The 72,089-nt window shown below is 45.4% G+C and overlaps 1 protein-coding gene across 1 annotated transcript; it reads left to right on the top strand.

Moving 5' to 3' along the window:
• The first annotated feature begins 23,102 nt into the window (after positions 1–23,102).
• On the top strand, positions 23,103–58,083 carry LOC115315958 (glycine receptor subunit alpha-3). The gene is made up of 6 exons (XM_040214421.2): positions 23,103–23,170; positions 26,815–27,041; positions 34,918–35,000; positions 37,286–37,420; positions 38,742–39,088; positions 57,925–58,083. Exons 1-6 carry the CDS (start codon positions 23,138–23,140, stop codon positions 58,081–58,083), a joined length of 984 nt encoding a protein of 327 aa, XP_040070355.2. The 5' UTR covers positions 23,103–23,137.
• Positions 58,084–72,089: the final 14,006 nt, after the last annotated feature.

Below are 72,089 nucleotides of genomic sequence, written 5' to 3'. Positions count from 1 at the left end.
TGAGTTCCTTTTTAGAGCACAGCTCTTATGACCCGTTCACACGCTTGCGTTCGGAGCGACCGCACCTACAGACCAATCACAGGTCGAGGAGAGCTCGGCCGCGAGTAGGTGGACCTTCCCTAGGTCCATCGAGGAGGAGCAGGAAGAAAGGAGGACGAGGAGGAGGAGAGTAGGGTACGGGGGAGGAGGGGCATACCCTCCGCTCCGTACACTCCCCTCCTCATCCTCAAGAACTGTGCTCTAGCTTCGCATTACAAAGATTTGTAAACGTCTTTCTTTTTTTAGCCGGTCCTAAATTCTCACTTCGTGTCGATTGCACCATTTTTGTGCGTTTCAAATAAATACCAGCTTTTTTTTTCACGAATTTTAATGTCCTTGTGTGTCATATACGAGGCTTTAAGAAAACATTAAAATTCCATATTGAAAACAAAATGGTAGAACACTGAATGCTTCTGTATGTGCGACTCTCCGAAGATGACGACATTTTTGACTGAATCGAGTGCAGGCAGCCAGTGAAGAAGCAAACATAGACATACCGTCGGCACTACAGTCTCCTCCAATAAACTCCTAATAGCAGTTGAGCCGCAAATGGTAATAACCGACACGGTTCAGTGCGCGACATGCATGTGCATTCGAAATACCAAATGTTTGTCAAGTCTGTGGATTAGTGGCTCGACCTCTCTCTACAACCACATACACACAAAACATAGCTTGAGAAATAATTGGATCAAGAAATAAATATAACATGCCGAAAGTATTTCAATTTGCTAGTCATGTAATAAATACAATTTCGCATCCATGACATTCTACTTTGAACCAAGCACGTCATTATAACTGAAGTTTTATGCTTTCTAAGCTTTTGACATCTCCATATCTCGGCAAGCTCATTATTCGGATACGAAAGTCGTCTTTGATTTAAAACATACTCGTAAAAAAAAAAAAAAAAGACAGGAAAGAAATGGCTTTCAAGCAAATTGAGAGTTCTTATGCTTCGGTAAAAATGGCAAGCACTTACAGCATTTATTCTTTTTTTTTTTTTTCAATTGCGAACGCATGATGAAAGGAACTGAAAATGTAATATTTATGTTGAAAGCTTACAGGCCCTCAGCAGTTGACTTTGCAATTCTGATATAGCAGGCATTAGGAATAATACGACGTTTTATCAGTGGGCAATCGGAGGGCTCGTGGATTATGAGCTTCTGTACCCCTCATTTTATGGACGATTTCAAGCACGGCGCACTGGGTTCGGCAATAATTGAATGGAAACGTGCAATAGAGATGTAAGTTTACTTAGAAAACGAAGTCCACAAAGAGTGCCATTAGTGTCCTGTGTGCTGGCCATTACACTTATTTCACTCGTTAGATTTAGCGAGGTTGAACTTATTCTTTATACTGTATGGAGTATAGTCGCAATGTTCAATAGAGGTCTAAGTGCAGTTCAAAGGCGAAGATTAGTACCCTTCGTGCTGGTGCCACTCGTTTGTTTGTGCAAAGTTGGACTTCTTTTTTATACTGTATGAATTTTTTTGTCAGGCAGGCACTTAGGTTAGAGTCTGTACAAAGGCGCTTTGTATGAGTTGTGTTTGATTGCCATATTTGGGGAGAGGTTTTGTTTTACAATTATTTCCGTCTTTTAGACACCTTCAGTTTTTCGTCTCTTTTGAATGAATGAGTGGTTAACAATGTGGGATTCTTGTGTAAGGTGCTCAACGGTGTTATCGATTCTTCCATGCTATTAGGTAGTGCCTCTTTCTGTGTTCCTCAATAAAAAAAAATCCGTCTGCGGCTTTTATATTTGTCACCTTTGTGACTTGGAATCTGGATTGATACGAATGCAGCTTCTATATATGACAAGTCTAACAACGCTGACATGCACTTCCTCACCACTTTCGAAAAACTCAAGATTGGTCAGTCATTTTTGTTTCACTCCATGTACACTTTTTTTTTTCTTCAGACTTGCCAGCTATCTTTGGGCACAAAAACACATAAACTGATGGGCTATTTGTTTTAGTTCACTGATTAATCGGTCTTCGCGATTATACATAATAAAAGCACAAGTATGCCAGCAAAATTTAAATTGGCGCAAGTACAGTTTACTTCTCTTAAAGCTATCGCTGCGTGTAACCACCATTGTGATCATGATTAAAGCATGTAAGGTTGCAAACATAGAAGTTTCTGCGCGCAGGTGGACGCGCATGGAGGCCCATCGAATCATGATTCTTTAGCCGATGTGGTAACGTGGTTTTTGCCGGAAAAAGCTCATTGAGTAAATATAATGATCAAAATGGAAGGTTTCCACGCATCGGGTCCTCTTGGGAACGGTGTGGCGTAGACGCGGATATTGGCGGTCCCATGTGGCAGTCCCGATGGGCCCGTATCGCTCGCGAAACCCTAAGAAGCACAAAGAAGCAGCAAAAAATCACCTGTAAGGTCTGTACCTTTTTTCATTTATGGGTTACCTTGCGGAAAAACACCGGAATCGCGCATTGCATTAAGCTAAATAAAGTTGACAAGCCCTCGAGCAATTTCCTTTCGTTGCGGCGAAACGAACACGCCTAACCTTTCGTCTGCTGTCTTCCTCTGCTTTTCTTTCGCTCACTTTCGCGTTCTTTCTCTCGGGAACGGCGATGTCAGCGCCCAGGATTTGCCGCGTTCTGCTCCCGTCTTTGCACCCCTGCATAATCCATGAGATTGCCTGGTTGGCGCCCTTATGTGCCACGTGACGTTACGGCCCGCTAAATTTGGCGGGTGAAAGTACGTTTCACCGCTTTCGCGAGGTGTTGGCGGCAGGGGGATGGGGGCAACCCGAAAACGTGTTCCTTGATCAAAGCAAATTAGACGTTAGATGTCTAGACAGCTCCTACACAGCTCAATATCGGTTTGTCATGTAAGACGAAACTGGCCGTTGTAGATGTAGAATTTAGAAAGTGAAGTATGACTTCCGTCTTGTGTTTTTTGCCTCATGCAGCAAGTACACAAACGCAAGCCAGCACGACCCTTATGCAGGTCAAAACGGACAGAGGACAGAATAGAGCCCTGTATTCGTTCACGTCAAGATTAAAGCCAGGTTCGCACATAGTTCGTACTTCGCGCAATGTAGATTTTTATAGTCATACCGTAATGCCTGAGACTGTGGTATGGAAAATTTAAGAAACTTTCAAGTTGAAGGAAAAAGAGTACGGAACTGACCTTGAGGCGTGCTCGTAGGGCTGTCTCTTTTTAGCTTTTTTCTTTTTGACTTGAAAGTATCTTCGTTTTCCCACACCAGTCGCAGAAGTTACATTATTGTCCATTATCAGAAGCTCGCCTTCACATTCGTCTTTTTTTTTTTTTTGTTTTTAGTTCTTATAATATTTGGTGCCTGGTGAAGAAAAAATAGCTTTCTGCATTTGAAATGCCTGTATTGATGAAGGAATGTTTAGCTAATCTAAAATGCAACTTCCTATATTTAAATTTATTACGTACAATAAATTAGTAATGACCCAAGCGAAGCCGTTTTGTTTTATTTTTTTATATGGTTCCTGAAGTGAATACCAGTGTAGATTTTTGGTCTATGCAGTGCTAGCTTTCGCGCCACGTTCTTCGAGCTGCAGCACGCTAACACATTCGGCCATTGATAATCACGAGGAAGTAGATGGTACGTAGGAACACTTTTTTTGATCGAATGTCGAAGCGTCGTCCTTCATTTCAACACTGCGAAGAGTGCCGGTGTTTACTCGGACCCTGGGATTGGTGAGGGAACAAATGCCAGAGTTAAGAATTAAAAACAACTATTAAAGTTGTTTTTAATTCTTACGGGCCGAGCCTGTACTAGAAAGGCAGAAGGAACAGAAAATGCATTTCTGACCCGTCGCAGTCGTCAATCCTCTATAGTTTACACCACATATACCCAGAAATGTAAAAAGCTAAAAAAAAACAGATACGAAGGAAAAAAAAAAAAAAGAAAACTTACAAATTCCACCCAATATTCGCAAACCTCTACAGAAAGTTTTTTTTTCCTTTCTTTTGTTTTGAGGCTTCAGACTCCTTCAAACGAAAAGTTTGAGCCGACAGTTCGCGGAGCGAGCCGATCGGACACTGACGACGATGACTTCGCGCTTTTGTCGATTGCATCCAATCGGCGCGCTACGCGAACTTTCGGTACCAACTTTGTGTTTGACGAGCCTTCTTCAGGCCCCACCCGAGCAATCAAAACTGCGGCACGCCTTGCCTTACAAGCTGCAAGCCCAAGGCAGTTAGAGCCATTTATTGATACGTTTGTGCCAAATGCTCGTGATATTCAAATCCACAGCTCAAAATTAAGCAAAAAATTAACCTCTAACTCGTTTTTCTTTTCTAAGAGTTTTTTTTTTTTCTTTTTCAGTATGCGGCAGTGTTTTAGAGCACCGCTTTGATGTACTTACGTGTGTGCTTTCCAATAACGATGGCCATCAGCTTTTTTCGAGCTAAAACGCTCGCGAGATAGCCTCATCTCTAGCGTGCGCATGGGTACGCCTCAATGCATAAACAAAAAATTGGGTTTTGTGTATGTTTATACAGGCTAGAACTTGGTCTGCCTCAACGGGCGTTGAGTCTCCCAGCTGTAGATGAAAAATTTAGCCAGTGCAGTACAACTGCTAGCCTGGGGTCTAACGTGCACCACGCAGTAGAGATACATGACCGCACGCCGGTACGATGCTCATCCAGATCGAAACGGGCAGGGATAGGGCTTGAACCCAGGGATCCTCTAATGGACGGAGTACGAATTTTCATTTCAAACCGGGAGTAAAAAAAAGAGAAACGATAAAATAAGTTAAACGTGTTAAAACTTCGTTTTTTTTTTGTTTTTTTTTTTGTTTTTTGTTTTTTTTTTTTACTAAAATGAAACTGGGCTCGCGTGCAATCTGTTGGAATCATAAATTACCGTGTGGAGAATGTTGGAAGAAAGTAAAAGAGTCGGCTCGCAAGAAGATTGGAATCGAACTAAGCAAACATAGAAGACATATAAAACAAGAGCTAATACATAAAAAGCTTGCCAAAAACGGAAGGAAAAACAAGAGGCTGTTTGCAACGACGCGGCAGTTGGTGGGGAAAGGACTAGCGTTCAGCGACGTTGCGCTGACGGCATTGATGAACGGCGTGGGATGGTGACGGCATTGGCAGCATTCACGGGCAGGGCTGCCTGTAAAAAGTGCACGTGACCCCCTCCGGTGCTTTGCAGCTCTCATTCATTCGTACATTTTCTGGCCGTTCTTCATTGATCAATGAAAATTCCAGAATTTTGGTAAAGTTTGTTTTAGTTTAAATTTAGACGCCGCCGACGCTGCGAGCTAATGGGATCTAGAGCTCCTGTATAGGCTCCCTACGGGAGCCAGAGTTGCGCGTTCATCTCCGTAGCGCCGTCTTTCCTGCATGGCATGTTGATCCCGCTCCTCCCGTGACTGAATTCGGCGAATAGCGGCGGCGCGCGCTCAAAACCAGGGGAACGTACGCCGGGGCGCCTGCAACGTCTACTTTCCTGCGAGGCACTTGATCCGGGTCCTCGCGTGATCGGATCTCGGCGAATAGCGGCGCGGCGGCACGTGGAAAACAGACGCGCGACTGTGGCTCCCGTAGGGAGCCTATACAGGAACTCTAATGGGATCAATCCAGCATAGCAAAAGCGCAAGACACGGGGCCTTTCCTGTTTATGATTGATTCAGCATGCACAGATACGACAGGCACCATGATGGTGCGCTTTTTGCGCTATCTGATGGGTCCCATCAGCTAGTAGCGTCAGCTGCGTCTGTACTTAGAATACCAAAGTATAAAAAAGAAATTGCTTGCGTATGTGCTGGCTGCACTCTCATGTCGTTTCACACATTAATTGGTGTCTGTTTCAGCAGGGCCACTAAAGACGGGGTCACATTGCTTATACATCGTACAAAAGACAGTCTCCATACACATTCGAACGCGAGTCGGCGCGAGATCTGTGCTTCAAATGCCGTATGGCAATGAGTTCAAGAATATTTGGCGCCCGGTATTTGAACCACGGATATTGCGATCACCCGTGTTTGCAGACTATCCTTTGTATGATGTGTGAACAGCGTGTCTCCGGCTTAACGGAAAGGCACTCATATTTCTGGACTCACTTTTGCCTATCACGTCCTAAGTCTAAAGGTAGGTTCACACATGGGTGTTTTTTCTACGTTGCGACTGCATAGGACCGTTTACGTCGCAATTGACCGGGACATCCGTGCTTCGAATGATGCGTTCGCGACCGCTGCAAGGAGTAGCTTACCACGCGACGTACGAAACACGAATGCCACGGTGACTTCTCACGTAACGTAAGAAATCGCTGACAGTTTCAGATACGCAGGGCGAGGCGAGACCTGCGCATCTCATCATCGCTGCGTAGCCAATCACGTTGCAGCATCAGCCGATAAAAACGTCGAAGGACCAATCACCAAGCAAGAAGCGGGCAAGGCCACGTCCGGCGTTTCTTAAGTTGTCGGTTACTATAAAACGTGCGAGCCTAAAATTAATCAGAAACGCTTTCCAGGGTCCCTTTTTAGTAGACATAGAGTTAGGTTACTGTATTATCAAATTAAAAATATTTAAAATATATAGGACAGTGTCTGGTGACACTGTTTTAATGGCGTTTAACATTATTGATGATTGAGTCGACGACTTTTTTTTTTGCGTTGGTTTTAATTGGATCAACAAAAAAATATATATATATATTGAACAGGCAGAACAGGCAAAACAGGCAGGCTAAAGCAAAACAGAAAGCAAGACGCATGCCATAAAAGTAAATTAAAAATAGTCAGATTCAAGTTAAGTATTGTGCCGTAAGCTCCATCCAAGTCATTACCGCCAGCCACAATTCCTCCGCGATGCACAAATAGTTCGCTTCTTTGGTTCTTGCGTAATGATCAAGGGCGCTGCTACTTTAAAAACGTCTCGCTGAGCTCATATAACCGGCCAAGGCAACTAATCCTCCAATTGGTCCTCGGAGCAGTCGGATGCTGTTGGTACGTCATGGCGTTTTTTTGACGCATTCTTAACTTATATCCAACCGTTGATGTGCTAATGAAGTCGCCTGCGTCATGAGCTAAAAACTATAGTGCTCAAATTGTTTTTTTCTTTTTCGCAGATGAAACCACGGTCATAACACCTGGGACGTGCTCAACTATATTGTGAGACTCCGGGTCGAGACATCAGTTAGCAAGCTGGAAGCTGCCACTGGATTCCAGAATGTTGCCTGGGTGTTTTTGGGATTATGCTCAATACTCCGGTAAGCCTCCTCCACCGGCACTCTTCTACGAGGGATATATTTTACAATTACCAATGAACTTGGTAAAAACAAAGTAATGAAAAATGCCTTTATAAAAGTCAAATCTAGGTACAGTTTGCGGCAATATGAGCTGGCCCAGCGGCGTTGAGGCTGGGACGTCCCAAAAGCCTCGTTTCTCTGCCGTGTAGCTTAAGTCCCGCGTAGCTTAAGCTGCCCCGTGTATAGCTTAAGTGATAAAAACAAGAAAAGGTTGACATGAATTACCAATTTTCCATTGTCGCAATGTGGCGGTCGGTTTCAGAACTTAGTGTGCCGGAAGTACCGCTGCAAACTTTTACGCCCGTCGGCTAAGAGTAAACTGGGCCAGCCTATTGATCTTTGCACAAATCGCCTGCTGCGCGCTGCCATCGTTGTCTGCTGGGTTGGGAAACGCTTTCTGAGCGTGCGCTGTAGCTTTCTTGTGCGTTATATCAGACTCTGTGCGTGACTGCAGAGCTCAGTGACTCAGCATTTTTCACTCGGGTGATAAGCGCTGGAAAGGTCTATATAGCCGCTGGCTTTACCTACTCTCGTTACTTGTCCACAAAATTACCGTACAAAACTAGGGTGCTTGGAACGCGTCCCCGACCGGAGCGTTAACCGCGTCCTAAAAAAAAGTGGTTACTCCTTTGCCGCCTGATTACGTCATGAAAGCGTCATGTTATCGCCGGCCGCGATTCTGGCGGTGTTAGAGCAGCTGTGATGGACATGGCGGATGCCTGTTCCGCTGCAGGTCGCTAGAACGCCACGACGATAGCGACACTCGCTTTCGCTCGCGCCTTTTTTCTAGAACTTCCACGCCCAACCGCCAGGATCGAACGACCCAAAACACTCTGACTTTTTTCTTTATTTTTTTTATTTTTTTTTACGTGATTTGGTGCTGTTTTGGGAACCCTTTTGATGCCTGGGTGGAATAGGACGCTCAACACACCAGTCGTACGTACACGTGTTCAAGACGCCGTACACAAACTTGAACGCTTATGACTTGGCAGACGCTTTTGGACATTCTCATCAAATAAAACTACCGTTCAGGTTATCAGCCAGTCCATCGCTCATTCGACAAGACTGTCAGTCGACACGGACTTGCCGCTTTGACCCCACTCCATTCCCCCACGGGTTGGAATGTTCGTTACATCGCGAAGGCGCACTGGTCCCAGTCTGGCCCAAGTGCAGGGTGTCACAAAAGAAAATTTACACGGTCTTTTTTACCGCAAAAATAAACTAGGCATCGCCGAACGCTCATTCTCCGCCCAAAGGTAGCGCTAGAGTTCACAACTAGATGCCAAAGTTTCAGCCCGATCCGACAACTTAATCAAAAGTTATAAGTGATTTTCTGAAAATTTCAATGGGAAAAGGGAGCCCACTTTTGCCCGTTTTCGGTTTCTGGTGCCATAGAGCCCCATATGCATTCGAAAACTCCGTCGGCCGCCATTTTCCCATTGAAGTTTTCAGAAAATCACTTATAACTTTTGATTAAGTTGTCGGATCGGGCTGAAACTTTGGCATCTGGTTGTGACCTCTAGCGCTACCTTTGGGCGGAGAATGAGCGTTCGGCGATGCCTAGTTTATTTTTGCGCTAGAAAAAGATTGTCTAAATTTTTTTTTGTGACACCCTGTGTACTCGCACAGGCCGCCCCTGGTTCAGAAGCTTCTTTGTCGTGGTGAAATTGCGAGGATAAAAGGGGACTTTTTCTTTCAGTCTTGCCTTCGCAAAGCTCGATGACGTATTCGCGAGATCGAAACCACTCGCCTGACGGCAGCCAAGCGTGGCTGATGAATCGGACCCGAGAACTGCAGGAGCACTCGACTTCGGCTCGTACCGGTCAATGCCTCGGCGGACACTCGGGTAGTGGCTCGTGTCCGACCGCTACGGTGATGAGAATAGCCGAACTCTAACAATGCCTGGAGCTCAGCCAACACCACCTAGACAGAAGGCCTCCACACGCGTCATCATAGTCAGATCGATCGAGGCGAGAGATTGGGCACGAGTGCTGCGTCAGTGTTCGGCTGCGGCTCGTGGCCAATCAGCGCGTCGAAGGTCGGACTCGGGTCCAATAGCCGACCGAGCGCGATCCGACTGTGATGACGTTTCATAGAGGAAGAGGAAACCATGCGGAGGCCTTCTGTCTAGGTGGTGTTGGCTCAGCATGCGTTCTCTACATTGGCAACCCCAGCGCGTGGCTATGATCAAAATGAATCAGTAGCGGTTTTGAATTTCACTAAACGTTCGACTTGTTTCAATCCGACTCCAACCAACACAAATATCACAATAAAAGGCTATTTCATGCCCGCATATCCTAGAAAGACGCGTTTGAAGTTGCATTGAAACCACGCACCTACAAGTCAGTGCGAGAGGGCTGTAATAGGAAAAGAAAAAACATGGCGTCACAAGAGGTACCTCGCGCGTGCTCCTCGACTCGGAGAGCGAGCGCCGTGCATCGTCGATGTTGAGCTAGATGGTGATTCATGCTCCTGAAAGATCCCAGCTAGTAAGATACACGAAGAGAAAAAGGAGAAAAGCGGACAGACATGCTGCTGCAGTACCAACAATTTACTGAAGATCTTCCAGCCCCACTAGATTCATATCTCGGAAGGAATGGGTGTGGAAGAAGAAGAGGTTTATCTTCAGTAAATGGTTGCTTGTCCAGCAGTTCCGAGCATCTTTCTACAGACGATGCAGGCACCTCAACGAATCTGAGGAGCTTACGCAAAGCGGAAACGAGACTGGGTATGGGTTTCCAGTTGATAGTTGCGCGACGTATGCAATTAGAATCACGCCGGCTTGTTTTATGACATCACGGCTCGACCAACCAATCATGTTCAGGAACGGCAAGCGGCTGCTTAGTTCTCGATTTTTTTTTTATTTTTTTTTACGTTTAGCGTTGTTTTGAGAACGAACGATTATGATATATAGAATTAGCAGGAATAACTATGCCAAAACGAAGCATTAGCAGTTTTTCTTTTTTAAATACCGTTTCAGTTTCCCTTTCACAATGGCGGCATAGGATAGGCAACAGGCCACGTGGCCGCTTGTTCTGGCTCCGAGTTGAGGAGATGAATGACGCTCATATTTCTCGAACGTATTTGGCGACTGCCATTGCCTAAAAAAATAAAAAAAAATAAATATGGGGAATTTGTTTAGTTATTGACGCTAGGGAATGATTCAAAGTAGTATTCAGTGAAAGAGGAAAAATCGTTTCGTTGCTCGCAATGCTCAAACATCATACGAAGTAGACGGTGTCTGCTTTACTATTTTCATCACTCTCCTACAATATGTATGTTTCAAATATGTCTACATGCAGTTTGGTATGACCAGTGTGACACTACCAACATACAAGGAACATACACTCTTTAGACAGTGCCCGCAGACTGTCTTTTGTCTTGTACATAAGCAATGCGACCGCAGCTTTAAGGACGTCTGCTTGTTATTCCCGAAACTTCGGACACCATTCGCGCACAAAACTGCCTCTCAAGCAGCTTCCTCTATACACACCACGCAGTTCCCGGTAAAAATTGGCGAGAAACCGAATTGCAGAGCAACCCTTGCACTTGGCGATGGCCTCAGTCCTGTGCGCCATGCTTACACGCACAGTGGTATAATCACTCTTCGAAATAAATGCTAACATAAGACGCCCCAATAAACTTATCGCTAAATTACCCAAGCATCCAGATGCCTGCAGGGAACGTAGTTACACGCGGTGCGGGCGCTGGTGTTCGCTGTAGCATTTTTGTGAAGCATAGATCTGAAACAATTGTGGCAGTTCGCACGTGCGTCCGCAAACGCCTTTTTGTCGTCATTTCTTTAAAATCTTTAATACATGTAAGGCGGGCGAGCACAGCGCGCGTAACTACGTTCCCGGCATGCTTCTTGATGCTCGGGTAATTTAGCAATAGGTGTATTCGTCTCGCGATACTGCCTCATTGTGCGAAGAGGTAGCATCGCAACGCAGGGAACGTGTTAAAGCGAAGCTGAAGCGCTTCTCTATTCGAGTAAAAACACTTAAATCATCTTCATTTGGCCTCCAGAATTACAAAATTTGGACCATTTTGTTTTTCTATTAGGTGCACAGAGGCTGCAGAAAATTGTTTTCAAGGTACCACTGAAGCCCCTCGTTCCCGGAGCGTGATGTCATATCCAAAGGTTTCCTAATCTCCGCTTTTGCGCATCTTCAGCGCCTACCAAAGCTATGCACGTCCACTCTTGCTATGTTCAAAAATATCGGAAAAATACGTCACAAATGGTGTCAGTGCGGGGGAAGCTTTGCAATAGCACGCGATGTCCACACGAGCGACACGCACTTGGCGGCTGAAAGATCTCGGTACGACGTATTAACGGGTCGGAGTTTTTTCGTGTTTTCTCGCGTTTAGTTACATCTTCGGGCAATACGAATAAGATATTTAAATTCACGAGTCAAAAATACGCTAGAATTCACCTCTCACTCGTGTTTTTATTGCGTTTTTTTTTTTCAAGAACCTCTTTAGCTTAGCTTTAAATGATTCTACCGGTAACTGACTCAGTGTCGCTGTATATTCGGAGTAATGTTAAGAATGTTTCTCCAGCCCGAAAGTACAAGAGATAGATCCTCATCGCTGGAAGCATTCCGATAGCGCATGCTAAGCAACAAAAATAAGTGAAGCGTGTCTTGATTTCTCGTTTCACATACTGGTGTCGCAGCAACGACATTTCGTTCTTGTTTACATGGCGACCGCCGTGATTCACGAGGTTTCGCAGCAGATTCTCTGTGTGTGTTAACGTACAGTCGGCACGGAATGAAACGCGAACAGTGAGTGCATGGTTTTCGCGAGATGCTGCACCACCTGAACCATATGGGAGCTGCAAGAAGATGGCTCCGCCTTCGATGTGTTAGACTCTTGCTCAGTGCATCCAAACCTTCGGTGTTGCGTCTCTAGGTGACTCAGCGTGGGTCAAAAACCATGCGATCCTTGTTCGCGTTTCATTCCGTGCCGACTGTATGTACAACATAGGTCGTGGCCCGCTAAATGGAGTCGAAATATTTCAACGCCCAATTTAGCGGAATGTCACCGTGTCATGTCACATGACGTCACGCAACACCATACGTTAAAGTCCCTACGTTAGGCGTAGAAAAGAAAATGTATTTGATAAATCTAGCAGAGAAATATTTTGCCAAATTCAACGAGAAAATTTATCCGCTAAATTTTTCGGGGATTTAGTGCCACGTGACGTCAGTGATTCGTGTTGTTGTGGCGTCATGTGAGGTTACAGTGTCGCATGAACACCGTCCGCTAAATTTAGCCGGGCATAAATACGCCAAATTAAAATACGGCAGTGTATGACTGTGCAGCAGTGTGCAGCATATCGGCTGCCGCTGCTTCTCATTTATTAGACTCATAAAAGAACCGGGAATCTTTTGTTTTTAATCGTATTGTTACAATTGAGGTTGCTTTTTTTTTTTTTTTTGCAAGCTTTTGTGAATTGTACGAAAAGTTTTTATTGTGGCACAGACTCTCCTTCTGCAGTAACCTGCACTCAGACATGTACAAATTACTCAAAAAAGGTAGTTAAGTTAAGTTACTGAGTATCGACGCCAAAAGTAGTTGGAGTAGAGTAGAAATTACGCATTTGTAATAGTAATTGAGTAAACTACTAACTACTGCAAAAAAGTAGCGAGTTACTTTGAAGTTGCTTTCGAAGTTACTTTTTATATTTTTGTGGCAGCAAAAGGAACAGCAGTTTTTGATCAGTGAAAAACCCTGCGAGCCTGAAATAAATGCAGTCAATTTATGACTTCCAAAATAGTTTTTTCGCTCGCAGAAGCAATTGTCTTTCAAAGTTGTTATCGGAAAGTTTTCCCCCTTTCCTTCTAATGACGTCCTCAGTCAAGCTAAACAGACGTTCCACCGTGACGCAGGATGCAAAGCCAGCGTTCAATTTCAGAAGCAGGCTGTGCAGGGTCGGGTGAGCGATTGTCGGCCTCTTTGGTGTCCATGATGAAACATGTCAGGCTTGCCTCGGCTAGAGGGTTTTTGATAACAAACTCTCCTCCTTCTTCCTTTTTTTCTTCGGCAAGTTGAGATTGTTATGACAGGCCCCTCTTTATTCCCACGACGTTCGGAGAGTTCGCCGAGCGAGTGCACCTGACCGTCAACTGCGCATCTCGTTGCAATGTTAATGCTACGCCACTGAAAAAAAAAAAAAAAAAGAAATTGCTTTTTGCCGCGACGTTGGGTCCAACAAAAGGATTTCCCAAGGGTGACAAGTACAATGTCTTCAACAAAGAGGAGGTCTCCCTGGCGTGGAAGGTCGGAAGGACGCGAAGGATTACGTGAACAAGCGGGAAGCGGGAACGTGCTCCCATGAACGGATTATCCGTGTCTGCGTTTGTGCGCGGGGGAGTCCGGCTTCGGAAGGGAGTATGCGCTGACGTCGAGGCGACCATGAGAACAGGCGCACAGCTGCGAGGTCATTCCAGTGGCGCCTACCGTGGAGCCTACCACTTGAGTCAGAACTCACTGAAGGCAGACAACATGAAAACAACAACGACCCTCGGAGTGTCCCCGTCTTTCACGGTTGCAACTGGAGGCGTGGCGCCTGCGTGCATTACATGATTAGGTCAATACCCGACCAAGGCTTGTTAAGCATCTCTGCCTGCGTTCGTGCGCGCCGGTGTTAATTTTTGGCTGCTCGTCACCACCTTGGCCCCAGGACGCCTGTGATGCAGTTTCTACGGCTGCCGAGTATAAGTGCGTGGGAACGGAATGTGAGGGGGCCCCTTGTTCGGGAATGCCATTTCATCTGCCGACGTCTTATTTACTTCTGCACTCAAACTTTTGTTATAAAAAAAAAAAAAAGGATTAGATTTCGAGAGTAGTTAGTAATTTGAGTAGAAGTTACCTGAAAAACGTAGTTAACTTAAACTACTAATTACCAAAATAAAGTTGTAATTGAAAGTTACCAAGTTACTCAGAAAAGTAGTTAAACTAGAGTAGTTTGAGTAGAGTAGTTGAACTACGTCCAAGTCTGCGCACTCAGTACGCGGATTTTCTGCTTAATATGTTCCAAAAATTAACGTTAAAAAGCCTGCTACAACATTTTCCTTCCATCGATTTTTCCCTCCTCCTAACTGTAAGGAAGACTAGCACGGCTATATTGCCAATAAAAAGAGGCCCGGAAGAGAAAAAATATATAATTTCGCGAACGTGATATCCGGCCCCTTCGTTGACTCCACGCAATAAGAAGGAAGTCAAAACGTGACCACCGTGCGCTGAACGTCTCATGCCAACTATCGATTTTTTCGTTTCGCGTAGACGCGAAGTCTTGCGGAATGTACTGTCGCGATCCAGGTCGTAATAAACAGACTAGCGCGGTGGCGACACGGCGATTCCGCAAAGCGGTTGCGAACGCGGTGCTTAAGGTAACTTTATGATGCCCGTGTTAATGACGTACTAGAGCCGCCAATTAAGCTAGGCTTAAAAGTATCGGCACCTCATTCCTCATATATATTGTGGATTCCGGCAGTTTGGCACTCCGTGCAAAGCGGCCATAGGGGATCTTTACCATTTCAAATATGCGACTCTGAGCATTAGGCGCCGTGTCGTGAAGCTCAGGTGATCCCCAAGCTTTTCTCAAATCGCTTACTGTTTAAATATTTTTAAAGAAATGAAAACAAAATCTTCCTGTGATTTTATATAAGAATTTAGATAACCGGCAAGCATGCTTTTGAGTACCAAGTTTGCTGAAAGGTCGCTACTTTGAAGGGTTGCTTATTTCCGGTTACTGACAAGGGGAGGACGGCTGGGAGGTCTCATTAGTTGTCCCGACTCCGGCGCCAGCGTCCTGCTTTCGACAACGCTTCGGTGTCTCGTGCAGTTCGAGCGCGCGCGCGGAGCCAAAGCATAACGGAAGGCACGGAGCGCGCGCTTGTGGACAGGCTTTGGAAAGCCAGGCCCTATTGTTCTCATTCTGTCAGGGATTAGAGTAGCTCAATTTAGTGTAAACGCCAAAAGCGTCGTCGTAGTTGGCCTTCCGCGATTGGACAAACGCTGACGATGACGCCTTTAGCTGGCTTAGTTTTGCGCTGATTGACAGCAATAAGAGTCGTACCGTCAACTTGGACGGCGTGTGTTTAGGAATGTGATGACTCCAATCTGCCACCTTGCTTTTCTAGACGAACCACCAAACTCATTGGAATTGGCGATACGTATCCAGGAATACAGGCTCGTGACATTACGCGAGGTGATGTCATAGATAGGAATCGTAACAGGGCGGTACCGAAACATCTCGGCGCTGATATACATCTTTCCGTCACGTATCACCCCAGGCGGAACATTCCGAGATACTCGGCAGCAGACGCAGAAGACAACTACTGCGCATCCGCGAAAGGCGTTCCACAGACAAACAGACAAAGGTGCCAACGCGCACAGACCGATCTCACCATCTGTTCAAGTACGCCACCACTGTAGTCATGCATCGTAGGAACTGTAGTCTTTCTGCACGTGCGACGACCCCGCTGGAGGTCTGCACGAGCGGAGCGCGAGACGGCACGAGTTGTCTCGAGGACTGTCACCTACCTCTCGCGAACTACAGTTATGGCGGCGTCGCGCATGCGTAGAACGCTTAGTAAGATCGAAAAGAAAACAAACAAAAAGCGAGATTGTACTTTTGTTCCTGGACGTTCCTTTTACACGCCCTTAATGGGGTATCCACACGAAGGAGAAATCCGCTCCTTTCCTCCGCGGAGCGCGCATCACGTGAGACGTACGTCATCCCTTTTTGACGCCTCGCGGCGCCGTTCTCCCGTTCTCCTCCGTGGCGGAGGCGCGTAGGCTTCGTGCTGTCAGCAGTCTCAGCACGAGAGCTCCGCAGGTGCGCGCGGCGGAGCCGGGGACGGAGTTTCCCGGGTTGTTGACGTCACGACATCCGTCCGCGGAGTTCTCCTTCGTGTGGATACCCCTTAAAGCGGTATCCACACGAAGGAGAACTCCGCGGACGGATGTCGTGACGTCAACATCCCGGGAAACTCCGTCCCCGGCTCCGCCGCGTGCACCGGCGGAGCTTTCGTGCTGTCAGCACAAAGCCTCCGCGCCTCCGCCACGGAGGAGAACGCGCCGCGAGGCGTCAAAAAGGAATGACGTATGTCTCACGTGATGCACGCTCCGCGGAGGAAAAGGGCGGATTTCTCCTTCGTGTGGATACCCCTTATGGGGTATCCACACGAAGGAGAACTCCGCGGACGGATGTCGTGACGTCAACATCCCGGGAAACTCCGTCCCCGGCTCCGCCGCGTGCACTTGCGGAGGTTTCGTGCTGTCAGCACAAAGCCTCCGCGCCTCCGCCACGGAGGAGAACGTGCCGCGAGGCCTCAAAAAGGGATGACGTATGTCTCACGTGATGCGCGATCCGCGGAGGAAAGTGGCGGATTTCTCCTTCGTGTGGATACCCCATTAAAGGGGTATCCACACGAAGGAGAACTCCGCGGACGGATGTCGTGACGTCAACATCCCGGGAAACTCCGTCCCCGGCTCCGCCGCGTGCACTTGCGGAGTTTTCGTGCTTTCAGCACAAAGCCTCCGCGCCTCCGCCACGGAGGAGAACGCGCCGCGAGGCCTCAAAAAGGGATGACGTACGTCTCACGTGATGCGCGATCCGCGGAGGAAAGGAGCGGATTTCTCCTTCGTGTGAATACCCCTTAAGCCGGGGTCTCATCACACAAAGGACAGCCTGCATACAGATTCGAACGCGAGTCACCGCGAGATCCGTCCTTCGGATGGCAATGAGTTCAAGGAGAAAACTTTGCACGCGGCATTCTAATCATGGATATCGCGGTGACACGTGTTTGCAGACTTTTTTGTATGATAGATGAGCAGTTTAACCCCGGCTTTAACCCATGATCACATGGCTTTCACATTATAAAAAAAAAAAAATTGTCCACATACATATTCAAACGCGAGTCACAGCAAGATCCGGGCTTCAAATGCCGCTTTAACAATGCGTTCAGGGAGAAAACTTGACACGCGGCGTGCGAACCACGGATATTGCGGGTTCGCAGGCTGTCTTTTGTATGATGTAAAGGAGTGTCTCCGGCTTTATTGACCATTAGAACATTCCTGTTATATTGGAACCAGAAATACTCATATAATATAAAGAATACCGTGAATAGACTGTTTTTTGTATGATGTAGAGCAGTGTGTCTCCGGCTTTATTGTCCATTACAACATTCCTCTTATATTGGAACCAAAAGATGCTCATATAATATAAAGAATACCGTGAATACAAACAGATACTCGACAAGATGTTTCGTGTTGTCTGGGCAGTTTTTATACCTAAAATAAATTTGCATCCCTGAGTCGCATTCCTCTCTCTGTTTGTGCTACACTTCGCCATTTTCCTTCGCCTAAAAAAAAAACAGGCCGACGTTGTTTTTTTTTTTTTTTTTGTCCTTTTTTTTTTGTAGTTTCTGTTTCTTCAGCGGGAAATGGTTTCTGCAAGAGAAGTTTACAGAGCAATAACTTAAATGTCGCGTTACATTTACAATCTTGATGGCATTCAGATGAAGGCAGAACAAATGCAAATATTACAGTTCCTTTTTTCTGTTTTTGTTTTTTTGTCGCCTGTCAAAGCATTTCTGTGGCATAAAAAAAAACTGTTGCTCCACAATTTTATGTATACATTCAGCTACTTTCAACTCCTTGCAATTGGAAAACATGGTGGTTAAACAGAAATTCGTTAAACGTGGTAGCATTTATTTAAAAGAAAACTGAAGTGCAAAAAAATATTTTCTTTAATGGCCGAGATGGGACACGTATTTCATTTTTGTAAAATTACAAAGAAACAAATACTTGGTGTAATTTTTACGCTTTTAGACGAAATTTAGTAGGGTGTAGACCTGCTAGGCCTCGCCCAGTGCTTAGAAAACTAAGCACGTTTTCTAGGCTCTCATTGGTTGGATTGACGTGTGAAATGTTTGTTGTAAAATTGTTTCTCTGTGCCGTGGCATTCTTTTATTCGACTTTTTTATGTTTGAGAAATGAATTATATAGAGAGTGTATGAAATAACCACGGTCGATCTAAAATGGGCCGTAAAAATCGGCGCCTGCACGTATCAATCTAACGTTTCGTCAAAGGTGTATTTCACAGGTCGGTTCCGTTTTGTAAAATTACAAAGCGAAACTTCCCGTCTGTAAGAAATGGGGCCAAAAACACTTGCCAGGGTCAACGGCGGACGGCAACTCAGACGACGAAGTCGAGAGGTGGGGCCCGTTTGGCGCACGCATCGAAAGATGGCTCGGGAGCAGCGTCAGAGTAACGTCGGAAAGTGTAGCCGACCAGCAAAAGAAAGCAGACGACACGCAGGCGTATTCCGCCCGCGACAAAAAACGCCGTCGTTATGCAACCACGTGTTTTGTTGTTGTTTTTTGGCGATTTTTTTGTCTACATTTATTTTTAGACCAAAGGTACGCTACAAAAACATTGTGATCGTTTTAATAGAGCACGGTCTTCGCGAGCAGTGTCAATACGGAGGTAGCGCCATCTATCAATACTTGCGCCAAACGCAAACCGCCGCTCTACTCGGTCGCCTACGTCGCCGTACGCCGTTGACCCTGGCAAGTTTTTTGGCCTCTTTTCTCCTTTTTTTTTTTTCTAGAAAGGGAGCTACACTTTGTAATTTTACAAGATAAAACCGAGCTGTGAAATACACCTTTCAAGGAAAGTTTAGATTGCTACGTGCAGGCGCCGGTGTTTACAGCCTATTTTAGATTGAGCCTGATTATTTTAAACACCCTATAGATAGAGTATTGCTTTCAATAGTATCACAAGATCGTCTTTTTCGCTTGGCTTTCAAACCAGAACAAAAATGGCTGCCGGAGTTCGCGGCAAACGTGTGACACACTGAGTACCACGTTGAGTTCGCCTGTTTTTTAGGAGTATGAGTCGTTTCGCGTTCACCGAGGTGTTTTAGCAGAAGGTATCCTCAACCGGCGTAGTTTGCAGCAAACAACTGTCGCAAGCACACGCATTCGGAAGCGCTATGCCGGTGCTTGTCTTCGTAGCGGGACTGGACTAAGCCTAGCGTCCCACGTCAACTATTTAACTGCCTCTGGCTTCATTTGTACGCTTCCGCGTTTCAATGCTGAATAAATGTATAGGTTCCCGTTAAAGGGGCTCCGCTACCCTGAGAATCGTGTCGTTGTCGAGATTGCGATCATGGTTTCAGCATCCAGAGGTAACCTACACAGGTTAAAATTGGCGAGCCATTTGCCTGGAAGAAATTATGTGTTCGCCTCTGGAGGCCTGCATTTTAGCGAAGTTCATTATATTGAACGCCGGTTCAGAGACCCCCGTTTATAAAATTCCCTGACAGAGAAACGAAGTTTAGAGAAAATTGGCGATGAGCCTCTTTTTAGCTAATATAGCCGCCGCGAAGCTGTTTGTACGGGAGGCCAGGTGGGTTAACATTTTTGTAATGAGCCGCCGCAGATTGTCACCACGCGCCCCAGTGGTATATCCGGTGTCTCAAGTAGCGGCCAGGCTCTTTAAATCGACCGACAAATTCAATTTTTTAACCTATCGTGCTACGATTTTGTGCAGCGTTGCCCACAGATGGTGCATTCATTCCGTGAAATATGCAAAGAGCGAACTTGCTTTAGGAAAAAAGTAAAAAAAGAAAAAGGCTTAACTTTTATGGGAATGCCGCGAGGCCACCGGTCTTGAAACAAAAGGGCGCTCTCTTGATTCAAAACCGGTGGCTTCGCTGAATTCCCTTAGGAGTTAAGCCTTTTTCCTTCTTTACTTTTTCCCCAGGTAAGTTCGCGCTTTGCAAATTTTATAGAAAAAATGCAGCACCTGCGGCAACGCTGCACAATATCGTAGCGCTATAGGTTAAGAAACCGAATTTCGCGGTCGATTTAAAGAGCCTGGCCACTACTTAAGACACCCCGTAGTTAAAACGTAGCCCAGTGATACACGCGCGAAGTAGAAAGTCTCATTTTTAAATAGCGTCCCCTTTGCGATAAACGGCGTTTCTCTAAACTGAGGTTTCGCTTTCGCTAAACCGAGTTTCGATACAACGTGTCCATTCTCTGAAACTTTTTCGATGAAATGGCGTTCGATCAACCGTATGGGATCCCAATCTGTACGTTACGTTCTAAGCGCTAACTTTCCGTTACTCCGCTTCAAGTGAGCGCCGCCAAATGGCGTGGCCTAATTTTAATTCGCGAACAAACACAACGCTCGTTGATTCTTGAAAAAAAAGTGTTACTTATATAAGAGGTGTCGATGAACAATATCACAATGCCACTCACTTCAAAACCACGTGCATTATTTACATTTACTGTCATTGTATTAACTTATTAATACAGCAGGACGCAAAATGTTTCAGGAGCGCTCGGTGTGACCTGACCCTCAGGGACATTTTGCCCAGCGACCCAGACCAATACGACAAGTCCTTCCCGCCGAAGAAAGGAGGTACGGCCACTCTTTCAAGCGCAAGCTGAAGATCTATGTAAAATTTTAATTTAATATTTTAGGTGGTTCAGATGCGAAGCTCTGTCTAAAGGGAAGTTGAAGAATTTTAAGAAATTAGCTAGGAGCCCCCTTTTATTGATTTCGTCTCCTAAATTTGTTTATCAACTTAAAATTGAGATACATTTCACGTAAACTGACTTTATGTTGGACAGCATCATAAAATAACTGCTACTTGGCGTGCCGCGAGCCTTTATACCACCTACTCCCGGCCAAAAGCGTGGTTTGTTTGTTTAAATTTTTTGTTTAAATCCGAGTTCGAATGTACACTAGGCATTCACGATTCTGTTGGTTGTTTCATTGTGCTATTGCTCTATTATAGTGTTGTTTCTCTCGTGTGGGCGTTCACTAGCAATTTAGATTTCTCATTTTGGTATCATTGTATAAGTTATTAAACATTTTTTATCGTTGTATAAGTTCCTTTGCTGCCTGCATCACGTCCGCTTGTTTGGGTGGCCAGGTGCCACTCAAACTGTTTTCGCTACCTTTTTCTCATGGTTAACTTTCAAAGAGTTGTTTTGTTGGGAAAAAAATAAAGAAGTTACAACGTCATCGTCGACATCTTTGGGCCAGCTGAAAGAAGCGCAAGGGTCACGTGATACCGAGGATGACGTCACGGTGGCTATTCATTTCTTCTTCCTATTCTTATCTCCTGTGGGAAGCAATTAAGGGGTGTAACTAGGATGCGGTTTTTATTCACAGTTACGTCGCTCTTATCATTAAGAAAAACACAATAACTGTAGCACTATCGCCTGTACAGTTACACTATTTTTTTTCCTTGGATTAAAGAAAAAGAAAAACTTCCTGTATAAATGCAGTCCTCTCATTCTTACGAAGACCGTTAATATAAAATCCGGATTAGACCACGTTTCTGGAGTATGAACTGGGTAAAGGCATGCATGTTTTTTTTTTCTTATTATTATAGACAGTTTACAATGTGGACGCCTTCCTGTGAGAACAGTGGTGTAACGATACATCGCTGTAAATGCTAAATAGTTTATTAGGATACAGACTCCGGTTGCTCCGGCCAGGTAATCGTATATTGTCCATGGGCATATACAAAGTCTAGCAAAAGTATTTTTGTTTTATGTATGTTTAGTCGTCGGTATGCAAGTCAGCCCCAATGAGCGTTTGGTGTCTCCGATGTAGATATGACATATTTCCAATGCATGCAGGGTGACTGCTAGCCTGGGATATGTAAAGCGCATCGCGTAGTAGTGATAAACCACTGGACACCGATACGATGCTGATCAAGATCAAAACGGCAGAGGTGAGGCGAAGTCTAGCACACTAAGGAAGATAGTCTTCTACTTAAGCACTCTTTTTTATTGGCGATCTAGGTGTCCGAGTGCACAATAGGAATAAACGGAAGTCTTTCTTATTTTGATAAAACACACTAATATTTTACTATTAAGAAAAAAAAAAAGGCTCGAGGGACGCCTAAGCACTTCTTATGAGTTGTGAATGCGAAAGCATGAATGTCGTTCTTGCGCGCGCTCTCGTGATGTGGCCGCGCCGCGCTGACATCGGCTGTCCTGCTGCTCTGGAGTCTGCCCCAGCGGGTTTTGGGAGCCCCGCTGCCAGTCGATTCTTTTTCCCGGCGCGCTGGCGGCGCGGGCCCGCAGCGCCATGGGGTGGCACTCCTTGACACTGACACGCGGCGGCCAATGGGAGCTTCGTTCTTGAAACTATGACGAGCGCCTGCCAATGGCAGCCTATCCATCAGATTTCGGTTTCACTTGGTTTGTTTTGAGAGGTGAATTTAGCTGCCGTTTTGCGCGGCTTTTTGCGCGGCTTCAACGCTGGGAGGCTTCAGATCGCAGAATCACTTAGCTCCATTGGGAGAGGGAAGTTTAGCTGCTGTTTGGCGCGGCCTCTGTCGCGGTTCCAAAGCTGATGACGTCGGCTCACTCCATGGGACAGTTAACGCTTTCGTATTAAAAAAGGCCGAGGACCGGGACCCTTGCGTATATGACATCGGCATTACCTTAGATCAAACTTTTCAAAATTCATTGTGAAGATGTCAAGGCCGACTTGCTAGAATCAAGGTCTCAGCTAAGACTGTGTGAAAGAAAACACCACCAAAGCTCGCGCGCGAACGGAGTGGCAGGAAAAGTCAAGACTCAAGCGCTCGCTCGCCCCGGGCTTGTCAGGTTTTCTTTCACACAACCTAACCAAACACGCTGATTACAGTCAGCCAGCCCATGTGATATTTACAATTGCATCTCCTTGCCCGCCCACTAGCATGCAAATGTAAAAGGAAATTTCGATGTGAACAAAAATAACGTTTCGATATTATTTTCGCAGGACGGCCGACAGTGGTGCAGTTTCACGTGACAGTTATGAGTCTGGACTCCATTGATGAAGAATCAATGGTAAGTATAAACGCGTAGTCAACTTAGGTTACTGGCTACCGAAACTACCTAACCATATTGCAAGTTATGTCTCTAGCGTCATTCCGAGTCAATAGAGAGTATTAGCTTACCGCCTACCGGGCGACCGGGGGGTTACCGCGACCGTCACTGCAGAACTGCGCATGCGCCAATTATGCCACGCTACTCGGTTTACCGCGTTTACCGTCAATGGCGACTGCCGGGCATCGGCTCCGACGGCCGGCGTAGACTAATCACTTACTGTTTTGGAATGGCGGGGGAGGCGTCTAGAAACAATCGTCGCACCACATAACATGGGAAAGGGCAAGTGAAGCGGCTCTGGTTGGCCTATAAAGGCTTTCGCCTACGCGAGGTCCATAGCAAAAATCCGGGCTTCCATGGCCGCCGGACAGGCCGGTTGAATAGATGGATGGTAACTGCTATGCCCCTTGTTTCGGGCGGCAACCTGAGCCACCTAGCCGACATTAGAGACTGGTGCTGATGGCAATGGAGCTGCGAATGCAAACAAGCAGCGTACAGGATGATCCTGTTTGCTTGCATTCGTGGGAGAACGGTGGCCGAGTGGGCTAACGCACCACAGCTCGGAGCACGTGTAGCGAAAGCTCGCGCTGCAGAACTCAGAGCACTGGGTTCAAATCCCCCGTCCCTGCCCGGTTCCATCTGGACGAGCATCGTACCGGCTGCGTTCGTATAACCATGACTGGTGGTGCACGTTAAAGACTCCAGGTTTTCGGTCGTACCGCACTGGCCACACTGCCCATCTACAGCGAAGAAACAGTATCGCCAAATTCAGGCAGACTAACCTCGCGCTGTGTAAATATTCACACAACGACCAATTTCACCTTTTCTTTTGGCTTGCATTCGTTCCAATAAGCTTTCTATTCATTTGCGCGCTCCAATAAATTACCAGTTGCCACAATCATCATCATGACTTTTTCCAGCCGTTGGAGAAAGAAGAAACTTCCATAGGCGCGGTCAGGCGCGGTTACGGTATGCTAAAACGTTCTTTACCCGCTACGCTCTCGGTCCGGTACCGGCTCGATGGTCGCGGTCGCGGTAACCCCGGCGGTCGCCCGATACGCGGTAAGCTAAAACTCTCTAATGATGCGGTGTCATATGCAGATGGTTCACTCCTTAAAACTGGGTACCCGTGCGCGCGCGCAGTATGTCACGGCTATTATATGGAAGGCGCGCATATTTGTGTACATTTATCGTCCAAATCAAAACAACCTCTTCATTCTTTCAAGCTGTCGTTCTTTGGCCTTTGCTTTTGTCTGTCTTCAATTAAGTAAGTATCGAATCATTCCAAAGACAATAGTCTCTTTGCAAACCCGACGCCCTGTAGAGGCTTTACACACGCGCCAGATTACAGCCGCCATTGCTCACCTTCTCTTGTCTTACCGAAATGCCGAGCCACTGAAGCGGGCGTTGACAAGCCAGCACAAAGGCCGATGTTGAGGGGAAAGACACTATAAAATCTAATAATACGACAATTATCTGGCCTGTTATAATAATGATGAAGTGTGGTAAGCGCAAAAAGAGGAAAAAAGAAACTGGAGGTTGGTTAAAGGCCGACGACCAGACTCGAGATTCTGCAAGGCAGACGATCCTCCTCACCCCGGGGAAGGAGGAAACAGGCAACGGTGGACAGGATAGAAGGGGGAGAGGAGGAAGCGGAGGAAAAGTAGATAGTGCGAACTGGTCGTCGGTCTTTGAGGCGGCGCTGAGGCACAGCTGCTGCAAAGGATCCATAGAGGGCAGTGCGGTAGCTTCAAGACGGCGGAGGAGACGGGAATATATTCTTCAGGTTTTCCCGTGCGCCCGCTCGCTGACTCTGGTCAGAGTGCTAAATTTAATTCATCTGGCTACAGATACGACGCGGGCAGGGTACGAGCACATATATGCTCTGTCCCATGGGCGCCGCTTTGTTTGTTTATGTTGACTCAATGACATAGTAGGGGAACCGCGCCTTTTGCAAAACTCCTTTTTTTTTCGCACATATTGTAGTGGAAAAACCTCAGATAGTCACGAAGCTTCAAGAACAACGCAAATTCCAAGAGTTCTGTAAAAAAGTAAAAAAAAATATATATTGTTTTATGCGCCGCCCCTTTCGTAACAAGAGCCTGCGTTTTAGGTTATTATTTCCCATTTTCATCGCTAGGGGCTAGGATTTCGGGCACTGGTTTATTGTCACGGGTGAAAAATGTCTCGAGAAATGTAAATTTATTGAGATCACGTAAACCATGGGCCATTGGCAGTTTTTGGAATCACGATGTCGACGTAGATCAGACACGAGCACAGCGTTAGAGCTTGGCTGGACGGCGTTACAGTATATCCGCTGGCGATCATCATATTATCTTGTATTTGGTCGCTGTGGTAACGTAGGAAGAGCAAAACTCTAACAATGTACAAAGCGCGACACGTGCCCTGCGCATTTTCAACACTTGTGTTTGTCTAATGAAAAACAGGAGTCATATAATCGGAACTAGAACACGCGGCCCCTGCTTGCTATGACTGCTCGCTTAGGGGTATGTGGTACATGGTACATGTGGTACGTTTTTCTTACACCTTTTCTGAGATTGCTGGTGCTTTAATATTAAACAAATGCACCTTTCGTAGGTTATCAGTCGGGACAAGAAAGACTGTCCATGGACCTCAGCCCACAGATAAATATCTTTAAAAGGGATGTTTTTATGGCCTTGATTTTTCACGACGCAGCTGTTAAGGGTTAGTTTCCCCACTTTCATGTACGTGAACAAATAAATTTCGACACAACCTTCTGGACAGCTACCGCCATCTATGAGCGACGGTGGCAACCAGACAACAAGCTTGCCAGTTGTCTGGTTACCGCCGTCGCTCATAGATGGCAGCACATAGCACAGCTATGTTGCTCTTCCTTCTTTACCGAAGTGGAAAGGCTGAATTTTTTCATTATTATTATGGGTTACTAGCTTTGATGTTCGTGGATTAAACTCGTGGATTAAACTCGGGATTGCTGCAGACTTTGACTTGAGTCAAAGTCCGAAGCTACAAAATATTGATCATATCCTGCCCTCGCCGTCTCACCTAGAATCAGTGACCGCTTAAGAAACACAGGGCGGGACAAGTTTCGAGCATCTCATTATCGCACCGCAGCCAATGAGATTGTGGCATTAGCCAATCAAAATGCCAGTCTTATTGGCATTAGCCAATGAGGAGCGTGAAGATGTTAAGCCACGCATTGCGCTTTTTAAACTGTCACTTGCTATGGACCATATGTACCTTGATACCGATATTGTAATTACCATAATCTTTCATTTTCTTTTTTTTTATTCCTATTTTTCTTTTTAAGTTCGAGTTTTCCTATACCGAGTACGAGTGGCCATTCTTAGGCGATTAATTGGTCCAGGCTAACCTGTTCGTTTTTCTGACGTTCTTAATCTTTCTTTTTGTATACACCTTTAGTGTCATTTATTCGTCTAAATTTCCGTTCTTATCAATACTTCATTTGATCAGCCACTGGAGGAAGGCGACGCTACAAAGACATCCGGAAACAGAACTATACTACAACACAAAAGAATTCATTGATACGCAGTTGTCTTATCTTAGATGGCTCCTCCATATTTACTATGATCTTCTTTTTTCAGACATACGCTGCGGATATTTTCTTCGCACAAAGCTGGAAGGATCACCGATTGAAGCTTCCCGAAAACATGACGTCAAAATATCGGCTGCTGGAGGTGGACTGGCTCAAGCGTATGTGGCGCCCAGACTGCGTCTTCAAGAACGCCAAGCAGGTCACATTCCAGACAATGACGGTGCCCAACCACTACATATGGCTTTACCAGGACAAGACCATCTTCTACATGGTCAAGTAAGCTGGCCACGCGAGGCACTTTCACTAAGAATGTTCAAAGCCACGGCCGGGCTGGGGAGTGGCTTTCCTTAGGGCCTTTGTTCTCGTTAGGAGCAACTGGCTTTTGTCCAGCCGCGTGGTGGTGCGACCACGCTACCCTTTCCCACTCCTGCCTAAGCCACCATTAAGAATTGTTCCAATAACCGTGATTGAAAGTCTATGCCAATATTATTTACTGAAATCAACTGTAGTGTTGATGAAAAAAAATTTCAAGCTATAAATAATTGCTTGCTATAGTAGAAAAGCGCTTATTGAGAAGACGAGGAGAAAGAGGCGGACAGCATAAGTCCCGGCAGGCAGGCGGCCTCATAACCCCATTTCCTAAGTATACTTAGAAGAAACTATTTTGTACTACTTTGTCAAGGCTATTGTTGGAACCCCAGTGCTCTAACTACGTGAAAGACAATTGCGCCAGCGCATGCGAATGAGACGTTAAACGGAGCCACTTGCTCTCGCCGCAGTTTGGGGCTGCAGAACTGTGAAAGTTACGCTAGCCCTGAAAACGTAGCAGGAAATAGTTGGTGCGGAGTATAATGTGCAAATTTCTCTAAATCAATAGACCGAACTCACTACGCCCTCCACGGATCCGTGACGCCGCCCTAATCATAGTAGGGTGTACTAGCATAGGGGGATTTTTCTCGCGTTGGCTGCGCTCCCCAGGCTATTACATTCGAACGATAGAGACTGCTACTGCGGGCGCTTGGTGGCGCTCGCAACCAAACCTAACCAGAGCCGTATATTGGGAGAGTTTGGCCATTCATTGTTTTGAACAGGCGAGCATCTCGTGGCCAACCGCAGGCCGCGGAAAAGCCCGTAGCGCGTAGTCGTGAGGTCTAAAAACGCGACTCGACTAATCTATGCCGTTTTAGCGTCGCTAGAGTTATGAATGTATTACTCTTGGTGATTGAAAACTTGGCCCATGTGAGGTTTTCGTCACATCCATATTCAACGGTAGAAGAAACGAACGCGCGTTCCAAACCAGAGAAAACTGCGTATTTGCGATCATTGCTGCTTCGAGATTGGACGCTTCTCTTTCACTCCCTAAATGTTGTTTCGAATATTGTGACGTCAAGGTGTGCTGATTGGTCGACACTGTGTCGGACTTTTAGTTTACGCTCTAACCTTGCTTCGTTGGCATTGCACGTAGTCTTCGTTGACAGGGTTTGTACTTCTAATGTGAACAAGGAGTCCTCCAGTGAAGACAATAACTCTCGAGTCCAAAATTACTTTCGCACAAAATTGCAGTTTTTCTTTTAATATGAAGCTGTGAGAACTAATGGGGTCCTCAATAGATGAAAAAAAAAACTTTCCCTCCAGACTTAAGAGCAGTTCTCCTTTAAATGCGTTGAACGCATTCTAAGCAATATCGTATTCGCCTTAAAATATGCTTTATAAATATCCAGATATCATCGAAATATCAGCACCCTCTAGTGCCATGTCCGTGCTTTTTCTGCAGTTATTTCAACATGTCACCTTGGAATGAAATTCTGTTGTTTTATTTTATGATCTGAAAAAAGAATATTTACTCTCGCTCTAGTAAATGGGACTGGGAGTACAATGTAAACTTGTAAAGCTCGTACACTCAGCGCCTTCAATGTTTTGATCCGACGACAATAGTTGCCCAACTGAATCATTCAGAAAGACATGTTATCCTTGAAAAATAGAGAAGAGAGTCTCCAATGTTGTGGTGATAATGTTCTAAACAAACCTTTGTCTGCATAAAAACAAAGTTTCAAAGCCATATTTACTGTACCCTCTATCCCTCTGGAGCAGAAAAAAGAAAAGAAACAGTTTCTTGAGCTCTCGCTGGGGGGTCACTGATTTATCGAACATTGTACCGAGATACACTGGCCCGGTATTGTATCGCGATACAAGGAATACACCAAAAATATATTTCGATACTGAAACACGAATACTGATTGGAAAATTGTTTCGTGATACAAAAATATAAATGCTCAAAGTATATGTAAAATACTATTGTGGTACACTTGTATCGCGATACTGCCCAACCGTGAATCAAAGAAAAAACAAACTAAAACAGCAAAAAAATATATCTCGTTAGTTGTTTATACTGCAGGCGCTTAGTCTGCCAGAACATGGCAACATTGTTGCCCACCCTAGACGAGCAATTTAGCTAGTGCGGTCCAACCGCTAGCCTGGGGGGCTATGTTGCACGTTTTGGACTCCCAGGAGACTATAGGGAGAAGGAAGTTACGTCAGCAACGCTCTTTGGATATTGATTGATGGAGTCGCTGATGACGCGTTGCCTGGTGCTGCTGAGATACGTTTATTCACACCTACGTCACTTCCTTCTCCCTAGTCGCCTGGGAGTCCAAAATGTGCAACATAGCCCCCTTGGGGTCTTTGAAGTGCAACCCTCAATAGTGATCCACCAACGCACGCCTGTATGATGCTCATCCAGATCGAAAGGGCAGGGGTGAAGTTTGAAGAGAGGATCCCTGGGTTCTGCAGCGCGAGCTTCCGCTCCACGTGCTTCGAGCTGGTGTGATCTAGCCCACTCGGCCACCGATCCCCCTAAATATTACAAATTAACACAGATAGACTTACCTGTTTCTATTCTGATGATGAGAACCGTAGCCTTTTCTATACTGACAAAGCCTGGCGGATCGTCACGTGACGACGCCGCCAAAAGTGAAAATGTAAAGCGGCAGACAAGAGTCATGTAACGGGCGCCCCGCTGCGGCGAGACACCGAAACACACTTGTCCCGTGCAATGGAATGTCCGCTCGTGCTTCTGGCGTTCTTCGGGCTACCGCTTCTTTTCTTGTCGGGTTTGAAAACCATGTTTCGGGTCCTCGCCACTGCAAAAGCTGTGCGCTGACTACAGGCTTCGCGAGAAATGCTTTGTGCTACCAGATCCTCGCGCTCTAAATCTACGACCGGGAACTTTATGCCCCGTCATCGAACTGCCAGGCTTTCTGAGTATAGAGGAGGCTATGTGAGATCAATAAAGATGCAAGCTTCATGTCGCGGGCTCATATTTGACAGCGTGCCTTGAGGCGATGCTCTTCCGTTTCTGGTTTTGCTCTAAGCGCCACATGCTGAGATCTAGAGAACTGGCTGGACTCGCTTTTTAGAGCGCAGCTCTTAGGGGCCCGTTTCCGGCTTGAGTGGCGTCGCCGTCGGCGTAACCGCGCGGTGCATCATGGGAAATGTCCCATAATGCACCGCGCGAGCCCCCACCGGGGTCACGTGACCTCGTGGTGGGTCACGTCACCCCCCGAGGTCACGTGACCCCCCGAAGTCACGTGACTCCCCTGAGGTCACGTGACCCCCCGATGACGTCATCGTCACTGATGACGTCACCGGCATCCACATCGTCATCGTCATCATCACTGATGACGTCACCGGCATCCACATCGTCATCGTCATCACCACTGATGACGTCACCGGCATCCGCATCGTCATCGTCATCCTCACTGATGACGTCACCGGCATCCGCATCGTCATCGTCATCATCACTGATGACGTCACCGGCATCCACATCGTCATCGTCATCATCACTGATGACGTCACCGGCATCCACATTGTCATCGTCATCGTCACTGATGACGTCACCGGCATCCACATCGTCATCGTCACTGATGACGTCACCGGCATCCGCATCGTCATCGTCATCATCACTGATGACGTCACCGGCATCCACATCGTCATCGTCATCATCACTGATGACGTCACCGGCATTCACATCGTCATCGTCATCATCACTGATGACGTCACCGGCATCCACATCGTCATCGTCATCATCACTGATGCCGTCACCGGCATCCACATCGTCATCGTCATCATCACTGATGACGTCACCGGCATCCACATCGTCATCGTCATCACCACTGATGACGTCACCGGCATCCGCATCGTCATCGTCATCCTCATTGATGACGTCACCGGCATCCGCATCGTCATCGTCATCATCACTGATGACGTCACCGGCATCCACATCGTCATCGTCATCATCACTGATGACGTCACCGGCATCCACATCGTCATCGTCATCGTCACTGATGACGTCACCGGCATCCGCATCGTCATCGTCATCAGCACTGATGACGTCACCGGCATTCACATCGTCATCGTCATCATCACTGATGACGTCACCGGCATCCACATCGTCATCGTCATCACCACTGATGACGTCACCGGCATCCGCATCGTCATCGTCATCCTCACTGATGACGTCACCGGCATCCGCATCGTCATCGTCATCATCACTGATGACGTCACCGGCATCCACATCGTCATCGTCATCATCACTGATGACGTCACCGGCATCCACATCGTCATCGTCATCGTCACTGATGACGTCACCGGCATCCGCATCGTCATCGTCATCGTCACTGATGACGTCACCGGCATCCACATCGTCATCGTCATCATCACTGATGACGTCACCGGCATTCACATCGTCATCGTCATCATCACTGATGACGTCACCGGCATCCACATCGTCATCGTCATCATCACTGATGACGTCACCGGCATCCACATCGTCATCGTCATCATCACTGATGACGTCACCGGCATCCACATCGTCATCGTCATCATCACTGATGACGTCACCGGCATCCACATCGTCATCGTCATCATCACTGATGACGTTACCGACATCCGCATTGTCATCGTCATCATCACTGATGACGTCATCAGTGACGTCACTGATGTCGTCACCGGCATCCTCATCGTCATCGTCATCATCACTGATGACGTCATCAGCGACGTCACTGATGACGTCATCAGCGACGTCACTGATGACGTCACCGACATTCGCATCGTCGTCATCATCACTGGTGAAGTCATCAGTGACGTCACTAATGACGTCATCGGTACCCGCATCGTCATCGTCACTGATGACGTCATCAGTGACGTCAGTGATGACATCATCGGCATTGGGGGTCACGTGACCCCCAAGGTCACGTGACCCCCCCCCTGGTTAGTTTAACCCCCCCCCCCCCCCAGTGCCCTTCCCTCCTCCTCCTCAAGAGCTGCGCTCTAATTCGGCGTTACAGGGAGTTGTAAGCGGCTTTCATTTTTTTTGCTGTGCAACCGAGCGTTTGGACAGGCCGGAGCAGGAGAGCGAAAAATCTCGGAAGGCTATGGGCTGTTCGCGGAATGAGATCTTATTCCAAGAAAACAGTTTAGTGCGTCATGCGATTCCAATTTTTTTTTTCGGAAGAGAAAAACAAAACTGATGCATAGAACCAAAATATATCTAAGAAGGATACGTGACCTGCGTGATCATACAAAGTACAGTGTGCATACAAATTTGAATGCGAGTCACCGCGAGATCCGTGCTTCGAATGCATCGTGGCAATGAGCTCAAGGAGAAATTGGGCACGCGGCATTGCAAGAGGAGGCGATATGTCACGACTCGTGTTTTCCAACGGTATTTTATATGATGTAGGAGCGCTGTGACCCCGGTTTTAGAGAAAAAAAAAAATTTCTCCAAGTGGGATTGCTCTTCAATAAAGACAGCAGTCCACTTATCTTGCCAGTCTTGGTGTTTATTTTCATATGATGCATGCTCAGTAGATAAAATCAATTCAGACATTTTCTGGTTAATACGCTTTGGTCGAGAATTCAGCAGCCAATAAAAGCTCCGTTTTAATAATCCATGCTACGCACATATAGTATTAATGTAGTTGCATGTTGCGCACTGGGTTTTTAAAGGTCTGCAAATCATTGCATGTCATATCATACTCAAAGTTCACTTTCTTAATGAAATAGACAATTATTTTTCGATAACAGCAAAACAAAAAAAAAATAAAGAACTTTCTATACGGCTTTTACGCTTTGAATATAAGCTCCTTCCGTTCGCGCAAGTCCCGCTTTACCACCGGGGTGTGAGATATAGGATCGAACTTATTCTTTCTCACAACCGAGCATAAAAAAAAAAACGAAGAATACGACCCTTTTCACGTCGAATAAAGCACCTCTGCTGCGATCGCAAGATGCCGCGCTCTGCCCCACAACGTCCTCACCGGCGTGCTTGCACATCGCAACACACTCACGGCCGCCCCACCTCCCCATTTTAGCACACCCTAGATATAGTTCAAAGGAGACGAGCCAGTTCGCGATACAGCTCGTGTTGGATCGTGCTGTGCTCGCGCAGACTCTCAGCGGCATGAAAGTAGGAAGAGGAAGAGGACCGGCTCAAGCCAGCCAAACGAAAAAATCCCAAGTGAAACCGGAAGTAGAGGCCACGGTCAGTGTGAACACCCCCTAACGTGACCCAAACAGCTGTTGGAGCCAAATCAGCACTTCCTTTCGTCCAATAGCGTATGTCGGTTTTGGTGATCGCTGGGGCCCGTGTCCTTCCAAATCCGATGTCTCACCCGTCTTCACCTTTGGTGGAGTCAAGTCGCCTCCTGAAGATTCCTACCTCCATGCTAAGCGGAGTTGTTGGCGTGTAGAAAAACTACAGTTCCCACGACCCATGGCGGCAGCGGTGGCATGATGAAACTGATTGTGAGATCGGTCGATTTCGGAACGGCGAGGTTAACACGGAAAGATTGGGTCGCCTCCCCTAAAGTAAAAGCGCTTGAGGAAAGGTAGGGCCACAGCGACACCATCGAGCTGCGTCGTCAGGGACGAGCAATCCCCCATGCGAGGGCCGTAAACAAAACGCGCCTCTTCACTCTAATCTGACCGTGGCGATGCGCTCAATTGTATTAAATTATTCGGCAGTGCATTATAAAGTACCAGTAACGTTTTCAGAGCACTAATAACTGAATTAAGGACCGAGAAAGAAAATAGAGCAATATTGTAATTATGTGTGTTTTCACATAAGCAAGCTTACCGTTTGATAAACAAATAAGTGCATTTACAGGACCCGTGCAACAATTTCAGTGCTTTGCTTAAATAATTTGTGAGTTGGTGTCTCGAGCTTTCTGAAGTAAAGAAGAAAATACCTTTTTGCCTGCATATCCTAGTTTTTATTTTAGAAATTGACAAAGACTGAGGTTTTCGGCATCTCTCAACTCATTCACCATCTTCCGAGTCACGTGCGTTGTGGCGTGAATGGGGGACTCTCGGGGTTCCGGTGAAGCTCTCTCTATAGAGTCATCAGTAAGCAGTGAGAACTCACCCGCTCGCGACCACAAGACCACGTGCTTCCTTAGCGCGATCAACAAGGCGAGAGGAGGAAAGTCCCGTCCGGGTCCGGCCATCCACGTCCGGCTCTGCCCCCGTCCCCCTCCGAGTTCTGGCAGCTGTTCGCGGTAGCAGATAAAGCTGACGGTTTTGTTGACCTTGGGTAGATGGCACCACAAAAACTCCGTATAATAAAAGTTTGGTTAATGATACTAAGTTTGTGACCATTTATATTTACGTTGAATTAAACGGCAAGATTTATAGAAAAATTACCTTTTATCGAGCAGGTATCTGCGTAACTTTCTATATTTTTACAAGTCCCCCATTGACGTCATTCCGCGTGGTTCTCATGGCCGCCGTTCGCGGCTGCACGTCGGGCAATATTCAAATTGTTGCCTCGCGATTACGTGGCGGAATTGCAACATTTTGAAGGAAGGAGGTGTGTTTTTTGTCCTTTATTACAAGATAAACAATGTCAAAAGTAGAAGATGAAAAAAATTTTAACGTTAAAATCGTTGTACAGCTCTTTTAAGTTTCCAGCGCGGCTCGAATGAAGTAGTGTACTACCTGTGCAAATTACTCAAAATAATAGTCGCATTGAATGAATGCGCATTACGTTCACAAGCAGGATTCGCCATAAATACCATTGTAAAAGGTCGCTTCTTGATCATAGAGGCTGGGCGTCGGCAATGACACGCGCGCTTTATCACCCTTCTGTTTCCAGGTTGACACTGACCTTGTCCTGCGCCATGAACTTCGCTTCGTATCCTCACGATACGCAAATATGCTCGATGCAGATGGAAAGCTGTGAGTATACAGACAGTCGCAGTGTTAAGTCCTTGCAAAGCGTTCCTGTCACATCGTCGCGTCCCGCGAAGCACCAGCTACTCTTGGGGCTGGTTTACATATTTGAACGTTCGACTGTGATCGGCTGGGCTACGACCACATCTGCACGCTTAGGACGAGAAAATACACCGGCACACTGGCGCCCATCCTGGAACCCTTCCGATTTGCCTATAACCATACTCAATGTTTTGCAGTATTTGCGAGCTCGAACTTACGCACTGTCTATAACAAATGGTTTCTAATAGCATTATCGGAATAATGTCAAGCTAATTTTAAAAAAAATACTGCGTAAAGTATATGCAGGTGTGACGCGTTCCAGGATCACTCGATAGATGGCGCCACATCGTCGTGGGGCATCGCAAGCGTTCGTAGGGTGGTCGATCATACTTAAACGCAAATGCGTGGACTAGCCCTCGACTGCAACGCCCACCTAAGGCTGTACGGCTGAGGGACGAACTCTACCTAGAGTCGGTGACAGGATTAGGGGAAGCTCCTCCCACCTCTTCCTACTTTAGCAGAGCAGACTCTCGATTGGAGGTCGCCTTCTCTCTAGCACTCGCTCTGCTGAAGTGGGAAGAGGTGGGAGCAGTTTCTTCTGAATTCTTAACCTGTCAGAAACTATAGGATACATAAGCAGAGTAATAAAAATAACAACCAGGGGTGTATAGTCAAGACGCATATAAACCGGTTGTGTGCACGACATACACCTGAAGTCTGAGACGCGTAAACGAATAAAAAATAAAGTGCCTCGGTCTGATTCCGCGTTAGCAAGTCTGAAGGTGAATTCTGTTCGCAGATTTGGAGCGCTCCAAAGCGCCCCTTTTGGAGCGCGCATGTTCCACGTCGCAGATCTCGCAGATTTGTGGCAGTGCAAGCACCGCTCCGTCATCTTCGGGAGATTTTTTCGGAAGTCGACAGCTGCGCGTCACTGCGCATGTGCGTTGCGGGTCGAGCACGTCCGGTCTGGTCCGGTCGGTCGGTTGTTTACGCGTCTGGTGATGGGCTGTCCGTTAGGTGTGTGCATTGCATCTCGTACGCTGCAGACACGCACGGTTAAGGGGTTGTAGAGGCGGGATTGGAGCGTGGCAAATCCTAAGCGCTGACATCAGCGATCCCGAGAGGAAGAACGAGAAAGAACACGACAGAAAATCCAAAGAAGAAAGCAGACGCAAGGTTAGGCGTGCTGATTTTGCCGGAGCTAATTGTTTACCTTTGTACGCTCCAGGTCGCCGGTGACTTCTTGTGAAATAAAGCAAGAACAGACTAGGCAACGACCGTGCGAGTGACGGCTTACTTCCTCTGTGTGCTTATTAATGTCTTACCAGCGATCTGAGCTCCGCCGCTGGAAATCACTGCTTATCCCGCCGTTCCGCAAGGCGAACGCGGATTTATTCCTCTCTGTTTGTGACATGAACTCTGTGGTTCGGCGCTCGATCTTTGTCGGGTGTTTTTTCGGCTGATGGAGAGCAGCAGTATTGATTGGTCGTCGGAGATTTTATACAGCTCATTAAATTTGGGCCCAGGAAAGTTTAAGCAGCGGCCCTTTTGAACCACAGACCGTGTCCTGCGGGTCGCTACGAAAATGCGACTCCATCCTCCGCTCGTCGATTTGGAGCGCGTACTACAGTGCGGTTTTCGTCCTCCCTCGCGGATTCCGGAAACCGATCTGGATCTACCAGTGGAGTTCACCATAAGTAAGGGTCACTCGAAAGCGAGATTTGGAATATCCTTACTTCTTTTCGCCTTTTTCCAGTATTTTATACTCTATCGACGCCCATCGTTTGTTCGTTCCAGTCACGGGAGATTTGTTTGTGGCTGGCGAGCGCGTAGCCCTTCTGTTGCGTGTAGCATCTTGAACATGGTTCGCGAAATACGTACATGGTTCTTAAATTTAATATTTTAAAGTTTTGTTTCGCTGTCGGGAGACTCTGGGCATTTCGTTGAAGTCACCAGTGTTGTGTCATCTTAATGCATAGCATTAATAGGGCGGGTTAGGATTCAAGGCTTGGTGTTACAGATTAATTTATTTTTGTTACTGTGCCGATATATTCGGGACAACGCCATGCGTGGAATAAGGACTGGACATACACTGTAGTATGTTTTTAAGGCGCATTTCGTACCTGCGTGAACGTGATTTAAAAGTTACTCTAAAACAAAAAATAAATAGTCAGAAACGCCAATCATATTACCTTCCTTATTCTTTACTTGTAGTCACTGACCAAATTTTAACATTTTTTTCTCCTCAGTATCCCACACGACAGACGATCTCGTGTTCCAGTGGAACGATGCGGACCCTCTGGTGGTACACAAAGATTTCGAGTTACCACAGCTTGACCTCGAAAAGACGGATCTTCAAGACTGCACGGAGCTGTACTCCACGGGTATGACGACCAGAAACCACGTTCACATTCCACCATAACGATGAGCCTGAAGTTGCGTCAAAGCATGATTATAACACTGTTGCAGTATTTCAATAAAGTGAAAGTTTCGAAGAAATCTGCAGGACGAAGTTGTCTAGGTTTAACACTCCGCATCCAGCTTTTTGTGTCCTCGCCTTGTTCAGTAACTGACAGACTCCACCAGGATATATTCTCACGGGAATGTTAGAGCGATCTGAAATAATGATTCTGCGCTATTAAATGTGCGTAAAGTTGGTATGAAGACAACCTGCTAAGATAGCGTGCCTGGACTATGGAACGATAAAAAGACGAAAGGGACAACAGACTGATACGGACGGTGCTGCTAACTATTTGCACATTAAAATTTAACAAAGAAAGTGAGGACCATATATAATGTGAGGTTATATTCAGTCATATAGGACACGTTTGTATTTGAGATATTTCATTAAAAATGATTAGCTTATATATCGCCTTCCCTCAGTAAGCTTGATTAGGTTCAAATTCTTGGGATTACAATGCCAAGAGCAAGTCGTCGTCTTCTTGCGCAGGACTGTGGTGACATTGGAAAAACGCCAAGCTTTGGTTAGCTCTGATTAAAGGATAATGGGCAGACCTCAAAACAAGCTGCCTTAGAGTCTACACACTGTCCTTCATTCAGAACGAATCAGAGCTCGGCGTTCTGACGTCACCATAACCCCTGCAAAAGAAGCAGACGAACTTGCACTCCGCACAGACCGTTTTCAAAAGTGCGCACCATCTAGTAGCTGTAGCACCAGTTATCCGAATCCGCCACTGTTTGGGCACGCACTCCAATCATGTATTGGACACGAGGGCTGCGTCAGCGTTTGGCGATGACTCGGATTCAGTCACTCGCTTTGTGGCCAAGCAATGGCGGCCGCCAAAGTTGCTTGACGAAGTTTTGAAATGGGTCTACTTTAATTTGCATAGTAGCTATATTCTTAGCCACATAGCAGCTTCGTTTAACGTTTTCAATAATTATTAATCGACCAAGTAAAGAGATCAAAAGAAAAAGTAATATTTTTCTTTGTCTGTATGCTTAGACAGTGGACAATAGGTGTCCGGTGCTTCCGCTGTATATGAAAAATTTACCCAGTGCAGTACCACTGCTGGTCTAAAGTCTTTTAACGTGCATCGCGGAATAGGGATGCGCGATCGCATGTCGGAACCAAGAAAAAAAGAAAAATCACGGAGAAAACTATTGCTAAATCTTTAGGCCAATGGGATACGTCGCGAAGTGAAAATAGATTTGCAGTTTCACTCATTCGTGGTCCTCTGAACGCAGGCAACTTCACCTGCCTCCAACTGACCTTCACACTCAAACGTCGACTGGGCTACTACATGTTCCACACGTACATTCCCACCTGCCTCATTGTCATCATGTCCTGGGTGTCCTTCTGGATCAAGCCCGAGGCCGTGCCTGCCAGAGTGACGCTGGGCGTCACAAGTCTGCTCACACTGTGCACCCAACACGCCAAGAGCCAGGCGTCGCTGCCGCCTGTGTCCTACATCAAGGCCATCGACATCTTCATGTCCTCCTGCACCGTGTTCGTTTTCGCGTCCCTGATGGAGTACGCCGTGGTGAACATCATCCTCGAAGATGGCGACAAGGTCGAAGACAAGTGCGAAAGGGTTAGTGCTCTGGTTGTTGTACTGTCGCGGACAATGTGAGCTTAAACACTCCTTCGTGCTTCTTCGACGTACCTGCCAGTTTTTTTTTTCTTTTTTCTTTTAATTTTGATTTAGGGATGGAATGCGAAGTTGAGTATTTATACTTCGGATCTCTTGATAAATTGAGATAATTAAGCTGCAAAAATACACTATGGATCATCGCCGAAATAAAGCACTAGCGATGCGGAGCAGATGCATACGTTGCAGGAGCTTGCCGTCATCTTATCTAAAAAACAGTTAAGAGAATATTTGAGATATTCAATGGGAAAATGGGGCCCGTTCCCGGCAGCTAACGCTGTTCATCTCCACGCGTTCGTGGGATTCGTAGGCCCCCATTTTACAGTTAAAATTTTCTCAAGATCGCTTATGACTAGGGTGTCGCGAACCGGCCGCGGTTCGAGTTCGACCAGGTTCGACTTTTTCGAACTTTTAGTGGAAAGTTCGTCGAACCTTGTATTGAGGTTCGACTCGTGCGCGCATGCGCGACAGGCTGGCCAGTTGGCTTCGGATTGGATGGTAATGGCTAAGAGATGAATTAAGTGCAGCGCTGATCGGCTATTTCAGTCAATAGAGTACATAAATTTAAGTTATTAACTTCTTCAGTGAATAGAATTAGTTTCTTTTAATTGCAGTTGTTTACACAATAAAATAACCCTTTGCATAAAAAAAGAAATTCTCCAAACCTAGACATGCTTGTATCAAGGTCTGGCCACACTGTCCACAAAGTCGAACCGGTCGAATCTGGTGAAAAGTTCGAAGGTTCGTCGACCGGTTCGACCCAGTCGAACCCCGAAAGTTCGACCAAAAAATCTGGTTCGACAAAAGTTCGCGACATCCCTACTTATGACTTTTAAATGAGATTACAAAAAAAAAAAAATCTCCGAAACTTTGGCATCAGGTCCGGACCGCTAGGGCAACATTTAAGTAGAAGTTGAGTATTAAGTGGCGCAAGACTTATTTTTTTGTCTGAAAAAAACCTCTACTTTTTTTTCGGGTACCTCTTTTTAGTGCTTTAATTTGTGCCACCTTTTGAAGTAGCTGATACCGACCGGAACGCCTCAGCGTTCTTCGAATGTTGATGCTACTCCGTGTCCCTTTTGCTAAGTACACAACAATACACTCCAAATAAAAAATAAAAAAAGAACGCGGAGAGATTTTAAATAGTAAATCGCTGTCCAGATTGAAAACTCTAAGTCGGATGACACTTTTTATGTGCTCCAGAGAGCGACGAGAACAAAAATCATCGCATTACAAAATTGACCATTCTCAGTCGCATGAATATTTTAATATATATTTTAGAATATCGATAACAACCCACGAAAACAGAAAGGTTTTGAAACGTTAAGGTAGGAGTAACGTATTAAATTTAGCACATTTTATATTCTTCATACACTAATTGAGTTTTGCATCAACAGGATTTGTAATTTTATTTTTTCAGTTTGATACGGCTGTCTATTTTTACTACCGTCTTTTTTGAAATTTCAAAAAAACAAAAGTTTACAGACATCTAAACAAATTTTATACTTCCAGCACAAGTATTAATTAACAAGGGCAACATTTTTTTTTATAACTGAATTAGTTATACTTGCTTGTGCGATTGCAAACCTTAAGAATAATTTTATATACATTATGTGTGTTATGTAAAAAATGTGCATATATATTTATGAGCATGTATACCTGCTGCGCCGTTAGGCGTTACGCACGGACGTGAATGAGCGAATACATCAAAAACACATACACATAGACAATACAAAAACGTGGTTCTTCATAAAATTATTCTCTGACGCTTTCATCATCGTATGTTGTTTCAAAAAAGGAAATAATCGAAAATATGCAGATGAATGAACTGTACTTTTCCGAATGAATCAAAGCCTACGAAGCCGCCGGCGACTTCGTAGACTTTGATTCATTCTGTCAAGTACGGTTTATTCATCTGCATATTTTCGATTATTTTCTCTTCGGAGAATGTCTTTCGGCGGCTTCGTAGACTCTGATTCTTCCCATCAAGTATAATTGATTCATCTGCATGTTTTCGATTATTTCCTCTTTGGAGTATGCCTTTCGGCCTCTTCATAGACTTTGATTAATTCAATCAATTACGGTTCATTCAACTGCATACTTTTCATTATTTCCTCTTTGCAGAATGCCTTTCGGCCTCTTTGTAGACTTTGATTCATTCAACCGAGTACGGTTTATTCATCTTCATATTTTCGAATAATTATTCTCCGTGATCTGTCGTAGAATTAGTGAACATCGGCAAAGTAAATAGTTTCTTCCGACTGTATATTCCAACCACGACAAGATCGAACAATATACCGTTAAAGAAAACAGTCTGTATGATAAAAATGAGCTGCAGCAAAGCATAAAAGAGCATTTAATAACTAGGCAATGATTATAATTGTTTTTGAGACACGGCAAAGGTAGCGGTCTGTTTCTCCCAAAGGGATGACGCGATTGTAGCCAAATTAATGTTTAGAAATATAGACACAAAGGAAACGCCAAATTGGTAATAACAAAACATTTTTTGAGATAACCGTGGCCCATTCACACTCAATTTCCACAATCTTTTTCCTCAATGTGCTGAACATACAGTAACACATTCAAAGAACCGGGTGGTTTGTAACTGGCTCCGCAACTCAAACACATGCATTAGCACGTAGCTCTTATCGATTTCAATACGCCTCTGACGAAACATTTGGAAACTTATAGAAGCATCAGTATCAAAGTTTTGCTTGAACTAAAAAGAGTTTGACTTGAGGTGATGTCATTCAGACCATCGGAATACTTTAAATAACACTCTTTCGCAATACATGATATAAAGAAGGTGTCGCAAACACGTTAAGTGGTTGCTGTGTCATGAAGCACGTGGCTTCGTACACGCTAACGAAATCAGGCGATAGTAGATATAAAAGACCAAGATGATGACCACAGCATTGCTCATCTACTTGTCAAACAAAGTCTAAAGATGGTTAATGAAAAGAAAATATTTATGATGTGATTTGCGACCCTAATTTTTTGAAACACAGAAGACGACACAGGGAAGCTTTTTACGTGTTACGTATTACCACTGCTAAACTTTTCTTTGTTAATGTTGTACTCCGGTAAATCGGGTCTCTAGTTATTTTTAGTTACGTTCCCGATCCAAACTGTTTCATGAGCGCAGATGCCTAATTAGTCGCAAAAGTAGTTTCTATTTTCTTTGTATTGTCTGGCGCCATTTCTGTTTAAAAGCAGGCTTAAATTGTTTCACCAAACCCAAGCAGTCCCGTCTGTGAACGCCCAGCGAGCTGTTATTGTCGTCGATAGTCGCAAAATTAAATTTAAAAAAAGAACAGCACCAAGTGCACAATTCAGTTTGGGACTGCCTGAACTTTCCAGCGTCGCTCAGAGGGATGTCTTGCCGGGTCTTAAAGTACTTAAACGTCCTTGCCACAAACGAAAACACCGGTAATAGCTTGTCCAACTCCTGGGGCTCGAGCTCGCCAACGGGAATTATATACTTGGTCGAACGAGAGCACGCGGCAATTTTGAGGGGTGACTACCTGAACCAAAAAAGACCGTGCAAGTGTTCCATCGCAGTTGGAGAAGGTATCGTACCGAATTGGCAATCCATTTTAACGCGCTCCGACAATACACCCTTGGGTGAATCCACGCGGCGCCACCACCTAGCTCGCATCAACGTCGCCGCCAGAGCGTCTTGCAGAGTCTCACGCGAGCGCGACGCCAGCACGCGACGACCCTAGAACGCGTCTACGGCTTCGCGGCGTACTCCCTTTCGAGCTTCAGCGTCTTTGTCGCTAAGGGCGGGTCGGAGTTTCACTGCTAATGACGTCATGCGCAGACTTTGTCTTCTAGAAAGATTGAGCACACTTTACTAAACTCCACCAACGACTCCGCCGTGGGTAACGTGAGATCGGTGGCAGAAGACCAATGTTGCCAACTAAGTTTCTAAAACCAATCAAGTTCAGCGGCGTTCTTGGTTAATTCCTCTGGCGTGGGCCCATGACCAACAGGACAGTGGATAGACCTCAAGGCAGGTTGTCTTGAGGTCTACCCCCTATCCTTCAAATAGAGCCAATCAGAGCTCGGCGTGCTGACCTAACCTACACAAACCTCCTCTCCACACGCCGTTTCCTCCCCTCCATGAGGGCAGCCCTTCTCCCCCTGTTTTCTTCTCGGCAGACGACGCCATCACTGAGCGTGCGCGACGGCTCGCCTCGCTTGGCGTAGCGTGCTCTAGCTCAATACGCGCTCAAGAACCTTTACAAAGCCGCCCTGGGACTCCCTATATGCACCTCAGACCAACGACTTCTACACACGGGCCTCTTTCACAGCCTCGCCGAACTGACACAACAGCACAAAGATAAGCAGATACACGCCTCTTTCATATGGTGCAGGAACGCGACATCCTCCAAAAAGCAGGAATCACCCCCATCGGGCTTATATCAATGAGCCAAGGCCTTCCCCTCCCCCGTAACATTGTATTTCCCAACATACCCAAAAATGTGACGCGACACCTCCATGAAGGGCGACGTACAGCATAAGGAACACAACACCGGAGAGACGAAGCATGCATAATACACGGACGAGGCACGCTCTCACAATGGATTATACGCCTGTACAATCTGTACGCCAGGAGAGACAGCACCCATTACACACAAGGAAGGGCCCTTTGACAACCCCCAAACATCACCACGCTAAAAACGCACGTTCACGATTATATGTGCCATACACGAAGCTTCTCTACTCACTGAGCACAATAACGCCCAACATCAACCTCAGCACTGACTCAGCCCAAGCACTTCGCAACATGCAATACAGGCTATTGTAGCCACATTTACATAATATACTAATGGACGCCTACACCCGCAACCACAACTTAGAGTAACCCTGCGGTGGACACCTGGCCACAAGGGTGTTGAGATAAATGAGCTCGCACATCAACTCGCCCGCGAGATCGACCTTCCGGAATCCCTCGATTCCCTGGCCAATCCTACGTCAGCAGAAGACGCCGCAACTTACAAAAAGCGAATAGTTGAACACTACAGAAACATCAGGGAAAGCCGTAGCACCCTTCCCAAGCCCAACACCAAACGAGCACACATCCTCCGCAAAGTACAGACCAACACTTTCCTCACCCCGCTAATCAGAGTGTCGAACCGATATTTTTATCGGTTCGGTTCGGGTTCGGGTTCATGGATTTCGGTTCAGTTCCGGTTCAGTTCCGGGGCGCAAAAAATAACGGTTTAAACCGGTTTGAACCGATTCGAACCGGTTTGAACCGCTAAATTATAAATATATTTTTCGCGTTGTTCTGTCAATAGGCACTATTCAGACCTGATTTTTGCGAGGACCTAATTTTTGAGAATTTCGCGAATCGCCTACAATTCACGAAAAATGGGACCCGCGAGCAATTTCGGTAAAATGTAAACACATTGGAATTTATATTGAAATTCCACCGCGTCGAGAAAATTACAACGCCCGAATTATTCTAAAACTTCAGCTTTGACGTAAATCGCGAAATATTGAGCCCATGAAAAATAAGTCGTTTACAGTATATAGCTTTTTTCTATCGTTTGTTCAATCCAGTTTTATTTTCAGGTACCAACATCTTAAGATTATGTTATTTATTTCTACACAACAAGAAAAGAAAATCTACATTAACATACAAAACGTCGTGTTTATACGACTCAACATCCCCTCGTTTGCCAGAGTCACATACATTGTACCTGAATCTAAATGTTTTCGCGAGGTGAAGTAGGTTGCCTAAAATACCCGTGATTGGTACAACTTTGCATCGCAGTATTAGAGGTTGAATCGTGGTTTTGCCCTTGAACTAAGGAATTAATTACAGTGAATAAAATCATGAAATGGGCACCTCGTCGCCATATATATCATGAAATGTGTTTTACGGAATACGTTTCACAGTATATATATGATGACGAGACGGCTGAGCTTAAAGCAATATAATTTTCAAAATGTCACCAAAGTCACAGGACAAGCCCTTCCAGTCTATATTTTATAGAAACACTGAGCGACAATCGCAATGCTTGTTTTTCTAACCAGCATTGTTTGCTCTCAGCACCGTGATGCGGGTGACGAATCATGCAAAAAGGAGTGACTGAAATTGTTCACTCTAATCTATGAGCACCTTCGTACTGAGATATAATCTGGCCTAAAACAGTGCTTACCCATCTGAACATTTTCTTATATTGGATAAACTGGCATAGCCTGGATGTTGAGGTTTGTTCTTGATAAGGTGCCGGTGAATTTAATTTGCAAATAAGCATCACCCTCGCTAATTGATGTTTTTTGTTAAATAGAACAAAGTGGTATTTCATGCTCTACTCGATTGGGAAGCTACTTATTTGGACACTTTCTGACAGTTTGCGTGTGTAATCGTCATAGTTCCACAATCCATCCCAGTGTATTTTGTTTTGGTCCGACCCACAGACACGTAAAAGTTCTGTTCACCACATAAAAAACGCGATAATAAACTTCTATATATTTTAGAAGTTATATATGCGTGAGGAACATATAGTTATTTAAATTAGCTTCAAAATAAAAAAAATAATTAAAGCTTTCCCAAATCACCTATAACGTGTCTATAGAGGATAAAAGCGCCGAAAAATATTTGCAGAACATCTTTCAGATAATTTGAAGGGGCATTTACTTATATATTTTTGAGATGATGATCTTCTATTTATGCTGCCAAATCTTCCGACAGGAATTAAGTATATTTTTATTATCATCGATAAACCTGACTTTATGAAGTTCACATAACCGCCCGAGAGCGACACGGAAGGACGATACTCGAAAATGCGCCAGCTGTTGAGTCTTCGGAAACGTGCTTTTCTTAGCTGTTTTGCAGTGTAAAATACAATACTGGGTTGCAGGGTATGCCAAAAAAGACTGGTCACATGATATATCGAAAGGCAAATACACGAAATGTGCAGATATAAAGAGATGACAGGTAATTTTTCTAAATATTCCCTTACACAACGCTTTACTGCAAAAAGAGATGCATAGAAATGCATAAAATGATATTGCTAATTAAACATAAATTGCGCGCAGGGCAACCGAAGATTCATAGAATCCTAATATAAATCGCTTTTGGGCATCAGCTTACCTCAGCTCGAAACGTCGCGAGATACTGGCTCGGGAGACTAATGTTATCGTAGGTTTTACGTGCACTTGTTTTGAGACCTTACTTCACGACTCTGTTCTTTATCAGTCATGTGCTCTAAGATTTCACTAGGCTGCCGTATATCATCACGAGACTGCTATAAATACTACACAACTTTACATCTTGGACGTTTACTGCTAGTGTTGCGAACGTCGCACTTCACCAGAAAGCTGAAGTGTTTAACATGGTTTGCACGTGACGTAATTGGACTAAATGCTGGTGGTCCTTGCGAGTTGTTCTTGCTGAGAAAATCAAATCCGGTGAAGCGAAATGCACGCTGCAAAAGGTTCGCGCTGAGTGCAAGCTATGTATTTGAGAGGCGCACATTTTTCTTGTTGGTGCATCGCCGTTAGGCACGGCGCGAGTATCTGGCGCGACGAAAAAGTGCTTTCTGGCAGGAGTGTTTTTACAAATAAAAGTTGTGCCAACTGCCCATCTGTCACTATCACTTCCAGGCCACGCTTTCTGGTCTGCGCCGAAAATGCGGGGCAGAGGAACCTTTACGACACAGTATGCTTTAAAAATAACCCCCCCTCCCCACTCCTTTTTCTTTTTTAGTTGCTCCTCAAGATACTTTTTATTCCCCAGGGATTGCCTGCTCCGTATTGAGTGGTGTTCATTCGACAATTATATTTGTGTCACTTGTTGACAGTAATACTTCCTTGCTTTTACTTTGCACCAAACTGTGAAGTTTAAACAAAATACAGGGCGGTCGAATCTTGCAAAACTTGAGAACGACACTCCTGTGAGACTTAGTTCGGCTATCCCCCTGAGGCCACTAGGATCTTTCTTTTCAGGTATCCCTCCCGTACACACTAATAGTTCTATATAACGTCGGACTAATATGTCACATTTAGACCTTTCAACACTTCTATTCTCGGGACAACTTTCTGAGGCAGTTCAGCAACAACGAAAACATGATTATGAGCCTCAATGGTGTGTATACATGTAAAATGGGTTGTACAGCATTTTTTTTTCATTCATTCATTCATTCATTCATTTATTGATACTGTCAGCCCTTGCACAGGGCTATTACAGGGGTGGAAAAAAGGACAATAATAAACAAACATGTACGCTTACACGCAAGCATACACAAAGGTTACAGACATATTGAGATGCTTCGTTATTTCGGCAGTTTACGAAACGAATATCACTTCGTAGTTGTGAAACATTTCTTTATACAAGCTGCAGGGGTTTTAATTTGTAGCACATACATACAACCTTAAGTTCAGTAGATACCGCTAAGATGTAATCCTTGACGTTGATAACTTACAAAAACATCCATTAGTTTGCCTCTCCGCGAAATGGGAGACACAGTCAAAAGAAAGAAATGAAACAGCTTTCCCTCACCAACTCACAATTAGAACTATCAGCCACGTGATTTGATGCTAATATATACACCGTCAGTGTTTATCATCGTCATACGCAGGGTTGGCAAAGCATAGAGCATGGGCTGATCTTCAGACATAGTTTTAGTTGGGCTATAATGCCCGAGCCTCACTAAAGCGACAAACAGGAACAAACGACAGCGGAAAGCCTTAAACCAGAGTCTTTGGCAATTTGACAGCCTTTGTAGAATAAAGTAAGGCTATGCTCAAACACGAGCATCATGCACACGAGCGTACCATTTGCAGGCTTGTAAACGCACGTGCTAACTTCACGAGCACCGAACAACTCAAAGCCGTATAAAGGTACCATCGCGAGCATGCTGCATGTGTCTGAGGTTGTCGCTGTCGTTTGTTTCTGTTTCTAGCTCTAGTGGGACTCGGGCCCATTATGATCTTTGAGTTGAACACGAGCCGTTACCCGAATGTTTGGCGATGCTGGTTGTCATGAACCAGAGAATTCGACTCGGGATCATGACAATCGGGCACATAATGGTGTCACGTGACTCTCAGTGCGAAGTTCTGATGTCATGTGACGTCACGGTATCAACAACGTTAATAGATCTAGCGACGTCCTCAATTTGAATCGACTTAACGCGATGAGTCACGTGACGTCACGGGGTCACGTGATGTGACATTACTTGACAGCATGTCTTGACATCATGACGTGACGTGACACATTGCTCATAGTGCCAATAAGAAAGCGCCGCAAAAACCCAGGATTATATACATTGCAATTCTGTATATGACGATTTGATCAATACGTAGAGGAATGCATGTGGCAATTTTTTATTCCCAAATATTAAATTTGTAATACTAAAAAAAAAAAAAATACCGTGAACCGTTTTGAACCGGTTACCGTTATATTTTTTTCCGGTTCAGTTCCGGTTCAGTTCCAAGATGGCGGAAACGATTTCGGTTCGGTTCAGTTCCGGTTCGGCTCAAAATAACGGTTCGGTTCCGGTTTTCGGTTCGGTTCAGTTCCGGTTCGACACCCTGCCGCTAATACCCTACAAATTCAGGCGGCAGGGGACAACGCACTGTCCCAACTGCCCGGAGATCGGGGCTGACACCAGAGCACATCCTCTACGCCTGTAACACTGCGCTCACTTCTCCCTGCTTTTCGTACCCATTCCCTCCTTCCTGGAATGCTTTAGTCACTCCGGACTTGGCGGACTTCCAGTGGGCACTGGCGGAGCAAGCGCTCCTTTTCACAAGGCCGTAGTTTATTTGCTATTGATATGGTTGTTCTTCTCCTCCTAACTCAATGAAGATTCTATTTTGACTATTACCGCCTTATTTTCGTTATCCCGCGTGAGAAATCTACCGCTCGTGTATCTTTATTCAATCTTGAACGTCGCGGTGGCGGTTTTAAAGGAATAGTTTTATCACAAGCGTGAAGAACAGTGGGTTCCGAGAGAACTGTTTGGGAAGAACGCGCAGAAACGTACCTAATTTAGAATAAATAGGAAAGGAATATGGGCTAATCTGTGACATCGACACGTGTAAACGAAGAAAACTCACTCGCAATTTCTACACGCGCAAACCATGTTATGCATTGAATTGAGAACTTTTGAATGCGGCGACACTCGCGTTGTTTGCGATAATGACGACGAAAGGAGCGTGGGAAGTTTATCTGCGATCAAGCCATAGATCATCTGTTGGCAGATGACAAAGCTAGGGCCAGAGTAATTCAATACGCTACTGATCACGAATCCTCTTCGTGACGCCATGGGAGAGCTTGGTACACGACCACGCGTGGCGCTACCGTCGACAGGGGTGCCAAGAGCCGTAAATCTAGCCAGCACCGCTGGAAGTCTGGCAACCAGAAAGTAGGATCGGAATTTCGAACGGAACTTGAATGAGCCACGAATCTAATATTGTGACGCGTCATCGCACTGAGTGCGCTTCTCGCCAATTTAGGCGTCTACAGCTCTCAACGCTCAGTCAACCGATCAAACTGCCCTCTCCGCGACAATCTCCAAAATAATTTCACTCTTCATTCCATTCTCTTGCGTAAAAATGAAATCTCGCTACAGCTATCACTGTCAAATTTTAGCACCGAGAGTCACCCTATCAAGTAGAGGCGCTGGGAATTAATCAGTAGAGCCTTTAGATTTTTAACAATATCGCGCGTCCGTCCACCGTTCGGTAGATCAGCGTCTTATCGCTGCGTGAAACAGCAAGTCAGCGAGGCTAGGCGTGTGCCTTCTGCCATACGCGCGTAATCTCGCCGACCTGCTCTTTCATGCCGCGATAAGGCGCTAACCTATTGGCCGGTCGGCGTTCGCGCGATGTTGTTCAAAAATCTGGATGCTATAGACCTTTTCCACAAGGGCGCCGCCATCTTGAATTGACGTCACTTCCAGTATGGGCGAAAACGTAACTTTGCCGTTGCCACGCCAATAGAAGACATTTAGGATATAAGCCTAACCGTCACACATTCTCGTTTTGGCTCGCCTCTATTTTTTTACTAGTTACAGGTTGAAACGTTTGACTTTTTTTTCGTCGCCCATACTGGAAGTGACGACAATTCAAGATGGCGGCGCCCTTGTGGAAAAGGTCTATACATTCAATTGACTGGCTTAATATTTTGCAAAACGTTGTTTTGTTAAAAGAAAAACAATCAAAGTTATTTGTAACTTTTGGTCTTGAAATCACTAAACAATGTTTGGCGATGGCGTAATGTGATCGGTTAGAGGCTTAATGGTGCGTTTACACTTGAGGATTCGAGCGTGGATCCGCGCAGGTGGAAAGTGGATTATGGAACCGGATGGGCGAAGTTGACTCGTCGCTGGCAAAGAATCTGTAAATGGTTCCCGGTCTGATCCAGATTTTCCACCAGAGACGAAACGATTTCGCCACCCCGCTACAAATTCTACTTGCCACCTGTGCGGACCCGCCCGCGAACCCGCAAGTGTAGACGCGCCATTACGAAGTGTGGGTAGTATGCATATGATTAATTGTTTTTCAAAAACTTGGTCATCGCGACTTTGAGGTGCCTCACTGATAGTGAGGCGCCCAAACCAAAACGCCATTTCTGGAACACTGGCGCCATTTCTGGAACACTGGCGGTGCTGCTCGACTCTGGAGCAAACTTTGGCCGAAGTTTCGTCACCAGTATAGTGTATTGAAGGACTTTGATAGGGCCCAGGAGTAATAAAAATTGGTTTTCTAATGAATTGGTAGTAGATCTACCTGCTAAGTTTCTGTGCATTGCTGCTCTACCTTTCGGTTGTATTGTCACCAGTTACATTTTTTTTTTTTTTCTGCTTCGAGCCGGCCTCGAAAGCGCGCGATCAACCGATTGCATGTCTACGAGTGACATTTTCGGTAATGTTTCAAGCTGAGCTCGAAAGCGCGTGATAGATCGTTTGAATAAGCATACGCAACTTTCTCGGTTGCGTTTCTCGGATGCGAGAAAACGTCGTTCGCTGTCGTTTGGTGAGAAACAATAAAACCGCGATAGTCAACATTCTACGTTGCCAGGTTATTCAGACACGCACTGTCGTTTATGGGTGTCGCGACATAGAGGGTGATATTGAGAATTGGTTGCGTGCAAATAAACCTGAATATCGCACTTACTAAGGGCACTGCTTACCTCATATAGCCGTATTTTCTTGATTCGAAAATTGTTCCGTACGATGCGATGAGTCCATACTTATCACCGTTTCGAGATCAGCGTGCCGTCTGGAACCACCAAAAGCTTTTTGTTTTGTTTTTTCCACTGGCAATAGACGGTTCTTGAAAGTCGCGTGCCGATTATTAAAAGGTCGGAACCACTACACTCTGGCGGAACAACTGACGTCGTGGAACGTGCAAGTCATCTCAAAAGATAGCGAAGGTCGGAGCGCGGCCGACGCTAGGACCCGACGAGCCAATCAAACAGCGTCAAAAGTGCAACGTCCTGCGCTCATTCTTTTTTTCTGTTGATGTTTTTGACTTCCAAATTCTAATACAACCAAATGCATATAGTGTGACGCGACGTTGCAAACCGCCAACTGGCGGCACTCTTCCGAAAGTTGAGCCACGCTGCTGGCGAGCAAATCTTAATATATTTCGGTTAAGTGTCGGTTGTGCGCCATTACGCTCTCTCATATTGCTCGCGGGCGCCAAGGTTGCAACATCTTATTGATTGATATAAATTTTCGAGAACAAAATAGCAGCAAGAAAAGCATACTTATTGTTTTTGATGAGACACTGAAAGCTTGAGCTTTCAGTGTCTTAGGCGCTGTGAACAGAGAAAGAAAATTATTTGAGAGTGAGGACGTTGGCAAGAGCAGCCGAGTACAATAGATCGCGCTACTTTCAGCATAGAGGGACTTTAGTATTTGCAACTTCCAGCGATGGTGGTACCGCGTTGTGAGAATCGCGCTCACTAGTTCCTGGATGATCGACTTCGCAATGAAGGTGCTTGCATGCATCCTTCTGACGGAAAACAAGAATAAACTATAGCTTTAATACTGCTCGTAATAGAAAAACCTATAATTACTTAAACGTCGCAGACCCAGCCTCGTAGTGCTTGTCTACGACGATCATTGATGTCTATTGCAATAGGCTGGATCGCGGACCGCGGCCTCGGCAGCTGGGGCCGAGGACCGCCACCGGCAGCCATTGATTGACACCACCAAATGTCTGGGACTCTATGGGGAAAACAAGAAAAAGTGTAGATAGAATCGTGAGAGCGTGGTGGTCAAACATCTTGGTATGCGAACGCAAAAGGAGACAAGGGACACACTGTCCGTGTCTGACGTGTTTTTGTGTGTCCCTTGTCTCCTTCTGCGTTCGCATACCAAGAAGAAAAAATCCCTTCCCCCGCTTCTACGCTGTTGTCGGCACTGGAAATTATTGGCTGCTTTTCGATTAGCTAGTCACATAGCTTGCGTACAAACATTAAAACTGACAGCCCTCGCAGTTCTTGTAAAGAAATATTTTGTGGTCGAGAGTGACTTCATGGGCGAAAAATTTGGTACAGCTCAATGAGGTGAGACTCAGCTAGAGTTACCGCGGAGTCGGTGGCGGTGTCGTTGAGTTTAGCAGACAAGAAGCTCGAAGGCTTTGCTACGCAGAATTCGCTCACTAACGGAAAGCCGCTGCCGCTGTCGAGATGGAACTTTGTCATTCATCAACTTCTGGGCTTCCCCGAGGACGGTCTCATTGACGGCAGGTTTTTTTGTTTACTGCACTACGAGAGCAAGCTTGCCAGTTATACTGTAGGTTCTCGGGTACGTTTGATTTGCACCCCAAACGCCCGTATCAAGATCGCAGCACACCATAAAATGCTCGCCTCTGTGCACAGCGTTCATGCTTTAATATTCTTACTTGTGTGCGTTTCTCCCATATACTTGCGTATATTGCCTGGTGTCGAGCAATGGCCGCCGGTGGCGACACCGACGGGCTCCCGATCCGCGATCCAGCTTACTACAATATATACCAGAGACGACGATCATCCAGATGTCAGCCATTTTAATGAACGCCAGTGCGCCCCCTATAGGTCGTGAAAGTTGCGAATCGTCATGAGACGCTGGCTTGGAGCAAGATGTTACCCATTATTTTTTTTTTTTTTTCATTGGCGTAGTCGATGGCTTTAACACATACACTTCCATGGACACACATAATAAAAGTGCAAGTCATGGGTTATTTGCTGCACTTGACTACTTCATACTTCGTCTCACCCGAAGTCCGGCGCAGCCGACTCTAGTACTTTATCGACATGTTCTATAATCTGCTGAAACAAAATATAGCTGAATGAGTGCCCGGTGAATTGCGCTTTTAGAATCTATATCGGTGTTTGTATGTGTTCGAACCTTTGACTGTGCTTTCACTTGAGTTCAAATTAAGTACAGTCGATAATAAAACACGTATAAAAAGGTGAAGAACCCCATGAAACTCGGGACTACTTCTGTAAGAGAGCCTCAGCGTCTTAATCAGCGCCATCGTCACTCAGGATCGGTTTCCAGTCATGGCACTGGAAGTACCTATACCTGTTGAAGTAATCGCCACTGCTGTACAGGAAGTATGCGTAGCTGCATAGGGCCCGTTGACGCAGCGGAAAGCAAAATTACACAAAAAAAAGCTGATGGAAATGGTCAACGCGTATTAAGGGGTCAGTGATTGGCAAAATATATTTGATTGGAGTATAATACGAGATGGAGTATATTTTCCGCAGAATTCTGGATAATATTTCGTTGTTAAAACTCATTAAAATAGATAGTCAAACAAGCTCGATGTTTTCCGGCTGGTGACATCACTCGTCAACGAGTTATCACCAAACAGCCAGTCGATTCCAGGTAGACTAAAATCCCCATATCTGTGCACACGAAACTTTGTCACGTCTAGCTTTATCTTCTAAATTTAAAAATGATGTGCGAAAACGTCCGACTTAATGTGTTGCAGAAACGAGTAGTTCCCTTTTAAATATTTAAGCCCATAACGGCACGTCACCTCGACCCGTACACATTCCGAGCACAACTCAAGATCGAACCTTCTTTATGCGCGCAAAGAAGTGTTGACGGCCGTTAAAACACCTACACCATATCGCTGTCTCCTGGCGGAAAAATCACTGTCTTTCCGACATTTTGAATAACCCTGGGGAAAATACTGAGGGCTGAAGATAGTGTCCTCTAGCCAGGTTTTAGTAAGGCAAACAATGGAATGGTGTATGAATGAATTATCACTCCAGACAGGAACTTGGATGACTTCGTCCTAAGACCACGGACATTCTGGTAATATAGAGTGCACTATATTGTACCTGATAACATGTTTACATCGACCGAAGTGTCGGAGGTTTTTTTAAGGATGCCGAAAAAGGGGCGAAAAGGGTACCCTGTCGGCAAAATGTCAGGAGTGTTAATTTCATCAAAGTCATCGTTCCTGACCGATACGTGAAAAGAGGTATGACTATGGTGTTTAGTGGCAAGCTTGGCGCACTTTGTCGACTTGCCTTTGAGAACACCGGCCAGGAATTTCGTGATGTACGATTCAATCGTAAGTGGATTCATCCGGGAGCGCTCGACGTCTTGGTTGGCACGGCACAGAGCTGAGCTTGCTGACTGTGTTCCATCCTTCTGCAGGCTTGACCCTTTTCTTTCGCATGACTGTCTGGAATCTTTCGGCGTCCACGTCATCCCCTTAGTCTCTGGTTGAGTGGCCGTTGTCGAATTTATTGCGGAAAACGAGGGGGTTTAGTTGATTGTCTACCGATACTATCAGCATCGGTGTTTGTTGAAGACCTTGCTCGGGTTTTTCAATGCAGTACTTGAGGACGTGATAATAAAAAGGATGATACTACTAATGATAATAATTGTTATTATTATTACTATGTAAATTAATATTGATTATTTTTAATACTACTATGACCGTTATTATTTATTAATAATATTGTACGAACACATAAAACCAGACACTGACACCGGCCCATCAAAGACATCTAGTGCTTGTATGATGAACACCACCCTTATGAGCATGCTGAACTTGAAGAGTCAAACAGAAAATCAGAAGTGCTAAAATTCGTGATTGTGGATACACACAATTAAAAAAAAAGGAAATTCAACATGATTACTCACAGTATATGATACCACACTAACAACAAATCTAAAGCAGTGATACACAAAACATCACATGAAACAAAAAATAATATAAAATTATTTCTCTCGTGAGATGGGCCTTAGCAAACACACTTGAGAACTTTTTTTACTTTGTAATTTTCGCATAGACTTTTATATATAGCCCTTCGTGCAGCTCATTGAATATCTTTGGTAGATAAAATGATCTCACACTTTCCCTATAAGGCGTTCTTCTTCTGGGAACCTCAAACTGTTGATGGTTTTTAAAAGACCTAGGCACACACTTGGGATTCTTAAAGGAGCTGTCCCAGGAGCGCCAGGAGATGATGGTGTGCCTGAATAGCTTCCACAAATTTAGGCAACTGAAGCGATTTAAACAAGTTGTCCTCTGCAAGAAACTCCGAGTTGTAAGCTACGCTTCTCAGCATTTCTTTAAAGACACCATCAATCTTGCTATGCCATCGCCTGGGACAGGATTGGGATACAGCATCTTAAAATGCTGTATCCCAACGTTTGCCTAATAAGTATCCTAATGGGAATCGGGACAAACAACTTAATAGGATGCAGTAGATAAGATACTTTTTCTCATTCTTTTGAAAGTATTTGCCATCTGAATGTTCCAGGATAAATCAGAATCGAACACAATTCTCATGTACTTAACACCGCAAACATATTCAACAGGAACAAATGTACAATTTGCTCAATGCAGAATCAAGGGTGCTTTACAGCCAAACTCAATGCTTAAAAACTACGTTTTCGCGCGCATCAATAACGAATGGAATAATCTTTCCACCAACATTACCCATGTATCCTCCGTTCAGGAATTTTCTGGAGCGTTAGTGCTATTTCTCAGATATGCAATCGCATGTTGTTTTTTTTTCATTTGTATGTAACTAGGTTTTTTTGTGAGTATGGTCTTTATGCCCTCTCCTGTCAAATTTGGGGGGTCTTACGTGACAAACCAAAGGCGTGCATCTTGCACGCCCCAGCGGAGGACTGAGGATTAATTTCGACCACCTGGTGATCCTTTAGCGTGCAACCGAAGGCTCGGATATACAGCGCCTTGTCCGCAATAAGCCTGCGTCAGATTGTGGACACCTCGGCCGGGATTCGAACCCGCCACCTGGGGATCCGATGATGGCTCCGAGGCTAAGCGGCGGCCACCGAGGCGTCTATGCCCTGTCCTCTTTTGGCTGCCAACTGACAGTCGACAGTATGCATAAAGAAATAAAAAGTCTACTTGGGCAAACACCCCTTAGCGGGTTTGAAAACAAGACAGGTTTTGTTTTTCAGCAATTCATACTTATAACGTTCTCCGAAAACCAATTCATCAAGTGCATAGCGTCATCCTGTAGCATAACTATCGCGATACTATATTATATGGCGAGATAAAAGCAGGGTGTTACCCGCATACTGATAAAGAGTAGAGTACATAAATGTTAAATAATAAAGATGACAATATAGAACCTTGCGGTACTCCCGCTCTCAGCCAAGTTCTAGAACCTTTTCTGTTCTGTGGTGACGTCAGAACGCCGAGCTCTGTTTGACTCTGACTGAAGGATAGTGGGTAGACCTCAAAGCAAGCTGCCTTGACGTCCGCCCACTATCCTTCACTCAGAGCCAATCGGACCTCTGCGTTCTGTGGCCAACAATAGCCCCTCTAAAAGAAGCAGACGAGCTTGCACTCCGCATAGCATGTTAGGAACTGTAGGGTATTTAGATGTCTTACCGTTGTTTTGGCATTGTTATGGTCACTAAGAAGCTAAATATTAAGTATTGCTCTGCTTCCAGCGCGCGCTCACTGCCTTCCGCCGGGTCTTCGGCTGTGCGTGCGAAGAAGTGTTACCAAAAATACAGTGTTCCAAAGGCACAAAGCTGGCGCCAAAAACAAAGCATCTGCTATTTTTTTTTTGCGACCTTGATTATAGTAACTTAAAGGACTTTCAGTTACGTCACCGAATCTTGAAAACAAAATGACGAAGAACAGCAAGGATAAATTTCGTTTCGCTACATTACCGGACAAGAATAGACCCATCTCACCAAGCTTTCGGCGCATGCGTAAAGCCGCCATAACTTTAGTTCTTGGCCCGAGACGATTCGTGCCGCCTCCTGCTCTGCACGCGGAGAGCTCTAGCGAGGCTGTCGCACGTGCAGAAAGCCTTCCCCTCGACGCATTGCGGTAGGGGTGGAGTAGCCATACTGACTTGTGAGATCGGTGCACTGGCTCCTGCCATGCTAAAGCCCCTCCGTCAGTGTGTGTGCGTGTGTTTGTGTGTGTGTGTGGGGGGGGGGGGGGGATGGTGTGGCGGTGGTGGGAAACGAAGAGCGAGATTTTTCTCCCCGTCTTCCGTATTGTTTACATGCACTTTTTTTTTTAAATTGTGAGCTCGATGGGGCATAGGAACAGGGGGGGGGGGGGGGGGGGGCTGTTCCGATGCCACTGCCAGTGTGCCTAAGCCGCAAAAGTCACATCTGATTTATTTTAGGCTTATAATTTTTTAACAACGTCGGCGTATTCGACTATTGAAAAAGGTCAAAGGTTGTGTACCTGAAATTGAATTTAGGTTAAAGCACCGCAACTACTTTATTTTGACAATTCAGCTAAGACTTATCCAAATGCCAACACAATTCCCCGCCTTTTTTCTCTTTTCTCTTCTACAGTTACACTCGACCAACTCCCTGGGCAGCGAAGATCGCACTCGGAAACAGCAAGGTCGTTTAAGAGCGCTGCTCATTGACAAGATTTCAAGGATCGTCTTTCCAACTAGCTTCATTGTTCTCAACACTTTCTACTGGGTCTTTTATGTTTTATGCGCGTGATGCACTTTGTACTGTGAAGCAAAACGCGAGCCCACGTCTGAGCATCGACAGCGAGCGGATATGATGTGTCACACCGCGGCGCCCTGCTACAGGACCAACCTGTACTGACACTTATACAGTCTCAGTGTAAGTATTAATAAGCATTGACACGAACTCAAGAAGAACAGTCTCTACGCGTCTCGAAAATTACCGACGCCCTATAGTTCCGCTGAAGTATTCTTTCTTCTTTTGCTGATCCGATTCAAATTGGCGCAGACTAGATGCTTTATGAAGCCCTTTATATTATACTGTGATTTGTTATCCTCACACCGGCGAAACGAGAGCACATCTCACCGCCTTCGCGTGTGGCGTTAGTGCTTGATGGAATTGCAAAAATAATTGTCCAGTTTTAAAATACGCAAGGAAAAAAATATCAAAGTAAGAGTTCTGTGCATATAAGCATGGTTTATAAGTTGATTGCATACGCAATGCCACAGACGCTTATGGTGGCGAAGTACGCTTTCAGCACGGTGACTCTTCATAGCGATCTTGACTCGGCTGGTTCAAAACTTCAATTTCGAAGCATCGAAGACTCGAAAGGACCGAAATGACGACTGCCATGGCAACAGAGACCGTTGATTTGGACGTCTGTATGATAGTACATGTTTGTGTCTCGTTAGCCGGCAGGGAAGTCAATGGCGCTACTTTCCCAAGACCCAGAGACTTTGTCCCGCTAGAGCGACGAACACAAAAAACCGACACCGATACAACCTCAAGCGCGTGCGCCATACACGCGAAAGGACCTTTGGCAGGCTTGAAGTCTATCGGTCCTCGCCAAGAAGCTGAAAAAAAAAAAAGGTTCAACTTTAGGAACCGAATACGCGGCGAAGGACCGACGACCTTTACTTAGAGACTCACGCACGCATTGCGCGTAATGCAACAGTCGCTCTTCTGACGTCACGAACAGAGCGAGTGTTGCCGGGCAAAATCTGACCCTTCATTTGCCCCATTGATTACAGCCATAATTGCAAACCTGCCGAAGGTACCTTCTCACGGATGCTGCACGTGCTTGGGGCTTCTCGGTGTCGGTTGTTTCCGTTCGCCGCTCTAGGGGGACTCCAGCATCACTGGTGTGGACATGTACTTTGCTCGTCCAGTGGTTCCTGTACTACCATAGTTACACTTCTGCTCTTAACTGTCATTAAGTCAACGACAGTTGACTCAATCACGATCGGCCGGAGTCACACGGCGGCATCAACTGTCATTGATCCGCTGACGATCATTGAGGTCAACTGGGCTGGCCTACCTTAAGTAACTGATGAAGGCTCGCCTCCACAGCGCTAAAGATGGCGGCGTCCGCAGCATCGCCACCCATGGCCAGCAGCAGCGAGGCACTTACTGTTGTGGAAGATTGGGAAAGGTATCTAGCAGGTATCGTAGCAGAAAAAATTGTCGGAAGAGCTATGATTCGGGACCACTGCTGATACTCGGAAGATCATGGCAGGTTGCGGAAGCCAAAACTCGGCGAGGGCCGTCATGGCGATGTCAATGCCGAAAAAAAAAAAAACTTTTTTGTTGTCTCTCTCGCTTGAATTCGTGTGAAACGTTTCGATTGTTGTTTCTTTACTCTAAAAACAAGGAAAACTTTTTTATTTTGTTTTAAACGTTGTAATGAATGAAAAGAGTACATATAATTCATTTGCAGCGCTTAAAAAAAAAAGTAATGTGACATCATTTCTGGTTTTGTCACGGTTTCAACTGGGTCCCTTGACGCCCATCTTAACTGGAGTTGTTAAGCCTATGTAGAGTGTCATACCGGACAACTTAGTTCAGCTCAACGACAGTTGGGAGATGCCAACGCTCGTTGGCTTAAGGACAGGTGAGAGCAGTAGTGGAGATAGGGTATACATCACATAGGGATTATCACGTGTTCATATTGCAAGTGAATGCCATTCGTCCCCACTACTGAAGTGGAAGCTGTCAAGGCTAAGAGCGGAAGCTCCGAGTCCTGGAAGGTGCTTTGAGCCAGGAGCTGAAACGTAGGACCACGGCCTTCTCAGGTTTTGACGAAGCGCCCAAAACCTTCACTGTGTTCCAGGCACAAGTGTTGTGGGATGGTAAAACAGACAGTGCTGCGGTAAAATACTGTGCTTGTGTTCATGTTTTGCGTGCACATTCGGTAAAACACTACCCAATGAGTGTTTTGAATGAGTTAATTCGGGTAAGCCAGTGTAGGTATGGATCGACAAGTTGTGTGACGCAAGTCACGCATTCATAATGTAAAATCTTGTATAATCTTCTGTCATTTCATGGGAATTTGAGACGCTACAAGTGCTGCGGGCGTGGACTGAGATTACGCACGTTTTCTTATAAATAATTCTGGCCCAATTTTGTGCATTTAGCTTAGACATGATAGCTATAGAACAAAACATATTCTTGAACGCGAGAGGACACTCAATAGAGGGCGTTCAAGGCAAACCTTCAACCACGACCTAACTTCTTTGCACTTGCTTGAAGCCCACGCAATTATTTGGCTTTTGTCTCCAGAGCTGATTCAGCTAGCCTTTACTAGATTTACTTTTCAAAGATAAAAAATGGAATCCTAGGTCAAGAGGTTTAACCGATAACGCAATCTCCCTGGGATAAAAATCAACTCAAGACGTTTAAGGGAATAATTCTCTATTAAATGTAAGCATACTTATATCTTTAGGATCCTGGTGGATAAACCTACAAACATAAAGCTTTTTTTTAACAATGAAGGAATTACGATAATTTTTGTTTATTTTGGTAATTGATGCCACAGAAAAAATCTCAGATGCGCGTGAAATTCAAGACAGACATAAACAATGGTTTAAATGTGCTATGGTAGTCCTCAAAAAGTAAAAAAAATTGCAATGAGTTCACCGTGTGGTCAACCTTTCTTCAAGTAAATAGATAACACTAAACATTTCGAAAAAAACTTCGAGACTGGGACAATAAGGAGAAGACCTATTAAATTCCGGTACTGCGAGTCCAGTCTTGTTGATGGAGAACCTTTGGCACAGCTCTGCTATAAAAACATTTTCAATCTAACGGGGCATTCAGACGGAAATCGAGCCAAGGTTCCAACCGGAAGTTCAGTCAGATTTAATAACATTTCCATTTCAAGAAATGGTAGAACACGAGGAAAAAACTTAAATGAGACGCTTGTCAATCCTCGATAATATCTGTGATTCCAGTAAGTTTAGATAACTAAATATGTGTTAAGATAACAAGAGCAGACCAAACAGAATAAATCTCTTGGGTTCGAGCATTTCAGTGTCATAACTTGAGTGTTCACTTTCACTTAAAAAAAAATGTGGAACGTTAATCTAGCTGCAACCAAATTCTAGCGGCCGTGGCCAATCACTCTCAATTCCGGATGAATCTCAGGGAGTCATGGGGCACCGATCACGTTCGAACCCAACGCTGGGGCATTCAGCGATATCTTCACAGGCTAATATTCAAAGCACACGCCATTTTTCTGATACAGAATGCTCCCGTAAAGGACAATGATTGGCTTCCGTGTGCTCTGTGGAAAAAACAAAGCACTCCTTTTTTTAATAAATGCTTTCAATACTGATGGGAATGTGCTGGGACTATCACACTTAGAATAGACCGATCTCAACAAGCGTTCCACGCATGCTTGACGCCACCATAACTGTAGTTCGTAGGAGGCAGACGCCAGTTCACGGAGAGAGCTCATGCCGCCTCGTGCTCTGCTCGCGCAGACCTCCAGCAGTGTTGTCGCGCGTGCAGAAAGACTACAGCTCCCACAATGCATGTCGGAAGCGGTGGCGTACTCAAACTAGCTGGTGAGATCAGTCTATTGGCTTCTGTTCGAAAGCTCTAGACCGTTTCGTTCACTTTGGCTTTCAGGGCTCAGTATATTTTATACACAGCATTAGAATGCCACAGAGCGGTCCGGCCGATGTTAGTGTTTTGTTAGCAGCAAAGCCATGTTAATTGATTGAATGATATTGTTTCGCTTTTGGTGGCGCGAATACTTCCAAAGCCGTGAAGCAACAAATAAAAGTCCACGTTATAGCAGCTTTTAAAAACATCACCTCTGTGTGAAAGCTCGTCGGGTTTTTAGTCCTTAGTAGAAATAGCATATAAGCATAAGCCGTAGATCCTGAAGACTACTGACCTGCTGGTGGTCAAGAGGACATTACGTCAGCCCACGCACAGTGCATATCCTGTTACCCGTTACCTCTCGTAGCACACTCACTAAGCTCCGTCCTCTTCGCGGTGCTCTTCTGAAGCTCAATGTTTGGTACATGCATTGACGGTGATATAGAAGGAAGCGTCGTATTATTTCCGGCAATTAGCATCGTTGTTAACCACTATAGCGATTGGCAGCTTATAAACACAGGACGGCGTATATTACATTCACAATTCTTGCATTGGGATTTGTTTTTCCGGCATTCTTACTGGCAAATGGCGCATTCCTAATTGGTTTTGCGGCGATACCGAAATACTCTCAATAAGCCACTTCCCGGTGTTTCCTAAGCTCTCATGACTATAATTAGCCATTCCTCTAGTCACAAAGTTGCATGGCGCGATAGTCTCTGCTCCACCCTAAGATGTTCCACAGCCAATGCTACGAGCCATCAGAGTCGAGCAAGCACTGAGAGCGTGTCACATGATCTTCCGCCTGAAGCGGAGTGACGCGCAGACGAAGCTACGTGGCACACCCTCAGCGCTGAACTGGCTGAGATGACCCAACACCACATAGGACAGGGGTCTCAAACTCAGTCTAATGTAATGGACATATGACCCACCCCCCGAAAGGTTGAGGGCCAATTATAAGGTGCGGGGAGGAAGGAGGGGCAGAAATGCAACGTTTTAAGACAAAAATAAATCAGCAATGATGTTTTACGTTTTGAAGCAGCCGACTCTCCCAGTGACACCTTGGAGATTTTCTAGATCCCTTCTTTTGATAAGCTCGCCATCTTCCGGTGACGTCTTTAGCCTTGATTTGCATATAAGTCTTCTTTTTCTCCATACTTGATCAAAGTGCTCGCAGTTTCGATAGAAGAAGAGCAATCACACGACTGCTGCCTTGTCACACTATTCACAGCCGGGCACCGGACAATGGTCTAAACAATAAAGTTTCCTCTCTCTCTCTCTCACACATGTGTCACCTGTTACGGAAAGAAAAACGTTTTTATACGGCAGTTTTTTTGCTTTCCTGATAATTTTTATAGCATCATTATATGAAAATACTCGTAGTTTAAAGGTATTTTCTTGCAGTCAGAAGCCCAAGGTGATAGCTTTATCTTTGGTAGTTGCTACTGCTGAGCGAAAGTTCCTGCAGCTGAGGTCTTTGAGCAAAGCTCGCGCTCACAGCCTAGTAGTGGTATTGTCATTCTGGTCGATGTACGTGATAAATGGTCGATAAGTAGATATATAAACAAAACAATTCTCAACAGAAAAAAAAAAATATATTGCAAAATCTCTGAACATGTTATACGAGAAGAACTCCCTTCGAGCGGAAGTGAATCGACGATATGAAGCTATTCTTTAAGGCGCACGTAGCGCTCGAAACAGGGGAACAGAGATTCGCAGCCACGGGATGCTTGCAGGCCGCGTTTTACAGAGTCGCGGTCCACGTGTTTGAGCTCCCCGACGTAGAATAATCAAGGCCTGCGAGCGACATCCTCTTCCTCAATGGACCGTCATTCCAGTCGAATGGCGCCAACCCGGCAATTCGACATCAGCGCGATGATGCCGAGCGCTCTTCGACGCATTGGTTGGAGAAGAGGCTTAGCCGAACGATGACGCTGCACCACTTGTATTCAGTTCGTGCCTGCTCACGATCTCACTTTGGGGGCGTCAGAACTTCTTCACGGGCTTTGGTTATGCTTGGTGGTGTTTGATGACCTTAAGCATCGGCCATGGTCCATCTTAGGGAGAAACTGAGCATATCGGTTTGAGCAAGAAATTGTTTTGAGTATCCGTGTTTTGTTTCGCAATACACAACAGGAATGTTAAAAACTGAACGCATGGTTCTGTTGCAATAGGCAGCTGGGTTGGGTAAACGACCAAGCGTTTGCGTGTCTTTATTCGCAGCAATGCTTTTTAGCATTCTCCCTGTACCGTTTGCGTACTTTAAATTTCGCCAAAAAAACATGCCTCATTTTTTTTTTTGCTTTTCTTTGTTGCCGAAAATACGTGAGCGCTTCATTGACTCGTTAGTAACGTTTGTAGGATGCAGTAGGCACAAGCGTTGTTAACATTACTGCCTCTCAACCTTTCAGAGTTTAGTGTTGACAGGGACTAATGCGGGACTAACGTTCTTGTGCATGATCACCAAGTTTTTGAGGAACATTGAGCACAAAATAAAACAATTGAATTCTATTGAATAAAATATCCATTTTAAATTCGAGGTTCTGTGTCTTTTTGACGTGCAAATAATTCTGCTTGGCGTTCATGACCATTTTTAATGTTCTGGCGTTTCCTTGAAGGCGCTGCTAAAACGTTGTGGTAAGTTTTTTTTTTTTTTTTTTAATGATGTTCTAAGGTAATTCATCCTTCTAGTTTGTTTTAAATATTTCAGCAGTTTTCATGCTTTCTTGTAGGTCGGCTCCCTTTTACCCAGGTTATCTTTTTAAACTAAACACATAAAACACAGTGACTCTGACTCATCCAGGTTTTGGAGAATATAAACAAGACTTGTGCGCGCAGTAGACTCTTTTCTGAATACAACTGCTTCACATTGTTGAATTAAAACAGTCTGCTTCTGAAATATACGATAACGTAATATTCTTACATCTTTGAAGGTTACATGCCGCAAATAAGGTATTTGTTAGATTATTCCATTGACTTCTATCTACTTGATATAAAGCAACGTTATTTCTCCCAATCGAAGCACCATATAATACAATCTCTACATTGTTGCTACTTTCAAAAATGCATCTCACAAGTCATCCCGGCACATCCTACCCTCTATTGTAAGCTAGAACAGCGCTAATTTTAACCTATTCATCAAATAGCGTTTCAGAAGAGTGGCGGTAATCAGCACTGAAGGATGAAAATATGCCGGCTCGCTTGTTGGTAACCTTCAATGGCCTGCTCGTACTTCAGCGACAAACGACGAACGCAGATCTCTGAAACGTCAAATGCACCTTGTTCTTATCTAACGGGGTTTGCGCTCAAACGTCGCCAAGTGACAACAAATCAACAGATTTTTAAAGAGGCGATTCCACGGGAAAGAGCTCAGGTAGCCAAGAATTTTGGCTTGTTTTCGCTGTGGACAAAGTCGGTGTTTGCCGGGTTAGTGTGTCTAGGCCATACAGGCTGTCAGACATGTGTTTCTGGTGCGGTTCGCTCATCCAAAAACGCGTTCCAGGAAAAAGAAAAAAAAAACGGAAGTACTGAAACGCAGCCTAAAGGCACGTTCACGCAACACCTCTTGGCTATATTTGTGAGCACATGTGTTGACTTAAAGGGGCCATAGAACGATTTTTCATCTTTCACTAAATACTGCTCAAAACAACTCTCTAACGTTGATAACAAAATAAACTTGCTTAGTTCCTTTCTTTTCTTTTTTATGCAATGGCAGTCGGCAAATAAATTTGAGAAATATGAGGACTGTTCATCCCCTCAACTCGGAGCCAGAACAAGCGGCCACGTAGCCTGATGCCTATCCTGGGCCGCCAACGCTAATCATAGCAAGGCGCTGGGGCCGGCAAAGTAGAAAACGCGTTCTGAGCTCCAGGCATTGTTAGAGTTCGGCTATTCTCCTCACCGCAGCTGTTAAGCACGAGCCGCTACCCGAGTGTTCGCCGAGGCATTGATTGTTACAACCCGAAGTCGAATGCTCACGCAGTTGTCGTGTCCAGGACATGACCCGCGCTCGACTGTCGTGAGACAGGTGCTTTCAATCCAACAATTACGCCATCAAGCTTCAGAAAGACTGAAAGAAATAGTCGCCTTTTATTTTGTACAGTTTTACCCGATATCGTTTCATGACCCCTTTAAACCGCAAATCCTGGAGACATTCGTGCTTCGTATGAAGCGTTACAACCGCTTCAAGGAGCAATTTATCGGGCGGCACTGCAGCATGAATGTGCAATTGAGGCGCAGACGTATCACAACAATCCGTAACCTGACGCTGCTGCGTGAATTGGTTTAAGTTATGGATGTCGAAAAAACGCTCGAATTACAAATCGACTTAAACTTTCTGAAAAAAAAAAAAAAAAAAAAAAGAATGATGACCAACGTGGCCCTGGACCATCAAAAGGTCACTCCTTGCGACAGAGTCGTTTTATTGTTATGAGAAACCAACTTTTAACTTTCTGCTTGCTTGCCTGAACATCTTGGGTAAACCGAGTTTCACTGGACAGGGAACGCAGCCGCAACTCGCGGAACTCGTTTTACGTTTTCTGGCAGAATGTCAATACCACCGTCCAGCGCACGGACTACCCTTTCGTTTCTTCTCGGAATCGCCGGTTCACCCCGAGAACGTTGAAACGACACTCGAACAATGTTCGACAAAGAGGACGTCACGTTCTCGCCGTTCGTCACGCGTGCTGCCAAGTACACATCGCCCGTCGACAAGTTTCTCCGTGGACCTTTCATAAGTATCGGACGAATCAATACGTTCACGCTCTGCCTTTGACCCGGTGGGAGCGGAGTGAAGCTTCCGTTCACGACAGCGTCCTCGGTGATGAGCGCGCAGTTTCCGAAGCTGTTGGAAAGCTGCCTTTTTTGGAGACTGGCTCGAATCTCGATGATGGACGCTGCAATGATCATTGAGAGCAGTTGAGATGGGACGTAAACCTTCGAACGGCGGCAACTTTATAATTTTTGTGTATTGCGAATGTACACTGCGGACAATGTGAGCTGAAACACCCGATCCCATTTTTTTTCAGCGTCCTGCGGTCTCCACAAGCTCTAACACCTCTCAATTTGTCAGATATTCCAAAGTATAAACCCTTCCTTCGCAAATCTATTTTGAGTTGGAACTGCAGGTCCCTCAAAAACTGGCGGCTGCTCTAAAACCGAATCAAAGAATGTTCCACATCATTTTGTCCGCGGTAGTACAATTATTGTGATCGGAGCTTGCTTAAGGAACTAGAAATTGAAAGCTAATCAATATAACGTAATTAATAACTGCATTTATTTGTGTCACTACGTAACTAAGTACGAACGTACCATCTGTTTTCTGACACCACTGAAAATGACGAGCGTATATCGACGCCATTTATTTAGGATAGGCGTTCACAAGAACAAAAAGCTTCATTATAATGCCTTACTCTCCTTGACGCATCGAACAGAACGCTGCTTTCTTTCATAGGAGGGGAGTGTAATCCTGATCCAGATCATACTGGAGAAAATTCTAATGTTTGATAGCGAAAACAAAAAAGAGCATTCTGCGTTACTACATAGGTGGAGAGATCATTATTTATTAAGCCGCAATTACGTTCACTAATTGTACGCGCATCAACTCTGATAAGCCACCATCAAGGCGTATTGTTTTGGAGATAAGCGTGGTAGTTCCTTAATAACCACACTTCAGAAGTATCACGCCCACATAGGGTAGACAAAAGCTTAGTAGAGGCGAAATTCTGGCGATCCTAGTCCTGTCTTTGGTAGACTGGAGATCGAGGGACGCTAAGGTGAATAAACAAAAAAAAACAAAAAAACACGACGAAGTGAAGACGAAGCTCGTCTGGTGGACACCGCGGCATGCCGCCATCCTGGCAGATACAAAAAGGTACACAAAATGTCTGAATCAGTGGTCAGTGTGAAGCTTCATAAAATGCATGCATAACACGGTACGTGTTATGCATACTTGGATTCTGCGGGTCACTCTAGATGAGTCTCAGCAAAACTGATAGGGTGTGCATATCGCTCACTGGGCTCCAATTCCCGTACCGGCAATTTACTTTTTCCTGACTGCCGAAAGGCCGTCGTTCAAACTACTATATTAGTTATCGACAGCTAAAGAAACGCGATACATGTCGAGTGCCGAGCATATCATTATCGATTTGCAGCCAACAGGATTGCGGTCGTCGCAAACCAGCAGGCAAAAAGAGCCAGCCGCCTAGCAAGGAACATCATGAGGCTGTCACCCACGAAATAACGAATTTCGTTCATTAGCGAAAAAGTACTCATGTTAACACTTCTCTGTAATGCACAATTCGAGCGCAGCTCTCGAGAGATTTTGATTTCCTGATATACCGTGGTAAAGAGAGGGTAGGCAAGAGAGGAAAAGGAGGCTAAGGGGGGCACTGTATGGGGGCGACAAGAGGCCCTGTTTGTGGGCGGTGGTTACGACCGGCCGTGCTGGTGCAGAGCCCGTGGTAAACAGTTACAAGAGTCCTCAAAATGGGTTGTTTTGCAGTCGGTCGTAGTCGAACGCAAATATGTGAACCAGCCTTAAAGAAACACTCGAATGTAAACAAAACAAAAAAGTTTTTTTAAGGGTAATTTTTTTTTAAAAACAAAAACTATTTTAATGGTAGTTACTTTCTTAGACGCAATTTAGGTGGAGGTAGCCCGCCCTATGACCCGCCCAGGAACTTAGTTAGCTACGATCCTTTTATCGGATCTGATTGCTTGCAGAGATGATTCACGAGTAGATTATCTGTTGTAAAATTGTTCCTCCGTGCCGCAATCATGCCTGGGTGAAAATCACTCATGGGTGCACACACTCACCTTCCCCACCCTCGCCGATCAGGCGCGAGGTGAAGGTGAGTGAGTTCGTAAGCCTCGAAAACTTATGAGTTTGAAGTTGAGTGAGGGGCGTAAGTTTGTTGATGGGCGTGAGCTCCGCAAGGGGCGTGAATTCGGTGAGGGATGTGAGATTGAGTTCGGTGAGTTCATGACTTCGGTGAGGGGCGTGAGTTCGGCAAGTTTATGAGTTCGGTGAGGGGCTTGAGTTCGTGAGTTCATGAGTTAGGTGAGGGATCGTGAGTTTATGAGTTCGGAGAGGAGCGTGAGTGTGGGAGTTCGGTGAGTTAATGAGGTCGGGTGACCACATTAGTTTGGCGAGGCATGAGGTTCCTGAAGGGACATGGGTTCGATTCGGGTTTGCCTGGTGACGTCGAGGAAGGGCGAATCATGTGACTTCTTACATTTCCGGGGAAGGTGAGTCGACGCTCGTTTCGCATTGGCACTGTTAGCTCCTACGGCTTAGCGTAACAATATTCGCGGCGAGAAGTTTCGGTGTCGCCATCTAGTGGAAGTGCTGCACAACCCAAAGTGAGGACGCCGCCGTTGCTTCTCAGAGCTAAATGGGCCGATGATAATGCATTTCATGCAAAGGCGCGAACTAGCTGGACAAGACTAACGATAATCATCCCTGGAGAAGGGGAGCAAGAGGGACAAAGGGCAAACAGAAATCTCCAGATACCACTTAGTGACTAGTGCGCGACTGAAAAAATTCGCCTGATCCTGGTATCGAACCAAGGACCTCTCCATCATATCATCATTATCATCTTAATCTTAAAATGCAGGCCGATCACCCTTGTTGGTGTTAAACTGGTGGCAGCTGTTAAACCCGTTTGCTCTACTTACGTCGAACTCCCGGTCAGCTCAGCTGATAGAGCGCTCCACTCGAAATGGAAAGGTCCCTGTTTCGATTCCAGGACCAGGCGGATTTGTTCAGTCGCGCATCAGTCACCTAGTTGTGTATGGAGATCTGTGTACGTCCTTTGTTCCTCTTGTTCCCCTTCTCCATGGATTATTATCGTTATTATGAACGGGCTTTCGTTCAGCCTCGCTGTCTCTCTAGTAACTGTTCATCTCATATTTTTATAACATGTTTTTGAATTCGTCACGGACGATTACACATCCTGCTTCTGGCAAATCTTTATCTCATGCTTCAATGCAGCTAACTAGAAACTGGAGAGTTCTTTTTTTTTTTTTGCCCTAGTCAAAGCACGGTAATGACGCTCATTTTTAACTCAATAATGTTTTAAATTTCCATCTTTTTTGCGACTTTAATTCGCAGCTTCAGAAAACGTTTGTTCCACTTCCTCTGATAACAATTAAAGGCACGACTCTTGTCCCGGTTTCCTTTCTTGAGATAAACTTACGTTATCTATCTCGATTGTTGCATCCTTAAAAACTCATAGGCAGCCCTGTACCCATTTGCTTTTATACACATCCTGGATTTTATCAAGTTTAATAAAATCACCACCATCACCGCGTTTGTTATTTTAGTAATTATAGTGAAGAAACGACTGCTCCATATAAAGTGTGAATGACTGAGTCATTACAAAGTTAATACAAAACTAATTATTGCATTCTGAGGAGGCACACAATTTAAAGACTTAACTCGTTTAAAAAAATTTTAAAAGGCCATTATACACAAATAAAATTACAATAAAATAAAATAAACATAGGCAAGCCTCAGGTAGAAATTGTTTTGTCAGATTATTTTTACCATGGGGTCATTTTGTTGACATCGTGCATTTAAGCTAACAACAAGTCATTTGATCGGAAGATAACGCTTCAATGACAGCCATTTGAAACATTGCACCGATGTAGATGTTATCTAACTACCGTAATGACAACATAATTAAAAATAAAGGAGATGTAGGTTTTCTTTTTATATCTGACCTGCGAGTACAGAAAACACTAATGTGGTCCAGTTATAATTACTGTCAATAAACGCGACAAACCCTAGGATTAGAGCGAGTATTTTGGTGCGTTATATGACATGTCTTCCTCGCCATAAGCCGTCTAGAATAATAAACATTCGTAGTGTTGAGCATGAAAGTTGAGCTACGCACCTTTTATTACACTAAAAATGATGAACCATTCCACTCTGTAAAGGTGGATGACCAGCGAAGCCGTTTAGCACACGGACGTGACACAGAATTTTGAACAAAGGTACGAACACCTTTATTCTCTTGATCGGGGATCATCGTGACGAACGGTACGCACACAGATGTCGAGGACTATCGCCGCCCCGAGGAGCCGGAGAAACCTAGACACGCGCGACGGTACCGCCACGCGGCGGAAGGAAAGGAAACTAGGCACGCAAGCGCTTGGAACGACGACAAAGAGAGGTCGGTGCGCTTCCCTCCTCCTCCTTTCCTCCTGCTGCTGAATCTGTTCATAGGTGATGTGACACGAAGTCGTGACGTCATTCTCCCCGCTAAATTTAGCGGGGAAACTGAATTGATGTCGAGGTCACGTGACGTCAATTTCCCCGCTCAAATGTAGCGGGGAAACAAATTGGCGTTGAGGTCAAGTGACGTCGATTTTCCCGCCAAATTTATGGCTAGGGTCCCGTCCATTTTGCGTGCAAGGCAATAGAAATGATATCACGCCTTCGTTACGTCATGACTTGGTGTCGCGTGACGTCAATTTTCCCGCTAAATTTAGCGGGGAAGCTGCATTGGTGTTGAGGTCACGTGACGTCAATTTCCCAGCTAAATTTAGCCGGAAAATTTCCTCGCCAAATTTAGCGTAAACATTCCCCCGCTACATTGAGCGGGGATATTAACGTCACGTGACACGAAGTTATGACGTCATATGACGTCACGAAGCCGTGACGTCATTTCTGTTGCCGCACACAAAAAATCCACGCGTCTGTACTCTAGCCATAGACAGCTTCGCTGTAAAAAAAAATATTTTAAGAACTTCAATTGCATTTTTAGCGGTAGCCGGAACAGAACATCCAGCATAGGTTATTTCTTTTTCTTCTCTATCACAACACTACACCGCAACTACTGCAGCATAGAAAGGCAAGACTTGTTTGAATGTGGGATCCCCAGGGAGCTGATTTGCTGAACCGACACAGGAGCGTTCTTTCGTTTTGGACATTACAGAAAGGACTGTTCGTTCTTTCAAATTTGTAGCGCGACAGGTGGCACGGAAGACACGGAGAAAGAGATTCGGGTGCGGGGGAAAAGGAAAGGCGGATTATTGGATTGTCGTGGCGTCAAGTCCCGCCAGCGGAAACCATACGAAAAACGGAACAGATACTCACGAACTTATGTTTACAACAGGCACGTAGCCAGGATTTTGTCGGTGTGAGTCTCTGT

Source organism: Ixodes scapularis, unplaced genomic scaffold (genome assembly GCF_016920785.2).
Source record: "Ixodes scapularis isolate PalLabHiFi unplaced genomic scaffold, ASM1692078v2 PGA_scaffold8__174_contigs__length_109621045, whole genome shotgun sequence".
Classification (NCBI taxonomy): Eukaryota; Metazoa; Arthropoda; class Arachnida; order Ixodida; family Ixodidae; genus Ixodes; species Ixodes scapularis.
This window is presented reverse-complemented; position numbering and strand designations above follow the sequence as displayed.

Excerpts from the sequence above, each read along its gene's own strand:
- LOC115315958 (XM_040214421.2), top strand. The coding sequence starts at position 23,138 with ATGAGTCTGGACTCCATTGATGAAGAATCAATG. Across the intron at positions 23,171-26,814 it reads CCATTGATGAAGAATCAATG|ACATACGCTGCGGATATTTT; the intron begins GTAAGTATAAAC and ends TTCTTTTTTCAG. Across the intron at positions 37,421-38,741 it reads CACGGAGCTGTACTCCACGG|GCAACTTCACCTGCCTCCAA; the intron begins GTATGACGACCA and ends CTCTGAACGCAG.